The sequence below is a fragment of the Neoarius graeffei genome, chromosome 22 (genome assembly GCF_027579695.1).
Source record: "Neoarius graeffei isolate fNeoGra1 chromosome 22, fNeoGra1.pri, whole genome shotgun sequence".
Taxonomy (NCBI): Eukaryota; Metazoa; Chordata; class Actinopteri; order Siluriformes; family Ariidae; genus Neoarius; species Neoarius graeffei.
Genome location: NC_083590.1, coordinates 2,217,333 through 2,289,421, shown reverse-complemented (window position 1 = coordinate 2,289,421; position 72,089 = coordinate 2,217,333). Strand labels below are relative to the sequence as shown.

Here is a 72,089-nt window from a genome sequence, read left to right as displayed (position 1 = left end):
GATTTCATCTCTGGCAGTTAAGTGCATGGGTTCAACATTTGAATGTTAAGGTTTCATTCATTCATTCATTCATTCATTCATTATCTCTAGCCGCTTTATCCTTCTACAGGGTTGCAGGCAAGCTGGAGCCTATCCCAGCTGACTACGGGCGAAAGGCGGGGTACACCCTGGACAAGTCGCCAGGTCATCACAGGGCTGACACATAGACACAGACAACCATTCACACTCACATTCACACCTACAGTCAATTTAGAGTCACCAGTTAACCTAACCTGCATGTCTTTGGACTGTGGGGGAAACCGGAGCACCCAGAGGAAACCCACGCGGACACGGGGAGAACATGCAAACTCCGCACAGAAGGCCCTCGCTGGCCCCGGGGCTCGAACCCAGGACCTTCTTGCTGTGAGGCGACAGCGCTAACCACTACACCACCGTGCCGCCCATGTTAAGGTTTGGTTTTGCTTATTATCTAATTAGTGTGTTTGCTCAAAGGCAAGCACACTATTGTTCTTCTTAAGTTTATTTATTCTGCCTTATTCCGACACGTTTTTTGGATCCACTACTCCTCCTAGGGCGTTTGAGATAGAGACACCGTTCCAATTCTGAGACATCTGGCCCGAAGTGGTGTAGTGTGCTTGTATACAGCTTTTGGATCAACGTGCCCATTCTCTTGTTCTTGTCGTTTTTCTTTTGGTTTTTTCCCATAGAGAATGAATAGGGCTCATGAATCGAATCGTCCTACTCGGACACGCTCCATCGCAGATGCACCAAACCTCATGTGATACTTCAGGCCAACTCCCCCGACACATACATGCAATCGTACTGACCCGCACTCATATTTTTCCTTTCTTTTTGCTCATCCCTTTTTCCTCCATAGGCTTGCATTGATTTTTGGCCCCATTGAAAATGAATGGAGTTTCAGGAGAAAAACTTTCACTCTCATTCAATTTTTTTAACCAAGTGACCAAACTTCAAGAAACTTCACTTGATGCCTCAGGCCAAGTCCCCGCACAGATCCATCCCCTCATCTCAGACCTGCACTCGTCTTTTCCTTGGTTTTCACGCATCCCTTTTTACCTCCATAGGCTTCCATTGATTTTTGGCCCCATTCAAATGAATGGAGTTTTGCTCAGTAACACTTCACCACACATCCACCAAACTTCATACGGCACCTCAGGCCAAATCACCATCACACACATGATATCGGTTCTGACCCGCACTCGCCTTTCTCTCGCCTTTCATCCATCCAGGTTTTCTCCATTTTGCCGCTAATCAATGGAAGCTTGACTGAGGCTACGTTTACATTACGTCGAATCAGCGGATCATCAGATTAACGTTCTTAAAACGATTCGCGTTTACACTAAAACCGTTAGCCGTGCACACAGCAACACCAATACGCGGATACGCTCGGCTCCGCAGGCATCCTGCGCTCCAAATCACTCCGCCCTGAACAGCGAGTGCCCTCTGGAGGGTGTGCACCCCGGCCCTGCGCAGCTCACAGAGCGCGCGAGTGAAGTGAACAAGCCACGATTCGGGACTGAGCCGCTGTGTGTGAGATCCCAGCGCATATCACTTATTACTTGCAAGTGGAAGGATGGCAAGCCTAAAGACAATCATAACTACACAATGGGCAGTATTTGCATCAGTATTTGCAGTATTTTCATACTTTTATACTCTTTAATGAAAGGTGATACAAGGCGGAAGTCTGCGCCGTTTTTCAGCAGTCGCGTCACATGACCAACGCCAGCGAATCAGGAAGGTGGATGTCACAGTGACGTTGTCCAATGAGACGCCAGCTAGAGCTCAGCACAGCGTATTCGCGTATTCTCAATGTTTACACAGCACCGGAGCTGATACGATCTAGATTGAATACGTGGACGCTGGCGGATTCCCGTTTCCCCGCTTTTTCAGGGGGGTTAATGTAAACGGACAGTGCATCCGCGAAGAAAACGAGACAGATACGGTCTAGTGTAAACGTAGCCTGAGTCATTCCTCCCTTCCCCCATAGGCGATGATGCATTTGGCAAGGATCTGCTCATTTGAGACTTTGACAGCAAATCAACTTCAACTCAATGGCCACTTTATTAGGAATACGTACACGCACACATGATAGCAATTAGCATATAAGCATTCACGTGTTACCATTCTAGCTGTTAGCATGCTACCCATTACGATATCATGCCTGTTGTTAGCTCGCGAGTTGTTAGCATGTTCACTATTAGCATGTTATCATGAGAGCTGTTAACATGTTAGGATTAGCATGGTAGCATGCAGAGTTCGCATGTTTGCTGTTAGCGAGTTCGCCTGAGCATGTTAGCATGCTAACTGTTAGCATGTTAGCTGTTAGCATGTCACCCTCAGTGTGTTCGCATGCTAAAAGTTAGCATACTAGCTATTAGCATGTTAAGCTGTTAGCATGATAGCTATCAGCATATTAGCCTTAAAGTGTTAGAATTTTAACAAAAAGCATGTTAATCATTAGCATGTTAGTATGCTAGCTGTTAACATGTTATCTATTAGCATGTTAGCATTAACATGTTAACATGATAGTTTTTAGCATGTTAGTATGCTAGCTGTTAACATGTTATCTATTAGCATGTTAGCATTAACATGTTAACATGGTAGCTTTTAGCATGTTAGTATGCTGTTAGCATGTTAATATGCTAACTGTCAGCATGCTAGTTGTTAGCATGTTGGCATTAGCATATTGGCATGCTAGCTTTTAGCATGATAGCTGTTCTGCCACAGGTCAGCAAGCACACTTTGCATTTTCTCTGCGGAAATGCAGTCTAGTTAGCATTATCCTCATTAGATAATTAGGTATAGCTCTGTCTGCACAATAAGACATTATAATTAATTATGCTTTACACTTAATCCAGCACAAAGTTCTGATACAGAATGAACTGATAAAACCAGAAACTTCCTACAATTTTTTTTTCATATCTGGTTCTTCGTCTATAACTCGGCTCTTAGATTGGCATCTCCACTCAGCAGGCGCTGATCTGTGTTTGGTGATTAATGACGATTAATATATATTTCTCCTGATGTGGTCATCTGCTGTATAAGTGGTGGGATTTCTGCAGTATGGATCTCACTAAATTATTGGTCCTGATTGCAGCCCTGCTGACGTACAGCCAAACTCTCAGGGATAATCACTCATTAACAATATCCAGGTTAGAGCTGATGATTTAATTAATTACTCTTGGATTAAATCTCTGGTTAATACATGCATGGTCAGACCCTCCAGAATTTCGTGATGTTGCGATTTGCAACTTCAACGCAAATTCAACCAATCCCCGCGAATTCAGGGCGGTGTTGCAATTATATCCAATCACCGCAACTTTCCCGCAAATTTGACCAATCGTTGGCGTTGTCTTGAGGTGACGTCGACAAACTACCTTCCGCCTTACTTCCGTGTTTCCGTTCAACAGAAGCAGCATGTGCGAGTCAGTGTTTATATAGGCTTAAATTCTGTTACTGAAAGTGTGTTATGTTTACAGTGAAGGACTGTGTGCACTTTACATTATTTTTTACTTAATACAAGAAATTAATGGATGCCAACATTTTTGCCAAAATGGTATTTTATTTTCCATTGTTTAGGCAGCTTCAGCATCATACTGTGAGATTCTGTTCAAATTGTTTTTTTCTTCTATGAAGCCTGAGGCATTTATTTTATTAGTTTATAAGTTTATATTAGTACATAAGTTTATATTAGTTCTATGCACTTTAACTTTTGAACCAACAGGTGCATTTGGATAAGTAAAGCCTATTTTTGTAGTCCTGGTAATCTTTTATATTGGTAAAGTTGTTTATAGGACCATTTCTCAGTGTCTTTGTTTTTTTTAATCAATAGTTTTTCAGTAATAACTTAATATTTAACATATCACTCAATTTTAATCACAAAAAGAGAAAATCAACAATTTCTCACAACTTTCACTTCCTCCCGCAATGTAATCGCAACAAAAACCTAAAAAATACCACAACTTTCATCGCAATTTTTTGGAAACCCCCCCGCAATATTCAGACATTTTAGCCCACAACAATCACAAAAAAGGCCTGCAGAATCCTGGGGGGATGGCATGGTATTTGTAGTCATGGAAAACGACTTGTAACTTCCCCTCTAAATGAGAGTTCGGGTCAGATGTGGCTGATGTAATCAATTCTCGGTAATTGATTCCATTTCCTAACGTACACATTCCACAGAGTTCAAAATGTCAAATCAGTCTTAGACAAATCTAACATTAGAAAAAAACATTATGTAAGTCTGTTCAGGTTGAATAATTACATGAAAATGGAGTGCGAGTTTTTCTCATCTCATCTCATTATCTCTAGCCGCTTTATCCTTCTACAGGGTCGCAGGCAAGCTGGAGCCTATCCCAGCTGACTACGGGCGAAAGGCGGGGTTCACCCTGGACAAGTCGCCAGGTCATCACAGGGCTGACACATAGACACAGACAACCATTCACACTCACATTCACACCTAGGCTCAATTTAGAGTCACCAGTTAACCTAACCTGCATGTCTTTGGACTGTGGGGGAAACCGGAGCACCCGGAGGAAACCCACGCAGACACGGGGAGAACATGCAAACTCCGCACAGAAAGGCCCTCGCCGGCCCCGAGGCTCGAACCCAGGACCTTCTTGCTGTGAGGCGACAGCGCTAACCACTACACCACCGTGCCGCTGAGTATGAGTTTTTAATCGCCAAAAATAATTTCTTGTGTGATTTACTATTTAAGAGCGAGATTCCTCCATCTGTCCTAGATGAGCATTTACTTCTGAACGCTAAATTTATGGTTATTACACTCATTGTGGCCATGTTTTTATTGTATTCATGTAAAATGACCTCCTGATGGTATCATCCATCAACTGTAGAAAACATGGATGGTGTGGCTCTATTGCCTCCCATTCGATAGAACTGAACTGAAAATTCCTTCGCCATGTCGTCACGTTTGGAGCCAGAGTCTGCGCAGTAGAAACGACAATCAAAGTCAGTGTAATAGTTCCTGATGTGGGTGGAGCACAAAAGCACGGCAGGCGAGAGTTGGTGTTTACACACACTCTTTATTGAGCTTTTCAGCTTGCTTGCTTGCTTTCTTTCTTTCTCTCTCTCACTCACTCATGCGTTGTGGTTGGGGAGAGACCCCTTTTCTCTGCACTCTCTCCTTTTATGCTCCATACCTGTAACAAACACACACACAATAATTGACAGCAGGTGGAATGACTTAGCCACTTACCTTCCCCGACCCCACCCTCCATTCACAGACTGCTGCTTGGCCACGCCCCCACTACCACATACCCCCATTGCCTGGCTAAGCCCTCCGTTTGTGGGTGATAGACACTGGTGCGGATAGGCTTAATCCCCAGTAACCCATACAGTTCGCGCAGTGTGTGTGACATAAATGTAGTGCTTTGGTCTGCCAGGATTTCTTTCGGAATCCCGACCTGAGAGATAAAGCGGAAGAGCACTTCCACAATACTGTGTGCTGAGATATTGCGAAGAGGCACTGCTTCCGGATATCGCGTTGCATAGTCCACCAGAACTAAAATAAAGCGATATCCCCGTGCTGACCGATCTAATGGCCCGACGAGATCCATCCCAATTCGCTCAAACGGGGTCTTGATTAGAGGAAGAGGATGCAACGGCGCTTTTGGAGTGGCCACAGGATTTACTAACTGGCATTCACGGCATGCTGCACACCACCGACGAACATCCCCATGAATCCCTGGCCAAAATAACCGGGCCATTATTTGGGCTAGTGTTTTATCCTGCCCCAAGTATTCAGCCATGGGATTAAAGTCAGCCGCATGGAATACGAGTTCCCTGCGGCTCTTTGGGATTAACAACTGGGTTATTCATTCATTAGTTTGAGTGTCCTGCATCACTCGGTACAATCTATCTTTAATAATAGCAAAATCAGGAAAGGTCGGTGCCACGCTTGGTTGAAGAGTTTGACCATTGATTACTCTCACTTGGTCAAACGCATGCCGCAGAGTCTCGTCTCGCGATTGGTCTAACGGGAAATCCCCAAGGGAATGCCCGAGAGAGGGAGGAGGAGCGGGCTGCTCCTCACTCTGACGCGGTGTTGACGTAGACGGCTCTGTTAAATGTGTTATTACTGTTTGTTTCGCTGCTGGCTTCCGGGGCGTGGTCGGTTTGGTTTGTGACATGGAGGACGGGTGTTGGGTGGGGTGAATGGTCAGGAGTTGCTTGTGGGAAGTGACAGAGTAGGAAGTGTGGGATGGATGAATCTGAGCACAGGTTTGGTGAGGATGGCGGTCCCAAGCGTAAAAAATCGAAGGGGATTAATAACAGTATTAATGAGAATATGAATACATCGGTGAGGAAGGAATCGTATAAGGTATTTATTACGTTGGTTAAAGAGGGTGATTCGTTTACGGGTTGGAGTCCTATCCAGTTGACGAGGAAGGTGTATGAGGAGTTAGGAGAAGTTGTGCGTGCCATTAAAACAAGGAGTGGGTCACTTCTGGTAGAATGTATGGATGAGGCACAATTAATGAGAACAGTAAAATGACTAAATTTGCTGGGCAGAATGTAAAGTGTGTGGTAGGCCAGGATAAAAAAATGATTAGTGGAGTAATAACTGGGATCTGTAGGTGCAATTGGTCTTAAGTGATCAATCTCATTAAATCAGTCTCATTGAATCGTTCTCATTGAATCAGTCTCATTGAATCGTTCTCATTGAATCGTTCCATTAATTTTGGTGCTTAATAATAAATTACGAAACAGCTAAATTATGGTATATTCCAAATTATTATGATCACTTACCGTATTACATAACTCATATGCACCTTTGAATTCTTTTGAGCTTGGATGACTTCAAAGAATATTAAGCACAACAAATACACAGTTTCAATAATAAATGAAATTTATTATAACAGATAAAAAATGAATAACAGTTGAAATATATACAAATATGATATATACTTAATGAGCGTGTGTGTGTGCGCGTGTGAGAGAGTGTAGGGGGAGGTGACCACGTGTTTCTAAGTAGAGCAAAAGAGTTAGCTTTAGTTGCTAGCTAAGATCTGTGTGTGTGTGTGTGTGTGTGTGTGTGTCCACGTGGTGGAGGCCTAGCTTGGTTGCTAGCTAAGACAAAGGAATGTTATCTAAGTAGAACAAAAGATTAGCTCTGTTGCTAACTAAGGTGTGTTTGTGGGTGTGAGGCCTTGTGACCACGTGGTGTAGGCCTTGTGTAGCTAAGCTAAGACAAAGGAAAGCTAGCTAAGGTGTGTTTGTGAGGCCTGTGGAGGAGGGCTGCCATGTGTTCCCTTGAGACAATACCCTTAGCCCTGGATGCTAATGGGACAAGAGAATTAGCTGTAGGCTAATTTCACTAGCTTATAACAGTACTGAATCCACTGAAATCTTGATGCGATCAAAATGTGTAATAAGGAAATTAAGGATCTTAGTAAGGAATAGAGAAAGCATGCAAAGCATATCTATTAAACAATTGAGAGATTAAAACAAAATAGAACAATCATCAATTTAACACGCTGTGTGTCTACAGTGTAAACAATTAAACCGTTCCTGAGTTTAAATTCACACTACTTCAATAAAGCTAATTCCTAAGACTAGTTTTATTATGCCCAAAATTTGCCAGTCTTGCTTAGTATCTCGCCTCTACGCAAGATTATGAGATGTTCCGAGACTTTTGGAGTTTCACCATTGTGGAGCACGTGAGTCACTTCCGTGGAAAGCAGAGGATTTCTTGGTCCAATGCGTGGTCACTCGTGATGAAAAGAAAATCTCTGATTAAAAACTATGTGCACAGCTTTTAAAATTAGAAGGATCCGGTCGCTTCTAACTCTTAAATTAAACTGCTTGGGCTGCAGTCTGTAAGTACGTATAATGAATAAAACTGGTTGTAACTCAACTGAGTTAAAAATCGCGCCATTCTGGAGTCTACCATGGCCAAAGGTAAACAGAAAGAAAAAATGCGCTGAATCTTTCTTCTTGCAAGAAAGAAGTCGTGGTTTCAGATAGTCCGATAAGAGAGTGCCTCTTTTTATGTCTGTTCCCGCGTGGTTACAGAAGCCAAAGAGGGAGAGAGTAGCGTGCCTTAGGTTCTTATGGAATCATGGAGGATGTGACATAGGAAATCCCGCCCAGGCGTGACGTAGGTCAACGCGGAAGTTGGCTGATGGGAAATGTAGTTCTTAAAGAGACTGTGGCGCTTTACCTACAGATCCCTGTTGAGGATTCAATGGAAGACCTAATGGCTAGTATTAGAAAGGTCAAAGTAAAAGAGGCTTAAGTGCCTAAAAATGAAAAGGGATGGGGTGTTGAGCGACAGTCTGTCGGTTTTGCTTACATTTGATGAAATCATGCTTCCCCAAAAAGTGTTTATAGGGTTTATGAGTTTTGATGTAAGGGCGTATATCCCTCCTCCATTGAGATGTTTCAAGTGCCAAAGGTATGGGCATATAGCGGCAGTATGTAAAGGGAAATTAAGATGCAGTAAGTGCGGAGGAGAACATAATTATGGGGAATGTGCAGAAGGGTCAATTCCAAAATGTTGCAATTGTGGTGGTAATCACAGTGCAGCGTATGGAGGCTGTGAGGTGTATAAACGAATGAGAGAAGTTCAGAGAATTAAAGTTGAGCAAGGAAAGTCCTATGCCGAGGCAGTTAAGCAAGTTCCTAAACCAGTTAATGTGGCAAAGAATGATAATGGCAGATCGAAAGGAGAGTGCATGACATGCAAAAAGATTCAAGAAGATTCACTGATTGTTAAGAAATGGGACTTTGTGTTTTTTATGGCCGATGTCATTAATAAAGCGGCTCAAACAAGTAGCAGAACAGACAGGATTAAAATCATAGTTAAGTCTGCCAGGAAGCTTTTGAACATGCAAGGGTTGGAATGGACAAGTGTTGTGGATGCTCTTAATGAACAAGACGCTACTGTTGAGAAGTCATCTCTTTATCAATCATGTTCAGGACCTTTAGTATCATATTAATGGTGTTGCATATCCTTCAATGGAATGCAAGGAGTTTGATTTCCAATGGCCAGGAATTTAAGAAGTACATTGAGAACCTTGATGTAATGCCTGATATTATTTGCATTCGGGAATCCTGGCTGATACCTAGGCTGGACTTTGTTATTAAAGGGTTTATTTCAGTGAGAAGGGACAGGGACTCTGGTATGGGTGGAGATGTTGTTACCTTCATTCAGAGGGGGGTACAGTTTAGGGAGGTAAGGAAAGGAGATGACATGGAATATATTATTGTTAAAGTTTGGTGTGATGTTGGTAAAGTTTTAATTGTTAACTTTTATAATCCTTGTAGGCAGTTAGAAATGAGATCACTTGAAGAAATTTTTAAGGATATGTCTGGGAAAATAATTTGGTGTGGTGACTTTAATGCACATAGCATTTTATGGGGGGATAGGGATGATGGTAATGGTAATGTCTTGGAGGAGTTCATGGGTGAAGAAGGATTAGTTTGTATAAATGATGGGTCTGCCACTAGGATAGACATTTCCAGAGGGACAGAATCAGCAATAGATTTGACCATAGTTTCCAGGGACATGGCTGATAAGTGTGGGTGGGAGGTGCTTGATAGTAATACAATTGGGAGTGATCACTTCCCTATTAGGGTTCAGGTGGGGGTGGAGGTGCTAAACGATGGGGTGACAAGAGGGGGCAGATGGATACTAGAAAAAGCTAATTGGGAGAAGTATACAGAGTTGAGTTATGAGTGGCTATCATTGGTGGATGATGATGTGGGTGTGGAAGAGATGTGTAAGGGAATTAGTGAAAGTATAGTGGCTGCGGCAGGGGAGGCTATCCCAAAGACATACTACCCCCATTGAGAGAGTGTGGGGTACGATTAAGAAAATGAATGGCATTAACAGAAGCTATGACTACCCCTTGATTATTGATGGAGAGAATGTTGCAGCTACTAGCAAAGATAAGGCAGAGGATATAGCTAAAACATTAGCTAGAGTGCATAGCTCTGATAACCTAAGTCTGGTGGAAAGGAAGGGAAGAAACAATCTTAAAATACACTGAGAATGTGAGTGTTGGTCAGGAAGAAAGCAGTTTGAGTGCCCTGTTTACAAGATTAGAGTTAAACAATGTCCTGAGGAAATAAGGAAGTCTGCTCCAGGGAAGGACTCTATCTGTTATGAAATGTTGAGTAGGCTCAGTGATAGGGGAAAAGACAAGCTATTGCTGCTATTCAATAAAATATGGGTAGAGGGGGTGATTCCTAGGGAATGGAAAGAGTCTTTGATTGTACCAATCAGGAAACCTGGTAAAGATCCTCATAACCCAAGTAGTTACCGACCAATAGCTTTGACTTCCCAGGTGGGAAAAACCATGGAAAAGATGGTAAATGATAGGCTGACCTACTGACTAGAGACTAAGGGACTTCTCCAACACTACCAGAGTGGCTTTAGGAGAGGTAGAGGTACCATGGATCCAGTAGTGTGTCTAGAAGACTTCATAAGGAGAGCCCAAGTAAATAAAGAATCAGTAGTAGCAATATTTTTTGATACTGAAAAGGCTTATGGCGTGCTTTGGACAAAAGGTTTGTTAATCAAGCTGCAGCAATTAGGGGTTGGGGGTAGAATGCTCCAGTGGGTGGAGGCTTTCCTGACTGACAGACGGCTAAGGGTTAAAATAAATGGGGACGTAAGCTCCAGCTATGTAGCAGAAAATGATACTCCTCAGGGAAGTATTGTTAGTCCATTACTGTTTAATATAATGATAGATCAAATATTTAAGAATGTACAGGAGCCTGATGGTGTAGCCTTGTTTGCTGATGATGGAGCCATGTGGAAGAAGGGGAGGAATTTGGGTTTCATTATAAATAAAATGCAGTGTGCAGATAATGAAGTTCAGCAATGGGCGGTTCAGTGGGGATTTAGGATCTCAGTGGAGAAAACAAAAGTTATGATTTTCTCTAGGGGAAGTATTAGTCCTGAACTTAAAATTTACCTGGCAGGCAGAGAGCTGGAAAGAGTCAGGTTTTTTTAAGTACTTGGGGGTATGGTTTGACAGGAAGTTGACGTGGGCGTTCCACATCCAGAAAATGGTGGATAGGTGTAAAAAAATTCTAAATGTAATGAGGTGCCTGTGTGAGGTTGAATGGGATGCATCTGGTGCAGCACTGAGATCAATCTATACTGGCCTCATGAGGTCAGTATTAGACTATGGGTGTATAGCCTATGGGTCGGCTTCCAAGTCATTGTTGCGCAAACTAGATGTGATACACAACCAAGCTTTGAGAATCTGCTGCGGAGCAGCTAAAACATCACCAGTGGCAGCCATTCAAATTGAGGTTGGGGAAATGCCCTTATATTTAAGAAGACAGCAGCTTGCCCTGGTGTACTGGGCTAACCTCAGGGGTCACAATGATGGCCACATTACTCAGCCAGTCCTGAGATATTGCCAAGAGCGACTGTAGGAGGGAGGGAAAAGCTTTGGGTGGACAGTCAGGGATTGGGTTATGAATATGGGATTAAGTGGCTTTAATATCTGCCCTACAGTATCATATTCTACAGTTCCCCCTTGGACCTTTGAGGAAGCTAAAGTAGACCTGGGGCTACTTGAAGAAAGGCAGGAGTGTGAGGTGGACAAGTGGAGAGTTGATGGGTACAGTCATGAACATTACAGCAAGAGTATGTTCATATATACAGATGCCTCAAAGGGTCCTGATAAAAGGGTGGGAGTGGCGTATGTGGTACCTGAGCTGGGGTTGGCCATTAAAAAGAGAATAACTGATGACCTGGCTGTGTATACAGCAGAGCTGGTAGCCATATGGTGTGCCCTGCTCTGGATAGAGGGTAATGGGGATAGGCACAGGCAAGTGGTCATAGCATCTGACTCTAGCTCTGCTCTTGTGAGTATTCAGAACTCACATTCCACATCCAGGAACGACATTCTTCTTGACATTTTACAGTTGACAAGTGTGTTAATGAAGGCAGGTTTTAAACTTTCCTTTTTATGGGTTCCAGCTCATGTAGGGGTGGAGGGGAACGAGTTGGCTGACAAATATGCCAAAAGAGCGGCAAGTAGGGACAATATAGATACTAATATACAGTATAGTAAGGCTGAAGTCAAAAGCATCATTAAGGCCAGAGTACATGGGAGATGGCAGCACCTTTGGGAGAATGGGTCTTCTGGGAGACATCTTTTTAACATTCAGCCTGAAATACATAGAGCTATTGGTTCACTTAATGCAAGACAGGAGGAAGTGGTATTGGCCAGGCTGAGAATTGAGCACTCCCATCTTGACAGTACTCTCTTTATTATGAGTAGGCATGCTGATGGTAACTGCGAGGATTGTGCATCACAAAGCCCAGAGACTGGAGAGCATCTCATCTCATTTCATTATCTCATCTCATCTCATTATCTGTAGCCGCTTTATCCTGTTCTACAGGGTCGCAGGCAAGCTGGAGCCTATCCCAGCTGACTACGGGCGAAAGGCGGGGTTCACCCTGGACAAGTCGCCAGGTCATCACAGGGCTGACACATAGACAACCATTCACACTCACATTCACACCTACGGTCAATTTAGAGTCACCAGTTAACCTAACCTGCATGTCTTTGGACTGTGGGGGAAACCGGAGCACCCGGAGGAAACCCACGCGGACACGGGGAGAACATGCAAACTCCACACAGAAAGGCCCTCGCCGGCCCCGGGGCTCGAACCCAGGACCTTCTTGCTGTGAGGCGACAGCGCTAACCACTACACCACCGTGCCACCCACTGTAGAGCATGTTCTTATTCATTGTCAAAAATACTATCGAGAGAGACAGAATTTTATTGCTTAAGTCGAGGCCAATAATACACCCTTTAATGTCAGAAATATCTTACAAAGAAGTAATGGGAAAATTTTATCTTATTTGTTTACTTTTTTGAAAAACACAGGATTATTAAAACGTATTTAATTTCTAGATAAGAACCAGCTCCTGTTCCACACTCCAGTCCAGCGGTGGCGCTAATACATCGAAACAGCTGTCAACCGCCATATAAATCAGAAGGAGAGAGATTCGCTGCTGACCTTCATGAGGCTGAGGAGAAACTCGCTAAACTCACCGCCACTGCTCGCTTTATGTGAAACTGTTAATTAAATAAACTAATTTACTGTAAAATATTTTAATTTCGGATTCGAAATACCTGCCTGTGTCCGAGTTTATGAGCTGTATCTGTTAGCTAATGCTAATGACCGCCTTGGACTTGTCTAGCCTCTCCAGCACAGCGCGCGCCGGGCAGTGTTTAATCTGTCATAGCAACGGCGCATGCGCGCGCTCTCTGCCTCGCGCCTGGACGCGCTGAGGTAAAATAAATGCTAATCGGCTAACAAGCTAAACCGGCCTCATGCGGTGCTAAATAATGTGTAAAGAGTTTATTACCACAGGATTTTACACAGGTTTGGGATTTAAAAACAGGCTCCATCCCAAAACACGAGATATGTATAATACTGTATTAAAATAATAATAATACTGCGCCACTGCAGTGTTTTCTCACAGAGGGTTTGATGAATCCCTGCTGGAGTAAATCATCTGAAACCATTAAAAAGTCTCTCCTAATGAGTTAATGTGCTCCTGGTGGTTTAATCGAATGTTGTTCCTTATTATTGTATTCTGATGTCAGTAATCCACCCCTGAAGGCTCGAATGGTTTCTGGTGGCGTTGATAGTAATGGGAACCTTCAGGGATCAAAGGAAATCCTAATGGAACCATTAAACCTGTTCCCATTAAACCTGTTCCCATTAAAGTAGAACTGAAGTCAGTTTTAAACTTGCTTTATTTCTTAATTAACGTGTTTTCATTTTTAGTAATCTTATATCGTGACTCGGCAATTAATTGCAATTAAATATTATACTTATCGCCTATTCGTTTTTTAGCCACATTGAATTTAAGAAGAAGAAGCCTTTATTCGTCACATGCACACTTCAAGCACAGTGAGATTCATCCTCTGCATTTAACCCATCTGAAGCAGCGAACACGTGCACGCACCCAGAGCAGTGGGCAGCCACACCACAGCGCCCGAGTACACTATACTATAAGTACTATACTATAAGTATATAGTGTACTTATATAGAGATTAAGCATGTGACTCCCGAATGGCTCCATATTGGACATATAGTGTACTACATAGGTGGTAGAAGTCAATATTTCATAAATTTCTAGGGCAGTTATATCACAAATATGGATGTGACACCAAAAAGGGTCAGTACTAAAGATACAGTGTACTTCAAAGGGTGCATTTAAATAAAAAATAGAGTGATAAACCCCAAATGACCCCCTATTGGATATATATTGCACTATCTAGGGAGTGGAAGTCATTATTTCATAAACTACGTAGTGTACTTATATAGCGAATAAGCATGTGACTCCTAAATGGCTCTGTACTGGATGCTCCGTGCACTATATAGGGTGTAGAAGTTATTGCATACACCTTCACTTATATCGGGAATATAGAGCTGAACCCCAAAGAGCTCCCCAGTGGATATACAGTATCGGGAACAAAATAGGGAACGGACATCATAATCCAATCCATATTCCAATCCATTTCATACCCTGTGAACGTGCACTTGTATAGAAAGTAAGGAGCTGAACACAAATGGCAGCTTGTTGGACATATAGTGCACTACACAGCAATGTTTCCCACAGAAATTTTGGAGACTATGGGGGCAGCCCATGGGGGGGGGAGCGTGACGTGCGTGGCGCACGTGTCCAGCTGAATTGCAGGGGTGCGCAGGTGGTTGTTGGGAGCGTGGCGCGCATGTCCGGTTGAATTGCAGGGGTGCGCGGGGGTTGTTTAGCCTACTAATACTACTAAACTAAGACTAACAAAGAACAAATTCGTTGGTATTGGTTATGCACCTTGTATTTGATTTTAGCATGTTGCTACAGAGGGCAGTCCTACAAGAAGAACATATTACAGATAGCAACCAAACCAAACCAAACATCCTACAATACTTCACACCCTGAACTCCTACAAAAAGTCCTACAAAACAAGGACTTCTAGCTCTGCTGTATGTCAAAAGTGACCCTGACAAATGCCTGCCCTATTTACAAAGACCACACCCTGCACTTGTGCATTTGATTTTTCTTGGCTTTGAGAAAAAGAGTTCGAGTGCCCTTTCATAATTTATGTCTTCTGGTTGTGGCCCGTTAATGGAAATCCTCAAGCAGGCGGCCAGGTGCTGTCCTTGCAGTCTGTTCCGAAGGTCTGTTTTGACCTAAAATGGCAAACAACTTGTTACTACAATGAGTCATGTGATTGTAGAGCTCACTCTGAAATATTTAATTAAGTGAAAGTGAGATTGAACTGAGGTGGGATTTGAGCATAAAAACAATGGGTAAATGTAAATTGAAATTCACATCACTGGTTTGCCTGCAGATGTCCTTACCCTGTTCATTGTGGAAAAAGTCTCTTTCACAATTCACGCTCGACACCGGCACAACAAGGGCAATCGCTGCTGAGTGGCTGAGTAATGGGTTTATCTGCCCCCATTCATCGCACTCACTTGCTAGGAGTGTTCTACCAATTTGACATCCTGACAAAGACAGCAAGCAGTTGATGTTAGGCCTACCTCAGTCACTACCTCTTCATCCTGAGGTGAATTTTGATCCCTCTTTTTGAAATAATTCAAAATGCTCATGATCTGAATTAACAAAACAAATTTAGCATCAGTTTAATAAGGATCGGAGATTTTCTGTTACAGCTGTAGCGTCTACAATAAGGCTGACATCGTCACCTGACATTCACCGCGTTGCATTAAGGCCTACGTTAGTGGAGAAACGCTCTTCATCAGTAAATTTGAAAACGATCAAATTCGAGTCAAGAAGTTAATTTAATTAAGTAGGTAACTAACATTACATTCCCTTAATTATGTGGCCTAATAGCTTCACCTTTAGCCTATTAGAAAAGGCTAAAAATAATTTAATGTCTTCCGTCTGACCAGTAACAAATCGCGTTAAGGCTACTAGCACTAATTCTCAAAAGTGGCATCGAAGTTCGCTCTCTGTTAGAATAACTACTTTTCCCTTTTAACATGTACATGCAGACCGAGATTAGTTTATCACTGCTGTCACTTCACGTCTCCATCACTTGGATAGACTGCACACATACAATGTCAAGCAGGAAGCACTTCGCCGGTGAATTTGGAAACGACCTGATCCTGGTAGGATGATAAAGTTAATTTGACGAATTAGATAATTACGTAGGGCTAACTAATATTGCCTCAAAATAGCCTACTGTTGCCTTACAGAAAAGGTAGGTTTGCCAGTACGAAATGGACAAAGTAATTTTACTGAAACAATACACTTAACATCATCCATCAATCAGTCCCCCCAGGATTTCGCGGGCCTTTTTTGTGATTGTTGCGGGCTAAAATGTCTGACATTGCGGGGGGGGTCCAAAAAATTGCGATGAAAGTTGCGGTGTTTTTTAGGCTTTTGTTGCGATTACATTGCAGGAGGAAGTGAAGGTTGCGAGAAATTGTTGCGATTTTCTCTTTTTGTGATTAAAATTGAGCACCCACGTGCAATGAACCAGTGCTACAGGTTAGCTCCAACATCAATATTCTCTACAATTTGACAATAATATATGAAATTATAGATTTATAAAATAACGTTTTTCTATGTAAATGCGGGCATCAATCCGTGACGCCATGCATTCAGTGAGCCTCCGTGCAGAAAGCGCATGCAGGCGGTTGACAGTGGGAGACAGTGCGAGGAACGGCATGGTGAGGTCACACTGAAAGTCTCCTTTCATTTCTTATCTGAACATGCTGCAATATTGTGCAGCTTAGAACACAAGAGCAAATGCGTAGGGTTGTTTATCATTTAATGAAGCCGCCTAGGCTATATTTAAACCGTTTGCTCCATCCATTTCATTAACGTGGCAGATTCGGAAACTTTAGTTTGAACGACGGCGTTAATAACATATTCTAGCAGCTTCGAAGACTTACTACATGGGAAGTGTTGAGTGCTTTGCAACACCTCACTGAACAAAACAACTGGCAAACACGGAAAAGTCCAGAAGAAGCACTACCATCTGTCAGGAAGCTTTGTGAGTTTTATGAGATTGAGGAAGAGGAGACATTACTGACGGAACTTAAAGTCTTTCACTCCTCCTACTCTTGCCTCCCCAGTGTGGCATCCATGCTTTCTGTGCTCAAGGAGAACAATGCCAACTTGTTTTTTCCAGAGCTGGCTGGGCTGCTGAAAATATATGGAACACTTCCTGTGTCAACTGCAACGGTAGAGCGTTCCTTTTCAAAGTTACAGCTAGTGAAGACAAAACTCCGCAGCCTTTGTCATGAAGAAAGGCTGTCAGACCTGCTGGCAATTGAGAAAGATATCCATATTGAATACAGTGTTGTCATAGACATTTTCAAGAACATGGCAAACCGAAGACTGCTGCTTTGAAGAATACTGCAGCATTTAGATGGATCTCTCACACACACACACACACAGAATGTTCAGTTGCAATTGAAATTTAGTTTTGAATAAAGTTAACTTCATCTCATCTCATCTCATTATCTCTAGCCGCTTTATCCTTCTACAGGGTCGCAGGCAAGCTGGAGCCTATCCCAGCTGACTATGGGCGAAAGGCGGGGTACACCCTGGACAAGTCGCCAGGTCATCACAGGGCTGACACATAGACACAGACAACCATTCACACCTACGGTCAATTTAGAGTCACCAGTTAACCTAACCTGCATGTCTTTGGACTGTGGGGGAAACCGGAGCACCCGGAGGAAACCCACGCGGACACGGGGAGAACATGCAAACTCCACACAGAAAGGCCCCCGCCGGCCCCGGGGCTCGAACCCAGGACCTTCTTGCTGTGAGGCGACAGCGCTAACCACTACACCACCGTGCCGCCCTAAAGTTAACTTGTGTGAAAAATTTGTTCCAAGTGCCCTTTTTTGAATGTTGAGCCCCTGCCCCTCCAAAGGTCTTTGCACGGCCCTGGAATTGAGTGATATGTTAAATATTAAGTTATTACTGAAAAACTATTGATGAAAAAAAAACAAAGACACTGAGAAATGGTCCTATAAACAACTTTACCAATATAAAAGATTACCAGGACTACAAAAATGCAGAAAAATAGGCTTTACTTATCCAAATGCACCTGTTGGTTCAAAAGTTAAAGTGCAGAGAACTTCACAGCACAACATGAAGTTACCTTAAAATATAATATAAATGCCTCAGCTTTCATGTAAGAAAAAAAACTATTAATACTAGTACTGTGTGCAGGCAGTCTTTCCTGAAGACTAAATTAAACAATAATTATAAAAAACTAATAAAATAAATGGCTCAGGCTTCATAGAAGAAAAAAAAAATTTGAACAGAATCTCACAGTATGATGCTGAAGCTGCCTAAACCAGAGACTCAGATTGTTTTGCAGGTCAAGGGGCCCGCAGGGCCCCTCCTGTGAAAAAACGGGCCCATTTCTACAATGGGGGGCCCAGTGATTATCCTTCAGTTGAAGCGAACCTAGTGAGCGAAGCGAGCCCAGTGAACAGCTAGGGCAGCCCAGGGGCTGTTTTTTTCTTCTCAATTCTGTTTTTTTGGTATTAGAAGCCATATGAAGCAATGTAGATGACAAAAATCAATGCTTCAACCAAATATATTGAGATATTGTTTAATCAGTGGCAATATTTTGGAATTCAACCACAGGCCACTATATATCACATCTATATTATCTCCTTGTAAATTATAGCACAAGAATGGGTTTGTTTTTTGCATACTGTGACGGTCTAATTCTGCTTGTCTCTAATCATCTCTACTTCTAATTTCAGAGAATCAGATGGGATGCTGAATCTTCAATCTTGGGTTCAAATTCAGGCTATGAAGTTTGAAAATTAATAATGTCTGATACTAATGATACAACAGTTGTAAATCTAGTATGACTAATTACCTTGGGTATCAGGGGTATCAGTTTTTTTCAGGTGAATGTACTCTCTTCTGAAGAATGACAAAATAGATGTATTTTTCTTTTTTTTCTTATCCATGTTTTTTTGTCTCTTTCGAATATTCGTACATAGACCGTAAGACGCCACCTAGTGAAAGACTTGGATCAGGTTTTACTCGCTTGGGACGCTACAAACGGGGCGGCATAAATACATGAACGGGTCCGACGTATATTCAATATGGCGGCGGTCAAAACAAATTCATCCGATGCTGAAATCTGTTGAATATCCAGATAATTATGTTGGAAGTTGCATATTTGTGCAAGATTTTCAATATTGAGACCATGAAGTCAAGTAATACCAGTGTAGGAAGTTCATGGAAAATATCAGCCAGACCACAGGGCAGGCAACTCTGAAAAGTTGCCTGCCCTGCTCAAAAGTTGCCTGCCCCAATTTCAACTATAATCCACCGTAATATCACATAATTTTCGAAGAATTGTAAAAGAGGCAATGCATGTAATGTTGTATCATGCATGTAATTTCATATATTCAATTTAGTTTTATGATTTATTACTGGTGTTTATGTATATAAATATAGAGTGGTGCTTGAAAGTTTGTGAACCCTTTAGAATTTTCTATATTTCTGCATAAATATGACCTAAAACATCATCAGATTTTCACACAAGTCCTAAAAGTAGATAAAGAGAACCCAGTTAAACAAAAGAGACAAAAATATTATACTTGGTCATTTATTTATTGAGGAAAATGATCCAATATTACATATCTGTGACTGGCAAAAGTATGTGAACCTTTGCTTTCAGTATCTGTTGTGACCCCCTTGTGCAGCAATAACTGCAACTAAACGTTTGCGGTAACTGTTGATCAGTCCTGCACACCGGCTTGGAGGAATTTTAGCCCGTTCCTCCGTACAGAACAGCTTCAACTCTGGGATGTTGGTGGGTTTCCTCACATGAACTGCTCGCTTCAGGTCCTTCCACAACATTTCGATCAGATTAAGGTCAGGACTTTGACTTGGCCATTCCAAATCATTCATGTTATTTTTCTTTAACCATTCTTTGGTAGAATGACTTGTGTGCATAGGGTTGTTGTCTTGCTGCATGACCCACCTTCTCTTGAGATTCAGTTCATGGACAGGTGTCCTGACATTTTCCTTTAGAATTTGCTGGTATAATTTAGAATTAATTGTTCCATCACTGATAGCAAGCTGTCCTGGGCCAGATGCAGCAAAACAAACCCAAACCATGATACTGCCACCACCATGTTTCACAGATGGGATAGGGTTCTTATGCTGGAATGCAGTGTTTTCCTTTCTCCAAACATAACGCTTCTCATTTAAACCAAAAAGTTCTATTTTGGTCTCATATGTCCACAAAACATTCCTCCAATTGCCTTCTGGCTTGTCCACATGATCTTTAGCAAACTGAAGATGAGCAGCAATGTTCTTTTTGGAGAGCAGTGGCTTTTTCCTTGCAACCCTGCCATGCACACCATTGTTGTTCAGTGTTCTCTAATAGTGGGCTCATGAACATTAACATTAGCCAATGTGAGAGAGGCCTTCAGTTGCTTAGAAGTTACCCTGGGGTCCTTTGTGACCTTGCCAACTATTACACACCTTGCTCTTGGAGTGATCTTTGTTGGTCGGCCACTCCTGGGGAGGGTAACGGTGGTCTTGAATTTCCTCCATTTGTACACAATCTGTCTGACTGTGGATTGGTGGAATCCAAACTCTTTAGAGATGGTTTTGTAACCTTTTCTAGCCTGCTGAGCATCAACAACGCTTTTTCTGAGGTCCTCAGAAATCTCCTTTGTTTGTGCCATGACACACTTCCACAAACATGTGTTGTGAAGATCAGACTTTGATAGATCCCTGTTCTTTAAATAAAACAGGGTGCCCACTCACACCTGATTGTCATCCCATTGATTGAAAACACCTGACTCTAATTTCACCTTCAAATTAACTGCTAATCCTAGAGGTTCACATACTTTTGCCACTCACAGATATATAATATTGGATAATTTTCCTCAATAAATAAATGACCAAGTATAATATTTTTGTCTCATTTGTTTATCTGGGTTCTCTTTATCTACTTTTAGGACTTGTGTGAAAATCTGATGATGTTTTAGGTCATATGTATGCAGAAATACAGAAAATTCAAAAGGGTTCACAAACTTTCAAGCACCACTGTATATGTGACCTATGTTGCTTGAGATCAGCCAGAACATCATGCTTCAGATTGATAGAACCAGTGACAAAAGCTCCATTGGCATATTTCGTAAGTCTGTCTGGGGGTTTTCGTTTAGACAAGGGCCCATATGCAGCTCTACACACCTTACAGTACATAGTTTGTTTGTTGTCATCGGATACCAGCCAGTCAAACTCTTGCTTCCAACTGTCCACAACAGTTCTCCTTCTCTTATCTTTATCATATTTTTGTTGTGCTTTCTTTCTCTCTTCTTCAGTTTGTTTTCGTTTTTGAGAGGTCTTTGGTTCAGGTGGTTTTATCTCAAGATAGTCATACAACATTTTCAGATATTTGGAACAATTAACAATCAATTTTATGTGATATTTTGACAAAACTCATGTGATAGGACGCTGGTTTTCAAAGTCACAGACATAGATGTGACTTGGGGAGACTTGGGGTGGATTTCACTGAGCTGTGTGTATCGAGCTCTCTGATTGGCTGAACCTCCGAAGCAACAGCCAATCAGAGCGCTCGTTTCATTTCTAAGTGAAAACAATATGGCCATGCCCGCGTCGGTAAACAAACCAACAGAATCTAGTAAAAATGTCTTGAAAAGTCCTTCAATATGATGAAATATCGAGAGAACGATGAACCCCCTCAAAGAGGGACCGCCCGTGGGGCTGGCAACTTATAAATTCATTCCGCCCTTGCTGCAAACTGACCGCGATGGGCGGTGGGGCGGGCACCCATTTCCTACACTGGTAATACGCCACGAAACGTTCCAAATAGGGTATAAAATGCTCGCATCCATATTGGCCCCTGCCCCTCTCGACAATGCGTTCATTATTCGAAATAGTGCGTCTTAGACACGGGCGCGCCAACAATCTGAGTCTCTGCTAAACAATGGAAAATAAAATACCATTTTGGCAAAAATGTTGGCATCCATTAATTTCTTGTATTAAGTAAAAAAAATGATGTAAAGTGCACACAGTCCTTCACTGTAAACATAACACACTTTCAGTAAAATAATTTAAGCCTATATGAACACTGACTCGCACATGCAGTGTTGCCAGATACTGCTGACGTTTTTCAGCCCAAAATATGTTCAAAACCCGCCAAAATGCACTTAAAACCACCCAATCTGGCAACACTGCACACATGCTGCTTCTCTTGAACGTAAACACGGAAGTAAGGCGAAAGGTAGTTTGTCGACGTCACCTCAAGATGACGCCAACGATTGGTCAAATTTGCGGGAAAGTTGCGGTGATTGGATATAATTTCAACCCCGCCCTGAATTCGCAGGGATTGGTTGAATTTGCGAATCGCAACATCGCGAAATCCTGGAGGGTCTGATCAATGCGCTCTCCATACGCCTATAAAGCACAATAGCGTAGCCTAAATGTCACCTTCTCAATCGTGTCAAAGGCTACATAAAGTTGTATAAACTTACTTTAACACGTAGATGCAGGCAGGATGTAGCTTATCAGAGTTGTCTCCTCACACTGTCTCAGATAGGCAACGCACGCAATGTCAGGCCTGGTGCGTCAGTGTCGCCGTGCATGCGGGTGCAGACTGAGACTATGGCGGCCCAAATTAGACTATGGTGGGCTGCCATAGTCTCGTCAATGTGTGGGAAACACTGCACAGGGTGTAAAACACATTATATGTATAAAGCTACCTAGGAAAGAGGGATCAGATCCCTGAATAGCTGTTCGCATAGGGTGTAGATCCAATTATTTTGGCCCAATCCCAATCCTTTCCCTGTACTGGTAGCCATGTTGGATGTTACATTGTGTTCAGTTTGCAAAACATTCTGGGAATTTTCTTCTCCCATTCCGTTTGGAGTCTGGATCCAGATATGCCCCATTTGGAGAGTGAGATGCCTACTACCCTTCGATCCTCAAAAGAAATGGGGCACCCTAGCCAAGGCGGTAACACACAAAATGGAGGGGTCAGGCCAAGTGGTAGGATTAAGGGGGGAATTGGGATTAGGCCTTGATATATTGTGTTGTGCACTTATATACATAAGTAATGAGCTGAACCTCAAAACATTTCCTATTGGACACATAGTGCACTACACATGGTGTAGAAGTCATTATGTCATACCCTTTGTCGAGTAGTGAACCAAATCACTAATGACCCTGTACTGAATATACAGTTTCGAGCACTACATCTACACACTTCTTCTTTGATATAGTGTATAGTGTAATGATCTGGAGAATAGGAAGCTGAACTGATGGGCACATACATCGTGCACTATAGAAGATCAATATTTCATTCCCTATATAGTGCACTTGTATTCAAATCCCCTCTGCAGCACAACTCCACTTGGTGTTCACAGAACAAGATGAGAATGGGATCTGTTTATGAAAAAAATAATAACCCTGAACATAATGGAGTTAGACGAACAGCAATCACCCCGCATATAACAACAACAATAATACATGATATTAACTTTGTGCAGAAACACTAGTAATGCTTGAGAACACACACAAAGGAACATTTAATCAGTTACATAAGCAAACTGTACAAGGAATAACTAGTGTTGCCAGACAAAACAAACCTCGCCCGCTAGCACTTATGATGAATATGAAGGAAGATATTGCAAAAAAAGAAAAAAATTGACCTTTTTGGTGACCTTGACCTTGATTTTGACCTTGTGTGTGAACATACTTGGCCAATAAACATGGTTCTGATTCTCATTTGCACACTGTACTGCTCTCAGCCAATCAGAACACACCGTACTGCTCTCAGCCAATCAGAACACATCTGAATATGAAGATCTCATCTCATCTCATTATCTCTAGCCGCTTTATCCTGTTCTACAGCGTCGCAGGCAAGCTGGAGCCTATCCCAGCTGACTATGGGCGAAAGGTGGGGTACACCCTGGACAAGTCGCCAGGTCATCACAGGGCTGACACATAGACACAGACAACCATTCACACTCACATTCACACCTACGCTCAATTTAGAGTCACCAGTTAACCTAACCTGCATGTCTTTGGACTGTGGGGGAAACCGGAGCACCCGGAGGAAACCCACGCGGACACGGGGAGAACATGCAAACTCCGCACAGAAAGGCCCACGCCGGCCCCGGGGCTCGAACCCAGGACCTTCTTGCTGTGAGGCGACAGCGCTAACCACTACACCACCGTGCCGCCCTGAATATGAAGATATCGCAAAGAAAAATTATTTTGACCTTTTTGGTGACCTTGAGCAGATGACCCTCAAAATGTTGGAGGTTCTATTTGAGATCAATGCCCATCTATCCTGAAAGTTTCATAAAGATTGGTCCAGCTGTTTTCCTACAATATCATTAACAAAACAAACAACGAAACCTCACCAAAAGCAATACCTCGCCCCCTGGTGGACTCTGTCCCAGGTGAGATGATAATAATAATAATAATAATAATAATAATAATAATAATAAGTGACTGACAAGCAGTATAGCAGAGTGAAAGACAAAAGAAAACAGATGAGTCTTTAAAGGCATGCTGGTTGTACGAAGAAAGTTACTGAACACTAAAGCTATGAGGCAGAGCCAAATGCGGAAAGTGAAGTAGAAGTTGTAGGAGGATGGAGAAGGTCAGAAAAATAGAAGGGAGAAAAATTACTGAGGGATTTAAGTTGAAGTGATTTTTTTTATTTATTTATTTTTTTTTTTTTAATAGGGAACCAAAGTTTTGGAATACAGTTATAACGAGATTGTGGCAGTGAGGGTGTGGCTGAGCGTCAGCTGTTAACAGCAAGGAGTCAGGCTGAACCAACAGGGAACATGTAATAAACATGTAACACCTGCATCTAATTACTGGCTGTTTATTAATGTGTCTCTGTGTGTCTTTCAGATGGCCAGTAATAAAATCATTCATAACAACATTTTAAATGTGATGACATTATCAAATTTGGAGATTTGAATATGAATAATTTTAAAATGTATAAAATTAATATTTATAATAATAGTAAGCATAGCAATGAAAAAAATGTTTATTTCAAAGATTATAGCACTTTGTTTACATACATAATCTGCAATTATTTTATCTGTGACAAACAAGAACAAGAACCGAGCTGAAAGTATTGTGCGAGTCGCCATTTAAGATATTTCAGTATAGAGGGTACCATGAAGATTGATCCAGCTGTTTTCCTGTAGTATCATTAACAAAAAACAAAAACAAAGAAACATACATACAAACAAACAAACAAACCCCACTGAAAACAATGCCTCGCCCCCTGGTGGACTCCGCCCCGGGGAGATAATAAAACTCTTCCACTGCATTTAAAGGCAGTTTGTTGTTCTATGGACATGGAGCACACTGCAGAGCAACTACACTTCTGTAAATGTTGTATAATAACCAAATAATATTTGTTTATGCATTCAGCTGGTTGCTTTTAAATACAAACATTTCTGCAAATTGCAGATAAATATCCGTTTTCTCCACTGATGTACACGATCAGTGGTAACAATCTGTGTTTCTCTCTGTGCTGTGAATTTCTTGTTAGTGATGTTGGTATCTGTGAATTTGTCTGTTACAACAGTGAAGAGTGCGTGAACTCCATATTAATGCACACAACAAACACAATTACAACCCCGATTCCAAAAAAGTTGGGACAAAGTACAAATTGTAAATAAAAACGGAATGCAATGGTGTGGAAGTTTCAAAATTCCATATTTTATTCAGAATAGAACATAGATGACATATCAAATGTTTAAACTGAGAAAATGTATCATTTAAAGAGAAAAATTAGGTGATTTTAAATTTCATGACAACAACACATCTCAAAAAAGTTGGGACAAGGCCATGTTTCCCACTGTGAGACATCCCCTTTTCTCTTTACAACAGTCTGTAAACGTCTGGGGACTGAGGAGACAAGTTGCTCAAGTTTAGGGATAGGAATGTTAACCCATTCTTATCTAATGTAGGATTCTAGTTGCTCAACTGTCTTAGGTCTTTTTTGTCGTATCTTCCGTTTTATGATGCGCCAAATGTTTTCTATGGGTGAAAGAGCTGGACTGCAGGCTGGCCAGTTCAGTACCCGGACCCTTCTTCTACGCAGCCATGATGCTGTAATTGATGCAGTATGTGGTTTGGCATTGTCATGTTGGAAAATGCAAGGTCTTCCCTGAAAGAGACGTCGTCTGGATGGGAGCATATGTTGCTCTAGAACCTGGATATACCTTTCAGCATTGATGGTGTCTTTCCAGATGTGTAAGCTGCCCATGCCACATGCACTAATGCAACCCCATACCATCAGAGATGCAGGCTTCTGAGCTGAGCGCTGATAACAACTCGGGTCGTCCTTCTCCTCTTTAGTCCGAATGACACGGCGTCCCTGATTTCCATAAAGAACTTCAAATTTTGATTCGTCTGACCACAGAACAGTTTTCCACTTTGCCACAGTCCATTTTAAATGAGCCTTGGCCCAGAGAAGACGTCTGCGCTTCTGGATCGTGTTTAGATACGGCTTCTTCTTTGAACTATAGAGTTTTAGCTGGCAACGGCGGATGGCACAGTGAATTGTGTCCACAGATAATGTTCTCTGGAAATATTCCTGAGCCCATTTTGTGATTTCCAATACAGAAGCATGCTTGTATGTGATGCAGTGCCATCTAAGGGCCTGAAGATCACGGGCACCCAGTATGGTTTTTCGGCCTTGACCCTTACGCACAGAGATTCTTCCAGATTCTCTGAATCTTTTGATATTATGCACTGTAGATGATGATCTGTTCAAACTCTTTGCAATTTTACACTGTGGAACTCCTTTCTGATATTGCTCCACTATTTGTCGGCGCAGAATTAGGGGGATTGGTGATCCTCTTCCCACCTTTACTTCTGAGAGCCGCTGCCACTCCAAGATGCTCTTTTTATACCCAGTCATGTTAATGACCTATTGCCAATTGACCTAATGAGTTGCAATTTGGTCCTCCAGCTGTTCCTTTTTTGTACCTTTAACTTTTCCAGCCTCTTATTGCCCCTGTCCCAACTTTTTTGAGATGTGTTGCTGTCATGAAATTTCAAATAAGCCAATATTTGGCATAAAATTTCAAAATGTCTCACTTTCGACATTTGATATGTTGTCTATGTTCTATTGTGAATATCAGTTTTTGAGATTTGTAAATTATTGCATTCCGTTTTTATTTACAATTTGTACTTTGTCCCAACTTTTTTGGAATCAGGGTCGTATATTATTCAGGGACTTTTGTCCATGTCATGCATCTCTGATTGATTAATGGTCCATTTGGAGGTAAAATAAAGGAATATGGAGGGTAACTGTGTCGTTGTGCTTCAGATTTAAACCCCAGTAGATCAGTAACCGCAGAAACAGAAATAAGATATTTATATTAAAAAATACAGAATCTAATTTTATGTGAGAAAAACTCACAATGTAATTAAAATAGAGGCAAACCGACCTGAAACAAAGCATAATGCTGTTGATATAAATCACATGTTAATCTACTGATAAACTGATATTAACTAAAAAATGTGGATTAAAAAACATCAAGTCAATGAATTTCAAACAAGCTTTCATTCATTTTTCTTTTGTTCTTCATTTTAGTACCAAGCATTAATAATTTGATCCACAAGTCTGCCTGGTGTTGTTCTTTCTGACTCGATGTGTGCACGGCCCTCTGCAAACCCTTTACGCATCGCCTCTTTAACTTCTGCATCAAGTTGAGCTTTAAATTCTTCCTCTGCCTGTTTCCTGGCTGCTTCTCTCTGTGCTTTCTGGGTCTCCAGTTCTTTCTTGTGTAGCTTTTTAATGTACTCAACATTTCTCTCCATCACTTTATATCTTCTTTCTTCTTCTTCTTTCTCCTTTCTGAAATCTTCCTGTTGTTTCCGTAGTTTTTCCTCCATTTCCTTTTTGTGTTCTTCCTCCTTTTCCTTTCTTTCTCTCTCATCTTTTTCTCTTTGTGCCTTTAGCTGTTCCTCCATATTTCTGATCTTTTCATTGAAATCATTTTCTGTTCTTTTCCTTTCTTGTTCTTCTTTCTCTTTTCTTTCCTTCTCTCTTAAATCTCTCTCCTCCTTTTCTTTCTGTCTTTCCCACTCATATTGCTTCTGCTTCCTAATCAGCTCTAAATTCCACTTATCCATAGCAGCAATTCTTTCCTCCCAGACCTCCTGCTGTTTGTTTCTCTTCTCCTCCTCCTCCCTTATCCTCTGCTCCCACTCTCGTTGCTGAGATAACTGAAGATCCTGTAGTTCCTTCTTTTTACTTTCCTCTGCCTCCTTTATCTTTTCTTCTAAATCCCTTCTTCTCCTGTCTTCTTCTGCTGCCTTCTGTTCATACTCCTGTTGTAGTTTCTTTAATTCTTCTTCTTTATGGATTTTCATCTCTTCTTTTTCTTTTTCTAAATTCTCATTCTCCGCTGTCTGTTTCTCCTTCCACTCTTGTTCTTTCCTCCTCCTTTCCTCCTCCTCCTGATCTCTCTGTTTCTGATCTTCCTGTCTTTTTCTCTCCCACTGTTTCCTGTTCTCCTCTCTCTCTCTGTTTATTTGTTGCATCCATTCCTTCATCTTCATGTCATCTTCTTCTTTTCTCTTCTGAAAGTCCTCTCTTACCTGTTGTTCCCTTTTTTCCATATCTCTTTTTATTTGCTGTTCTCTCTGTTTAAATTCTTCCTCTTTTCTTCTCTCCTCTGCCTTTTGTCTTTCTTTTTGTTTCTGCATCTCTCTCCTCATGTCCTCCATTTCAGCTTCATGTTTGGTCTTCAGTTCTTCTTTCTCTCTCTCTATCTGCTCCTCTCTCTCTTTCAGTATTCTCTCCTTTTCTTCTTCTGGAGTTTCCTCGACCTCCTGGAACATCTTAATAGTGTAGCAGCCTCCTCCGTTCACCTTCACCATTAAGTCGATTTTATCCAGGAGCTCTGACACCTGAGTGTTGCTGGATTTATCACGGTTGTTGAACACCTGATATCGTTTACCACAGGCTGACAGAAGTTTGTTTAATTCTGGCCCAGCACTTTTCATATACTGTTCAAATGGCTGTCCTTTAAGCACATCACCCCAGGTGAAGAGTACGATGGTGTATGTGTTCGATTTTCTACCAAAAGTCTTTTCAGTGATGTTCACTGCCTCTCTCTCCTCCTGTGTGAAGCGTTGTCCGATTCTCAGCACCAGCAGGAACACGTGAGGACCAGGTGCTGCCATCGATATGCATTTAACAATCTCTTTCCTGGTTTCTTCATTATCAGTATTTGTGTTAAACAGTCCTGGAGTGTCGATCACAGTAATCCGTCTCCCACCGAGCTCTACTATCTCTTTCTGACACGCAGTGGTAACTGGCTGAATTGAAATCATTTCTTCAAATACGTTTTTCCCCAGAATGGTGTTTCCTGATGCGCTCTTCCCAACTCCTGTCTTCCCCAACAGCACAATTCTGAGAGCGTCAGGGCTTTTTGATAAATCTGTACAAAAAAAAAGGCCATTAATCTTTAAAAGAGACAAACATGAATAAAGCTGCTCGAGTTATTATAAAATCATGTCATGGGTTTTGTCCTTATTTTATCTCATCTGAACTGTCAAAAAGTAAAATTACATCTGCAAATTTAATTCCTTTTGACATGCTAATGATGATGCTGTACAACAAAATGTTTATTTATAAACAGTTTCTGATAAATGCAAGTAACAGCTGTCCTTTTCCTTCTGAGAAAAGCAAACAGACTGATAAATACTCAGATTATTTTAAATTGATAATCACTTTACCTTCTGTTTGAGTCCTCCTCTTGAGTTCAGTCACTTGTTGTTGCAGATTTTCAATTTCTCTTTTGTACTGCAGCTGTGTTTCAACCTGGGCATCAGCGTACATGGCCATCGTGTACAGACGATTGTTGTTGTTTTTAAGAAGATCTTTAACACAGATAAACAGATCATCTGCTTTTGTTTTGCTGCTGTAGAATCTAGATCGTCCTCCATATGTCTTTATCACAGACTGAAGAGTCTGATCTATCTGTTTCTTCTGCGACTGCTGGTTGATGAGGAATATGACATGGTCATTAATTCTGGAGCCGAAGACCCTCTGAATCATCTGTATTTCTGCTTTATCTTCATCACTGAGACCTTCAGGAACCATGATAAAGAAAGCATGGACTCCAGGATCACAGACAGAGACACAGTGTCGAGTCAGACGCATCACTTCCTGTTCTGAGAGCCGAGTGTTGTAGAGAGCGGGCATCTCCACCAGCGTTATCAGGTGTCCACACACTTCTCCCTTCCTTACCACACACTCGGAGCTGGACTCTGACTGGACCAGTGAGAACTTTTTACCCAATAATATTTCAGACACTGAGGCCGTTAATGCTTCCATTCCCAGCAGCACTAGGTTCAAATGTGGAGTCTCTTTTAATTCTGCAATTAAACAGACAAACAAACAAATTAATTGTGTTGACAATTACAATATTACAACAGCATCAGGAGCTGTTCGTTTAGCAACAGAATGATGGAACTGTCAGTGCACGCTCAAAGGGAAACCTGTAGATGGCAGTAATGCAACACTGTAGATGCCAGCTGCTGTAAAACCCAATAGAAGAAGAAGAAGAAGGTAAACCTGCGCATGCGCACACGGACTTCCTCTGTCTGCTTGACTGCGCCAAGCGAGCGATTTCATGCACATTATTTGCTTTAATCCCCTCAAATTAAATAACTTCCCAGCCACAGAATGGCCTGATATTTTGTGAGATATTACAGAAATAAACAGATATCACAATCACCACATTTCAGAGGGAACTAAATTTCACCAATTTTATGAAATCGAAAGGCCGTCTAGCTTTAAAAGTGCTACACAAATAAACTTCACTTGACTTGAATGCTAGAAAGAGAGCAAGCAGAATTCTACAGTCTTAACCTGAGTGCAGAATGTGCTTTAGTCAGGGCTTTGAACCAGAATTTTTTTCCTATCGGTTCGTTCCGAACAGAAACGGAATTTTAACGTTTCCAGTTTTGGGTTCCACCATTAAATAGACGTTCCCGAACCGGTTAGAACAAAAAAATTTCGTTCCCGGAACGGTTAATTACGTTCCCTGTCAGCTGTTTAACAAATGGCTATAAAATTATGTCTCTGTCTCATCCAGCTTAAGCCAAATGTAGGCTAATTCTATTACAACCTTCATTAAATAAGACAAGAAATAATTCAAAACAATTATTATTTCAAATGTTGGCGATTTGGATTCTCAGTATGTCTTCCCATCTACACAAACAGAAAAAGTGCCAAAAATGAAAGATAATTCGTTTAGTGTGTTACCAAAGGCTAGTCAGGCCCCATTGAGGGCTATCGCATGACGTCACCGCGCTGCGAGATTTTGTTAAGCGCCATATTGGAAGACCAAGTACACATCTATGCAAGTACATACATACATAAAACAAACTACACCTGAAATTTAGCCAGGGCCAGTTCTGCCCTAATCTGGACCCGGGTGCAACATCGCGCAACCCCCCCCCCCCCCCCCCCCCCCAAAAAAAAACAAAACAAAACAAAACCACCAGTCTAAATCAGGACAACCATCACATAACTATAACTATAAACATTTTATATCAACTATTTTAACTAAATGGGCTATAATAAATAAGCCTGCAGGCAGCCACGGCGGGCTGCCTCAGAAAATAACCTTAAAACTCGTTTTGCATTTTCTGCCTCCTTTTTTGTATTTTCGACCCTCCGTTTATTTTCTTTCCTTTTCTGAAAACCCGATTTGTGTCCAGACATTTTGTTCTGCTACCAACGAACTAACTCGTCAGGTCTCGTCTCTCGAGCCCGCGATGATTCCCGTGGGAAGGGCAACAACTGATATATTTTTACAAACAGCCAATAGGGAGGTTGCATCGTTCAGGCTCTTCTTTGCTCAGACACTCAGTAATGCACTTACTCACTTATTATCACGTGGAGACATGATAGCAGTCCACCCTCCCCCTCTCTCCATTAAGTCAGCGAACGTCACACAGGAAGTGAACCCCAGCAGGTCATAGAAACTTGCGCAGGAGAAGAATGACTATTTGTAGGCTACAGAAACTTTGAGGAACGAAATAAAAAACGGTATTAACCGGTTACCATTATTTTTAACAAGCGTTTCTGTTCCGGAACAAAAAATAATAAAGTTTCTGGTTCCGTTTCTGTTCCATGTGAAATAGAAAAAGTTCCCGGTTTTCGTTTTTGTTCCTTGAACCGGTTCAAAGCCCTGGCTTTAGTTTATAATGAGCTTATAATTTCATTACTCATTTCCTGAGTTTGAATGATCTGTTTTAAAAAACACAGGTAAAAAGAAAAAGAAGAGGTCTAAAAAGAGCCTTTGATCAGTGATTGGTCAATGGGAACCATGTCAATCAGTGATTGACCAATCAGTGTACTGTTGATCAGTAATTGATCAATGCAGACACTGTTGATCAGTGATTGGTCATTGGGAAAACTGGAAATGAGCAATGACTAATCACTAACGTGTGCTCAAAAGTCACTAGATGATCACCAGGGTCCTCAATTCCTCCATATATACTGGAGTGTGATCAGTCAATAATTTGTAAGTTGACTGGATCATAAGCTAAAAGTTTCCTGTTACCATGTTACCTTTTATGAATTTACTGGAAAATACTGGAATACTGAAAAAAGGATAATTTGTAATTGTGTGGTGGGTACTTACTACGGTGTTCCTTCTTTATCAAATTTAATCCAATTTGTTTAATTTTATCAAATGCGGGTTTTATGCCTGCATGATCAAGCAATCCTCGCTTTTTCGGTTTAGTATGCTCTCCCAGTGTTACTGTTTCTTGATTTTCCAGTTGGCCTCTGAATTGCTCAGATGGTTTTTGGCCTACTGCAGAGTCAGCTTCTTCATATACCTCACAGATAAGGTTTCCTTTATTCACCTTGACCGTCTCTTCCATCTTCTTCACAAGTGCATCCTGGCTGCATCCACTGAAATTTAAATGTCTGTAATTACATTTGGCAATGATCTCCTGTAGGACAGTTTCCTGATCTTGAGCTACACTCGTGCTCATTTCTATGTTCTTTCTCGTTAGCACCATGGTGTAATTATGAGCCTCCTCAGACAGATCTGAAAGAATGCGATCCACTCTTCTTTTGCCTGCTTCAGTGAAGTCTTCTGGCTGTACAATTAGCATGATCACATGAGGTCCAGGAGCCGACAGAGACACACACTCTTTAAAACACTGTGTGAGCTGATGATTCGAGAGGGTTTGTTGAAAAAGATGAGATGCATTGACGATGGTGATGGATCTTCCCTTCACATGTCCACTAACTCTCCCACACTGAAATGATACTGAATGTCGAGACCCTTCAGTCTCAAACGCAGTTGTGCCCAGGATGTAGTTTCCCACGCTGCCGGTGTTGGAGAGACTTTTTCCCAACAGAATAATCCTCAGATCAGACACTGCAAAAGAAAAAACACATTCAAAGCTACAGTGCATGTACTGGGTGTAATCCAATACCATTATCTTTATCTGTATCTGTTTAGTGCTAAAAATATTCATATTTGAATTTAAACTGAAAGTGGGCGTGGTCTGTACCAGAAGGTTTTTATGAGAAGCCCATTACTCTGCCCTGGAAACACTGAAAATCAGTGAGGGGGGGAAAAACAAAACAAAACAGGACTTCTGGAAGAGGAATCCATTTTAGTCACAAATTATAACTTTTTACAAATGTATTTGTTCAATTAATTATATAATTTAATTGTTTAATTTTTGAACCAGATGTCCTATGGAACTTTCTGGCAAGTTTTATATCTTCTTTCAAATGTCACTGAATAAACTATTAATAATAATAATAATAATAATAATAATAATAATAATAATAATAATAATAATAAACTATTACCACATACTGTAACTGTTTCAAAATGACAAGGACTTTCCCTAATGAAGAAACTAGCAGTTGACAATAATAGCCATCTAATAATATGTTATCAGATTTACATAAGTTGTTTGTTTGTTAGTTAGATTCCATAAATACCAGAAATTTCTATGGACATTCTTATCAGACACTTCTATAAATCTGGAGGCACTCTGAGTGTTTCTGGAGTCCTTTAGGCAGTATTTTGTTGTCATGACTGCAGCTTCCAGAAAGATTTTAAGAATAACAGAGAACGATCGTTTAAAACAAGGAAAAAGATTTGCAATGAGCAGACAAATTAATATTATTAATATGAATTAAATGAGTATTTGCAGAGAGCCCAGTAGAGCTATGCTGGTGTCCAGAGGTGGAGAGAGAGAGAGAGAGAGAGAGAGAGAGAGAGAGAGCATGTGTAACCCAGAGCATAAATTAAAAAAAATAAAGACACAGAAAAGTGTGAGCAAATCTCTAAATAAAATGCACCTTGTGTTCCTCATTTCCCAAGAGCCACAGGAGTGTTAGAATAATCTCATCTTATCTCATTATCTGTAGACGCTTTATCCTGTTCTACAGGGTCGCAGGCGAGCTGGAGCCTATCCCAGCTGACTACGGGCGAAAGGCGGGGTACACCCTGGACAAGTCGCCAGGTCATCACAGGGCTGACACATAGACACAGACAACCATTCACACTCACATTCACACCTACGCTCAATTTGGAGTCACCAGTTAACCTAACCTGCATGTCTTTGGACTGTGGGGGAAACCGGAGCACCCGGAGGAAACCCACGCAGACACGGGGAGAACATGCAAACTCCACACAGAAAGGCCCTCGCCGGCCACGGGGCTCAAACCCGGACCTTCTTGCTGTGAGGCGACAGCGCTAACCACTACACCACCATGCCGCCTGTTAGAATTATGTTAAAGAATTTTTATTCTGTTAACAGCGTTGCCAGATTCTGCCTATAATTTCTGTGTGTTGCAGATATACAGTATACTCCTATTGACAAACGCACTCCACTTTTAACTTGTTTCTGTTGTTGGTTTATTGTTTTTTAAATGAAAAATAAATATGTCTACTGTCCCTCTGTCCAAACATTCTGTACTAGATTCTATCTTTTTGTGAGGTTTCTGACTTGAAGTTAAGGTGGAGTTTAGGTGGAGTTCTTCCTGAAACCTGGCAACCTCCCCACGGACATCAGTGACAGCTGGCCTTTAAAACTGCACATTTAAATGAAAACTTTTTTTAATTTAAATTATATTTTTTCATCCTGCAGGATCTCGATGCATTTTTTAACCCAAAATATACTCCATCTGAATGTCCACATCTGTATTCATATCCATGCAGGCTGCATTATCTGTTCACTCCAAATAAAGTCTTTGTTTACTTCCCTAGTATTTAGTGTCACCATAATGCAGTGGTGGCCAACCAGTCGGAGCCCAAGAGCCACAATTCTTACTGTGTTACGGCAAAGAGCCACATCGGCACATGAACATGGGCACACAAATATTACCCTCCTTCTGCACGCGCGGACACACACACACACACAGCCACATTGATGTCACACTCCAACTTAACCAATGCCCCACACCAACATGATAATGATGCATTTACTGCAGTACCAAGACCACAGGCCAGTCATTTTCAACAGTGGCGACTGGTGAAGAAAATTGTAGGTGGGGCACAAAGGCAGACATTGTTTACATGTGGGGATTCCCCCCATTGGGGGGGCTCCGGGGGGCCTCCCCCGAAAAATTTTGGATTTCTTAGATGCAATTTCCTGTATTCTAGTGCATTTTGGAGTTACCTGTTTAACATCGAAAATGCAAAAGCCATTTTGATTCAGCTTGAATTCTCAATTGCATGACCTGCACAAGACCTGCATTCAAATAAATAAGTATTCAAATAAATACAGTCAGTCAGAAAATGGAAATTACAAAGTGCTAATTTAATTTCCTCAAACAGTACAAGCTCCATAGGCACTGGGAACAGTGATCAGTGCAAGTGCAAATATAGATAAAATATAATACAATGCTCAAATTTTTGAAAGAAGAACACACACGCACACATACAAATTGATAACTGGAAAACAAATGAACAAATACATAATGTATATACACTACATGACTGAGCCGCATGACACCAGGCAAAGAGCCGCATGTGGCTCGCGAGCCGCGGGTTGGCCACCTATGCGCATAATGTATGAGAGTACAGAGATCTGAACAGAAGATACTCGAACTCCACTGTGATTGTGAGGTGGGCACTTATTTAACACAAATCATCTCTCCTTGCCCTTACAGAAAAACCACATGAACTTCACATGTGACTTTTGCACTCAAATATGTGGAAAATGTGTTTTGCACATGGGAAACGTGGTTTTGCCCCAATTTTATGTGAATCACATGTGATCCCATGGTAACACGTTACAAAATCTGATACCATGTATTCCACATGTTACCACATGTGGTAACATGTGATCACATGTGAAACACCGACATGTAATATAGCTGAAAATTATTATTATTATTATTATTATTATTATTATTATTATTATTATTATTTATTGATTGATTGACTGATTGATTGATTGATTGATTGATTGATTGATTGATTGATAAATATTTTATATAAAGGTGGCTGAGACTCCTTTACACAAGACATTAGTATCAGTATCAGGATTTACTCTTGTATAGACTGAAACAGGTGACGGATCATCAGGTCTTTTTGCAGACCTGATCATTTTTTGTATTAAAATGCTTTTTTACGGTGTTAGTGTTCTATCAGGACTGCAAAGTTCCCTTTGGACTTACATTTACTGACACTGTAATACACTACATGTTCTTTACTACATTCTCACAAAGCCTTGAGCTTAATTCCAATTTTCTTCCCCCCACTGTTGAGGGAAAACTCTGAAGTGGAAAGAAATTGTAGATTTATTCAACTTGAATATTAATTTCTTCCACTGATGTCCTTATTTGTGAAAGTTTTAAATCAGAGTTTTTACTGCCTATTCCAACCTTCTTCCACATTCTGCTGTACGTATTTAATTGTATCGCGATAAAATGCTTTCTTTAATTAATATAGAAGTTGACCCAATCAATAAAGAACATTTTTGAGGAAGCTGCAATAGATAGCATGCACTAAAGTGTGGGAAACTAGCTTTAACTGTAGACTTATCTAGATCTTTAACATCTCATGGTCATGACTGAAAACCATAAATTACACGTACCTTTACTCTCCTCCAGGTTTTCCTTTACTGTTTTTTCACTTAAATGTTCCTGATGTCTTCTCAGTGTTCCTGAGTGTTTCTTCTCTTGTAGCGCACTTCCCCCGGTCTCATTCACCACTGCATTTATTTTCTCCAAAAGCTGAAGGACCTGATGTTTATTGAATTTAGATACATTCTGAATTCTGTGGTGTCTAAATTCGCATTCACTGATGAATCCATGGTCTTCACCTGTAGTTATCACTATTGAGCGTTTCCGAGACAGTGGGCTGTAAGTTTCCAATATGCTTCTGACTCTGTCATGTTGCTCATGTGTGAATTTTTCTGACTGAAGCACTAACAGAAACACATGAGGTCCAGGATGAGCGAGAGAAATGCACTCCTTTACTCTCTGAGTCAGTTCCTCCTGAGAGAGATGTGGATTATAGAGATGAGGCGTGTTGATGATGATGACGGTTCTTCCCTCCACGTGACCACTGGCTCTCTCACTGTGCAGCTTTACTGAAGGAAGATGAAGTTCAGTCTCAAATGCAGATCTGCCCAGGATGAAGTTTCCCACTCTGTTGGTCAGGAGAACATTTTCCCCCAGCAGCACAATTCTCACTTCAGACACTGAAACATTATTAGGAAACAAAATATGAATGATCACGATATCAGGCAGGTGGTTTAATGCCATGTCTGATCTGTGTGTGTGTGTGTGTGTGTGTGTGTGTGTGTGTGTGTGTGTGTGTGTGTGTGTGTGTGTGTGTGTGAGAGACCGTTAAGACAACACAAGGTTAAACTAATTGATTAGGGTTTAAGCTGATTTCAGGGACAACACTGAATTGGTATTTTGACAATCCAACAACTAAGGCACATTTCTGAACAACATTGTTCAAATATAGTTCTGTAAAACATAACATTTATTCATTCATAGAATTATAAATCATCAGACAAATGACAGTATTGTTTCTGGATATTGTGAAGTCAATGATACTCACTTGTGAGTGGAAATATCGGCAGGCTTCTCCATCTCTTAGGGCTTAAAAACCCTGTGAGGGAGAAAAATTCTATCAAGTTGGGTTCAACACACACCATTACATCAATTTCCACCATATGGAATTTTCCTTTATTTTGGATTTTATCAAAAATGATTAAGTTTCCACAGGTTACAAATTTTGTCCGATCTTTATGAAATTTGGCAGAGACTATCTTCAGACCAAGAATCGCAAACATCATTTGTTGGCTTTTTGATTCGCCAAAGTGTTCTCCCATTACAGCCAATCAAAATCAGCGGTCAAGCCATCAAACAGGAAGTGAGCTCATATCCCAGCAATGCTTTGATGTATCAAACCCAAACTGTGTACATGAACTTGGGACCCCATTTTGAAGGAGCAGAAAAATTGTGTCATTTGACTACCAGGAGACGCTGCAATAAATAAAAATGCATTTTGCTTAATTTGCCTTTAAAATAATCTTTGTGTCTGGTAATACTGTAGGGGATCCCAAGGGGAAGATACAGCAATTTGTCTCGTCAGCCTAACTGATGCAGCGCCATATTGGATTGTATCTAAAGGTTTAAAAAACATTCACAGGCCACAAATTTTGTTCAATTTTCACCAAATGTGGCACAGATCATCTTCAGACAAAGGTTCAGTTTTTATTTTCAAAACCATTCGTCCATTACAGCTGAACAAATTCAGCAGCAAAGCCACCAAACAGGACGTGAGCTCATATCTCAGCCAAGGTTTGGTCAATTGACCTTGCATTGCATACAGCCTTGACAACATATGTTTCCATGGCAACTATTGCCTGCTGACATGCTTGGTCCCCTCATCACTGCTTTCAGCTATATTCTATTCTAGATCTAAAAGTTCCGTTATTAGTTTATTAGTTAGTTTATTAGTTTATTAGTTTATTAGGATCCCCATTAGCTGGGCACAGACCCAGCTATTCTTCCTGGGGTCCAACAATAAAATCATATACAGTTAAAAATTCTATACAATTCAATACATTCATTCAATCAACCATCAATTGAAGAGAAAAAGAAAAAGAGAAAAAAAACATATAATTTAATTACTTTAATAATGATTTTAAACCTAAAAAATCTCTACCTCGATTCTACATTAACCTATTTTATATATGATAGGCTCAGATATTTTTTTACGTGTTTTTTGAAAACCACTTTACTATTCAATGTAGTTAACTTAATTGGCAGCTTATTCCATGCTTTAATTGATCTGTATTCAACAGTGCGTAGAAATGCATTAGTATTAATCTTTGGGACGCTCAGTCGCCCTGCTGCTGCAAGCCTTGTGTTATATGTATGAATGTCACAACTTTTATAGAGCAGATTATAGTGATTTAATGGAGTCTTGTTATATAAAACTGCCCAAATTGATGTTAATAAGGAGACATAAAACCTATCCTCCACTCTTAACCATTGTAAAACTGAGTGCATGTAGTTGATGTTTGTTGTGTAGGAACATTGAAGAACAAGACGTGCTGCCTTGTTTTGGAATCACTGAAGTTTAGTAAGGTGATCTTTGGTGGCATTTGACCACACAATATTACAGTAATCCATCTGCACTAAAACCAAAGAGCATACAATCCTCTTTCTAAGTTCCTGGGTAAGGAACTGGCCACTACGTCTGAGTAATGCCAAGCCACTACTCATTTTCTTAACCATGTGGTCAATCTGTTTAGACCAGGACAGTCTGGAATCTATGATGACTCCAAGTAGCTTTACTTCCTTTACCTGTTCAATTTGTTCTTTATTAATACAGAGATTAAGTGCGGAGTCATGACTCAATGAATGACTAGAGCCAAAAACAATACTTTTAGTTTTTGATATATTGAGAACAAGTCTATTTTGTTTTATCCATCTTTCTATTGCTCCTAGCACCTTATTTAAAACATGTGTCAGTTCGGCTGATGTTTTTGCAGATGTATAAATGGAAGTATCATCTGCATACATTACAATTTTTGCGTTTTGTACAGCTAAAGGTAAATCATTTGTAAAAATGGAGTACAACAAAGGTCCTAAACAGCTGCCTTGTGGCACACCACAGTCTACATTCACACTGCTTGAGAAACTGCCATTAAAATAAACTTTCTGGGATCTATTTGTTAGATAGCTGTTAAACCAATTTAAAGCTGACGTTTTGAAACCATACCTCTCCAACTTTGGAAGTAACAATCCATGATCAATGACATCAAATGCTGCAGTGAAATCTAACAAGACAGCACCACATATTTTTTTGTTATCAATTTCTCGCAGCCAGTCATCTGTCATTTGGGTTAAAGCTGTACATGTTGAAAACCCTTTTCTGTAGGCATGTTGAAATTCTGTTAACAGATTATTCTCAGAAAAATAAAATTGTATTTGATTAAAAACAATTTTCTCAAATATTTTACTAAGTGCAGGAGGAAACTTATTGGTCTGCTATTTGATGGTGTAAAAGTTTTCTTTTTATCTTTAGGTAGTGGTATAATTTTTGCTTCCTTCCAAACTTGGGGAAAAATGCCACTCTTTAAGCTGACATTGAATATGTGGCATATGGGGTGGGAGATATAACTCACTGCCATTTTCAGAAACTTTCCATCTATATTGTCAATACCTGCTTGTTGGTCCTTGCAAGATGAATTAATTAACTTGCTTACCATGTCTTCCTCCACTTTGGCAAACTGAAAGCTGCAAGATTGCTCCTTAATTAGTTGCATTATCATAGGGTTGGAGTCATTACTCCCCTTTGATAATTGTTCTTTCCTTAATTTAGCCACTTTGTTATGAAAATAAGTATTTAGATGATTGGCAATTTTTATTGGATCTGTGATGAATGTCCCATCATTCTCCATGAATGTTGGTTGTGAGGGTGTTTTATTCCCCAACATACTATTCAACGTTTTCCATATTTTTTTCCCATCACTGCTAAATTTACTTAATTGTGAAGTCAAGTATGCTCTCTTTTTCTTCAGGTTAAGCTTAGTGACATAATTTCTTAATTTACAATATTGTCTTTTATCAGTTACGCTCCTGGTCTTGTTGGCTATTACCTTTGCCTCATTCCTCAGTGCCATCTGTTGTTTAAGTTCTTCATCCACCCAAGGTGCACCAGAGGTTCTTACGGTCATCTTTTTAACCGGCGCATGCTGGTCTATCACCGGCACAAACTTGGACATAAATACATTTAATGCTGTGTCTGGTTCCTCCTCCTCAAGTACACTTGACCAGTTTATCTTACAAATGTCATTTAAGAAAGCCTCCTCGGAAAACCTTTTAAGAGTCCTTGTCAAAATGACTCTTGGCTTAGCCTTTGGTACACTTCCCTTCCTTGCAATAGCCACTAAATTATGGTCACTGTAACCTACAGGAACTGAAATAGCTTTCGAATATACTTCTTTTCTATTGACATAAATGTGATCAATACAGGACGATGTCATAATACCTCTTTTGTTGATGCTTATTCTAGTTGGCTGCTTCACCATCTGTTTTAAACTACATGAATTGGCTATGTTCATGAGCTTCTGCTTTAAAGGACAATGTGGTAGCAGCCAATCTACATTTAGGTCACCTGTTAGGATGACCTCCATGCTTAGGTCATATACCTGATCAAGCATACTATTCAATTTATCTATATAACCAATATTTGCACTGGGAGGTCTGTAGCAACAACCCACCAATATATCCTTTTGATATGGTAAGTGGATTTGCAACCACCTTATTTCAATATCAGTTGGTTCTAGGTCTTCTCTTACTTTTACAGGAATGTGATCTTGAACATAAAAGGCTACTCCACCACCATGACAATTTCTATCTCTGCGGTACATATTAAAACCTGAAATGGACATTGCAGCATTACTAAAAGTTTCGTCAAGATGAGTCTCTGAGATAGCCAGAATATGAACAGAATTAGAGGTTAGGAGTTCTTCAATGTCAGTGATTTTGTTTCTCAAACTGCAAATGTTCGAATGAGCTACTTTCAGTCCCTTCTTGGGTAGCCCTGCAGTAGAAAACATTTGTGTCAATAAAAAAAACAAAAGTCCTTTTTTGAGTGTCATATCTTATTACTCGTCTGTGGAGTCTTTTTTCTCTCCTTGCTGGATTATTAGTTTGTCATAGCGCAGAAAAGCAATGTCCCCCCTCTCTCTGGCTTCTTTCATTTTAGGCAAGAGCTCCTTCCTTCTTTGTCTCACCGCCTCTGGATAATCCTCATTTATAAAAATCCTAGTCCCTTTCAATTTTCTTGCGTTCCTTAGTACCATGTCTCTATCCTTTGTACGATGGAATCTCACGATGACTGGACGTGGCCTGCCTTGAGTGCCATCGCTAGAGATATTCACATTTCCAGTACGCCATGCTTGTTCCACTGTGATTGTCTTTGGGTCCAGGTTGAGTTTCTCTTTAAATATTTCCAGAACCTTTTCTTCTGTGGCTAAATTGTTCTCTTTTTCTGCCTCTGGAATTCCATCGATGATTATATTTGCTCTCCTTGCTTGCCTGTCGAGGATGTCAGCTTTTTCGTCCAATATCAGCATGGATTCAGCCAGTCGATCAATATCTGTTCTTTGTGATTTACAGCTAGCTTGAATTCCTTTATTTTCACATTTAATATCATCCAACTCCTTTTGTGTAAATTGTAAACTTGTTCTTAAGTCTTGCAAGTCTTTTAGCATGTCATCAATCCTTTTATTACATGTCTCCATAATGGTACTAACACAAGTTTTAAAATTGCTTTCCTGCTGTAATAAAAGTTCTTTGTAAAAGAGTTTTTGTTGTTCCAGCAGTTCTTGTAGATGTACCATTGATACAGTTTGATCATTGTCTTTCTCCCCTCTTTCTTTGTTCCCCTTCCCACCAGCCATTTTGTCTTGGGTCTAGACCTAACACCAGCTCTAGTTAAAAAAAAACAGTCCCAGACTTTCCAAAATCTTCCAAATTTGCCCCAACAAGGTTTCAGTTCTTCTGCTTAAAAGCTCCTTTAAAAAGCATTAAAGCATTTAACTGGCAAAAATCACTTGCAGTGGATATAAAAAGTATACACACCCCATTAAAATGATTGGTTTTTCTGATGGAAAAAAATGAGACCACGATAAATAATTTCAAAACTTTTCCCACCTTAAATGTGACCTATAACCTGGACAGTTGAAAAACAAACAAATCTGTTGGGGGAAAACATAAAAAGTAAAAAACGCACAATAAGTTGGTTGCATAAGTGTGCACACCCTTAAACTAATACTTTGCTGAAGCACCTTTTGATTTAATTACAGCATTCAGTCTTTTTAGGTCAGAGTCTATCAGCCTGCCACATCTAGACTTGGTAATATTTGCCCACTCTTCCTTGCAAAAGCGCTCCAAATCTGTCAGATTGCGAGGGCATCTGTTGTGCACAGCCCTCTTCAGGTCACCCCACAGATTTTCAATTGGGTTTTGGTCTGGGTTCTGGCTAGGCCATTCCAAAACTTAAATTTTATTCTGGTGAAGCCATTCTTTTGTTGATTTTGATGTATGCTTGGGGTCATTGTCGTGCTGAAAGATGAAATTCCTCTTCATCTTCAGTTTTCTAGCAGACACCTGAAGGTTTTGGGTCAAAATTGACTGGTATTTAGAACTGTTCATAATTCCCTCCACCTTGACTAAAGCCCCTGTTCCAGCTGAAGAAAAACAACCCCAAAACATGATGCTGCCACCATCATGCTTCACCGTGGGTATGGTGTTCTTTTGGTGATGCGCAGTGCCAAACATACAGTGGTGCTTGAAAGTTTGTGAACCCTTTAGAATTTTCTACATTTCTGCATAAATATGACCTAAAGCATCATCAGATTTTCACACAAGTCCTAAAAGTAGATAAAGAGAACCCAGTTAAACAAATGAGACAAAAAAATATTATAGTTGGTCATTTATTTATTGAGGAAAATGATCCAATATTACATATCTGTGAGTGGCAAAAGTATGTGAACCTCTAGGATTAGCAGTTAATTTGAAGGTGAAATTAGAGTCAGGTGTTTTCAATCAATGGGATGACAATCAGGTGTGGGTGGGCACCCTGTTTTATTTAAAGAACAGGGATCTATCAAAGTCTGATCTTCACAACACATGTTTGTGGAAGTGTATCATGGCACGAACAAAGGAGATTTCTGAGGACCTCAGAAAAAGCGTTGTTGATGCTCATCAGGCTGGAAAAGGTTACAAAACCATCTCTAAAGAGTTTGGACTCCACCAATCCACAGTCAGACAGATTGTGTACAAATGGAGGAAATTCAAGACCATTGTTACCCTCCCCAGGAGTGGGCGACCAACAAAGATCACTCCAAGAGCAAGGCGTGTAATAGTCGGCGAGATCACAAAGGAACCCAGGGTAACTTCTAAGCAACTGAAGGCCTCTCTCACATTGGCTAATGTTAATGTTCATGAGTCCACCATCAGGAGAACACTGAACAACAATGGAGTGCATGGCAGGGTTGTAAGGAGAAAGCCACTGCTCTCCAAAAAGAACATTGCTGCTCATCCACATTTTGCTAAAGATCACATGGACAAGCCAGAAGGCTATTGGAAAAATGTTTTGTGGATGGATGAGACTAAAATAGAACTTTTTGGTTTAAATGAGAAGCGTTATGTTTGGAGAAAGGAAAACACTGCATTCCAGCATAAGAACCTTATCCCATCTGTGAAACATGGTGGTGGTAGTATCATGGTTTGGGCCTGTTTTGCTGCATCTGGGCCAGGACGGCTTGCCATCATTGATGGAACAATGAATTCTGACTTATACCAGTGAATTCTAAAGGAAAATGTCAGGATATCTGTCCATGAACTGAATCTCAAGAGAAGGTGGGTCATGCAGCAAGACAACAACCCTAAGCACACAAGTCATTCTACCACAGAATGGTTAAAGAAGAATAAAGTTAATGTTTTGGAATGGCCAAGTCAAAGTCCTGACCTTAATCCAATGGAAATGTTGTGGAAGGACCTGAAGCAAGCAGTTCATGTGAGGAAATCCACCAACATCCCAGAGTTGAAGCTGTTCTGTACGGAGGAACGGGCTAAAATTCCTCCAAGCTGGTGTGCAGGACTGATCAACAGTTACCGCAAACGTTTAGTTGCAGTTATTGCTGCACAAGGGGGTCACACCAGATACTGAAAGCAAAGGTTCACATACTTTTGCCACTCACAGATATGTAATATTGGATCACTTTCCACAATAAATAAATGACCAAGTATAATATTTTTGTCTCATTTGTTTAACTGGGTTCTCTAATGCCGCTTTTCCACTACCAACGCGGCTGAGCCGTGCCGTGCCGAGTTGGGCTGAGTCGAGCTGAGCGGGGCTATTGAAGTTGCATTTCGACTACAACCGCGCTGAACCGTGCTGGCTGGAAGTGGGTGGACACATTGGGTGGAGTTAGTGAAAGTGGGTGGACGTCAGGTGATGTCGTTAAGCGGCGCAAACAGTGACATCAGTGAGCTTTTAAGCGGTAGTCTCACAACCCGAATAGTAAACAATAAACATGGAGGACATGGAGTCGTTAGTGTTGCTGGTCTTGGTGCTGTGGCTTGTTGTCACCGACAACGCCAACAGATACTGGCAAGAGCGTATAGATGAGGCGAGGTGCATAAGGCTTCAGAAATTCTCGTAATTCTCCTTCTTCCGGGTTTGCGGTGTTTACAGATCCCAGCGTGCTCGCGGGGCGTGTGTGGGCATGTGAGGACACTCCTCCTCACCAATCAGTGCACAGGGGAGTGTCTGCTCACGCCCCCAGCCTCACTCGGCACGGTTTGGCTCGCATCAGCCCCACTCCAAAACGGTGCGAGTTTTAGGGGTTAAGCAGGGCTGAAACGAGCTGAGTCGTGCTGTTTTTTGGTAGTCGAAACGCGAGCCGTGTCGGGCTGAAGTGAGCTGAAGTGAGCTGAAGTGAGCTGACAAAGGGTAGTGGAAAAGGGCCATTTATCTACTTTTAGGACTTGTGTGAAAATCTGATGATGTTTTAGGTCATATTTATGCTGAAATATAGAAAATTCTAAAGGGTTCACAAACTTTCAAGCACCATTGTACCTTTTGGAATTGTGGACAAAAAGTTCAACAGACCAGAACACATTTTCCCACATGCTTTTGGGAGAGTTGATGTATTTTTTTGCAAAATTTAGCCGGGCCTGGATGTTTTTCTTTGACCCTACCTCATAGTCCAGACATATGGAGAATACGGGAGATTGTTTGTCACATGTAGTTCACAACCAGTACTTGCCAGAAATTCCTGCAGCTCCTTCAGTGTTGCTGTAGGCCTCTCGTCATCCTCACTGACCAGTTTTCGTCTTGTCTTTTCACCAATTTTGGAGGGACGTCCAGTTCTCGGTAATGTCACTGTTGTCCCATCTCTTCTCCACTTCTTGATGACAGTCCTCACTGTGCTCCATGGTACGGTATATCTAATGGCATGGAAATGTTTTTGTACCCGTCTCCTGACTGATACCTTTCAACAATGAGATCCCTCTGATGCTTTGTAAGCTCTCTGTGAACCCTGGCTTTTGCTGGAGGATGCAACTGAGTAAATGTCTGATCTTTATTTGGGGTTAATCAGAGTCATTTTAATCGATGGCAGGTGTGAACCCAAAAAGACTGAATGCTGTAATTCATAGGTGGCCAACCCGCGGCTCGCGAGCCGCATGCGGTTCTTTACCTGGTGTCATGCGGCTCTCACCTTCATGTCCAAGTTGGTGTTCGTTTGTGGTTTTATGTGCGTTTTCGCTTCACTGCAGTTAATTACGGTTATTTTATTAAAGGTGCTTCGCTTGGTTTCATTACGGTATTTTCACATCATGACAAATGCGCAGGTGCGTGAGATGATGTGCTAAATTTCAGATCTCAAAATGGCAGGAAAAAATGCACTTCAAAAAGAAAATATGAAGATGAAAACAGGACGTTTTAACAGAGTGGGAGGATTTATATTTTTTCGTTGAACGTTATGGCAAGCTATTCTGCCTTCTATGTCAGTCGTCATTGTCGCATTTCAAGGCTTCAAATCTTCAGCGTCACTTCAGCTCACTACATGCTAAAATCGACCAGGACTTTCCGAAAGCAGGGATGTGATTTTTCCGCGAATTCGCGGAATTCCGCTTTTTTCACCTCAAAACTTGAAGAAAAAATTTTTTCCGATTTTTCCCTCATCCACATTCGTATCCTATTCGTTCTGACTTTGTTTGAAAGATGGCAGCCTCGGATTTGCATCTTTACGCCTCGATCACGGAGGCTGCCATCTTTCAAATCTTTGTTTGAAGCGAGCTTACATACAGCTATCTAACAAGCGCGTTCATTGGTTGTTACAGAGCGATGAGCCAATCACGTACCTCGTTTCATCTCAATGACGTAATTGCGTAAATGACGTAATTACGTCAATAAGATGAAACGAGGTACGTGATTGGCTCATCGCTCTGTAACAACCAATGAACGCACTTGTTAGATAGCTGTACGTAAGCTCGCTTCAAACAAAGAGTTGAAAGATGGCAGCCTCCGTGATCGAGGCGTAAAGATGCAAATCGAGTTAAAGAAATCGACAGAATAGTGAAAAAAAAGTTCCGCTGGGAATGGTTGGAGAAAAACCGCGGCTCGCCTCGGGGCGAATTACGTCACAAGGCGCGGGGCTAGCGGGCCCTGCTCGCGCTGGTTCTTTGGGGTGTGTGTGTGTGAGAGGGAGTGTGTGTGTGTGTGTGTGAGTGAGAGTGAGAGAGAGTGTGTGAGAGTGAGAGAGAGAGAGAGTGTGTGTGAGTGAGAGAGTGTGTGTGAGTGAGTGTGTGTGTGTGTGTGTGAGCGAGAGTGTGTGTGTGTGTGAGAGAGAGTGAGCGTGTGTGTCAGAGTTGCATGTTGACCATTAAATTGGCTTGAATTTGTTAATCATGACAAGTTTTTTCTTGTGTGTTTGCTTGCCATTTTAGTACAATTTTTAAGTCAGAAAACCCCAGAACCCAGGAGCTTCGGGGGGCTTCCCCCCTTGTCCCCCCACTAGGCCGCTGCCCTGGACCAGCTGGGGGCCTGCGGCCCCCAGACCCCCGGCTAAAATTTTCAGATAATTTCACCAGCCCCAAATCACATCCCTGCGAAAGGGAGTGAACTTCATAAACACAAGTTAATCACGTTAAAAAGTCATGTAGTGTATATACATTATGTATTTGTTCATTTGTTTTCCAGTTATCAATTTGTATGTGTGCGTGTGTGTTCTTCTTTCAAAAATTTGAGCATTGTATTATATTTTATCTATATTTGCACTTGCACTGATCACTGTTCCCAGTGCCTATGGAGCTTGTACTGTTTGAGGAAATTAAATTAGCACTTTGTAATTTCCATTTTCCGACTGACTGTATTTATTTGAATACTTATTTATTTGAATGCAGGTCTTGTGCAGGTCATGCAATTGAGAATTCAAGCTGAATCAAAATGGCTTTTGCATTTTCGATGTTAAACAGGTAACTCCAAAATGCACTAGAATACAGGAAATTGCATCTAAGAAATCCAAAATTTTTCGGGGGAGGCCCCCCGGAGCCCCCCCAATGGGGGGAATCCCCACATGTAAACAATGTCTGCCTTTGTGCCCCACCTACAGTTTTCTTCACCAGTCGCCACTGTTGAAAATGACTGGCCTGTGGTCTTGGTACTGCAGTAAATGCATCATTATCATGTTGGTGTGGGGCATTGGTTAAGTTGGAGTGTGACATCAATGTGGCTGTGTGTGTGTGTGTGTGTCCGCGCGTGCAGAAGGAGGGTAATATTTGTGTGCCCATGTTCATGTGCCGATGTGGCTCTTTGCCGTAACACAGTAAGAATTGTGGCTCTTGGGCTCCGACTGGTTGGCCACCCCTGCTGTAATTAAATCAAAAGGTGCTTCAACAAAGTATTAGTTTAAGGGTGTGTACATTTATGCAACCAGCTCATTGTACATTTTTTTATTTTTTATGTTTTTCCCCCGAATAGATTTGTTTGATTTTCAATTGACTTGTACAGGTTATAGGTCACATTAAAGGTGGGAAAATTTTTTAAATTATTTATTGTGGTCTCATTTTTTTACATCAGAAAAACCGATCATTTTAACAGGGTGTGTATACTTTTTATATCCACTGTTTCATTAAAATGGTGATCAATATAATGAGATGAGAACCAGTCCAGCCAGCCAGTCAGGACTGATGTTAACGTTTCCTCCAACAAAAATAAATTCTGTTAAATATTTTGCTTTAAAAACTTTGACATCATTGATATTTGCTCACAGTAACTTCTTTTGATCCCTGTTGCTACACCCATAAACATTCAGCAAAATTAAAAATATGACTTCTACATCGCTCAATGCTGCAAGCCAATGTCCTTTTACATCACTCTTATAGATGACAGCTTTATCTGGAGCCCTACTGAATTGTTTAAGCCATGACTGAACAGTACCCTCGAAAATGCTGGGTTGTTTTTTCAACCCAAACGCTGGGTTAAGGCTGATGGGTCATATTGTTGGGTTATTATCCTCCGCCATGAAGTGCACAGGGGCATATACAGTGGGGAAATAATTATTTTATCCCCTGCAGATTTTGTAAGTTTGCCTGGTTACAAAGAAATAAGGGTCTATAATTTTTATGGCACTTTTATTTTAACAAATAGAGACAGAATATCAAGAAAAAATTCCAGAAAAAATACACATATTAAAGGTTATAAATTCATTTGCATTTGATTGAGTGAAATAAGTATTTGGTCCCTCAACAAAACATGACTTAGTACTTGGTGGAGAAACCCTTGCTGGCAAGCACAGAAATTTCTTGTAGTTGGTCACCAGGTTTGCACACATCTCAGGAGGGATTTTGGTCCACTTCTCTTTACAGATTCTCTCCAAATTCTGAAGGTTTTGAGGCTGTCGCTTGGCAACTCGAAGTTTCAGCTCCCTCCACAAATTTTCTATAGGATTAAAGGTCTGGAGACTGGCTAGGCCACAACCTTAATGTGCTTCTTCTTGAGCCACTCCGTTGTTGCTTTGGCTGTATGTTTTGGGTCACTGTCATCCTGAAAGACCTATCCACGACCCATCTTCAGTGCTCTGACTGAGGGAAGGAGGTTCTCTTCCAAGATCTTATGGTACATGGCCCCGTCCATCAGCCCCTCCATGCAGTGAAGTCGTCCTGTACCCTTAGCAGAGAAACAGCCCCAAAGTATAATGTTTCCACCTCTGTGCGTGATGGTGGGGATGGTGTTCTTGCGATTGTATTCAGCATTTCTCTCCCTCCAAACATAATGAGTTGAGTTGATGCCAAAGAGTTCAATTTTGGATTCATCTGACCACATCACCTTCTCCCGAGCCTTCTCTGAATCATTTAGGTGCTCACTGGCAAACTTCAGATGGGGCTGTACATGTGCCTTCTTGAGTAGAGGGACCTTGCGGGCACTGCAGGATTTCAATCCATTACGGCATAGTATGTTACCAATAGAGATCTTGCAGTCACGTGACCGGAAAGTACACAACCCCCATCTTGTTGGTCAAAAACACCACTGAATACTGCTGCACTCGTGTACAGAATGGATCAATTTCAACCGACGGACTACACGGCTCATTTTTCTAATGAACATATAACTAGATATATGTCTAAAATAAACAATCTACAGATTTGTGACCCTTATGGCTTACCGGATGGAGTTTTCACGACCGGATTTTGAACTGCCAGCGGAATACCTGGACGTGTATGATTACCTCATTAACTTTCCCTCGCTGTTCAGTGGTGAAGCACTGCATGCCTATAAATCTCTGGACAGTTTTCTTTACAGAAATTCAGGATTTGTCAGCGACTCAGATGTGGCATCTTGTAAACAAGAAAATAATCCTCATTGGATGGGTAAGTCACTTAAGTATTGAGTATAGCACTGACCAGCCAATTATAGAATAGAATAAGGTAATTCCAAATCGTCCGTCTTGTTTACATGGATCTGGCGTTGGAGAGGTAGAGGCTTGGCAGTGGAGGTTTGAGTAGCTGTTTTCTGAGCTTAGTCAACAGGCCGGCTCTGCCTGTAGCCTCGCTTTTGCTTCGGCTCCCGGCACCGCCTCCTTCGCTTTGCTTCCAATAACAATCCACGGAGACCCCGCTGGTCTCGCTCGCTATCTCATCTGGAATATTTTTTTTTTCTCGTCCGGAATGTTGTGCATGCGATGGAAATCGCTACAAACCGTCATTTTCTGCTGGAAACCAATGTCCAGTAAGTCCATACGGTTGTAGTGGATATTGAAGTCCGGTACAGACGAACAACACGCAAAAATACACACAAAAAACATAAAAAACGTGCACAGGTAGGGAGAGCTTGTAGCCGCAGCCGTTGTAGTAGAATTGTATATAGTAGGGTTTTCCAGAAGAAAAGGTAGAAGTAAAAGCAGAAGTAGAAGTAGAAGGCGGAATATGGCGTTTGACCGACACGATGACGTCTGTCACAATCTGGATCAGCTGTGACGTCACATGCAAGTGCTCCATGGTTTTCTTGGTGACTATGGTCCCAGCTGCCTTGAGATCTTTAACAAGCTCCTCCCATGTAGTTCTGGGCTGATCCCTCACTCTTCTCATGATCATCCTTACCCCATGAGGTGAGAGCTTGCATGGAGCGCCAGGCCGAGGGCGATTGTTGGTCATTTTATATTTCTTCCATTTTCTAATAATTGCACCAAGAGTTGTCTCCTTCTCACCAAGGTTCTTGCTGATGGTCTTGTAGCCCATTCCAGCCTTGTGCAGGTCTACAATCTTGTTTCTGATGTCCTTTGAAAGTTCTTTGGTCTTGCCCATGGTGGTGGAGAGGTTGGAAGAGGTTCATTCTGTTGGCAGGTGTCTTATAACCATAACAAGTAGAACTTAGGAGTACTTTCTTAAAGTGACAGACTAATCTGTGTGGCTCATGGGCACAGACAGTAACTGGTCTGTGGTAGCCAGAATTCTTGCTGGTTTGTCGGCGATCAAATATTTATTGCGTTCAATCAAATACAAATGAATTTATAACCTTTATATGTGGACTTTTTTGATGATATTCTGTCTCATCTCATCTAATTATCTCTAGCTGCTTTATCCTGTTCTACAGGGTCGCAGGCGAGCTGGAGCCTATCCCAGCTGACTACGGGCGAAAGGCAGGGTACACCCTGGACAAGTCGCCAGGTCATCACAGGGCTGACACATAGACACAGACAACCATTCACACTCACATTCACACCTACGGTCAATTTAGAGTCACCAGTTAACCTAACCTGCATGTCTTTGGACTGTGGGGGAAACCGGAGCACCCGGAGGAAACCCACGCGGACACGGGGAGAACATGCAAACTCCACACAGAAAGGTCCTCGCCGGCCACGGGGCTCGAACCCGGACCCTCTTGCTGTGAGGCAACAGCGCTAACCACTACACCACCGTGCCACCTATTCTGTCTCTCATCTCATCTCATCTCATTATCTCTAGCCACTTTATCCTTCTACAGGGTCGCAGGCAAGCTGGAGCCTATCCCAGCTGACTACGGGCGAAAGGCGGGGTACACCCTGGACAAGTCGCCAGGTCATCACAGGGCTGACACATAGACACAGACAACCATTCACACTCACAATCACACCTACGGTCAATTTAGAGTCACCAGTTAACCTAACCTGCATGTCTTTGGACTGTGGGGGAAACCGGAGCACCCGGAGGAAACCCACGCGGACACGGGGAGAACATGCAAACTCCACACAGAAAGGTCCTCGCCGGCCACGGGGCTCGAACCCGGACCCTCTTGCTGTGAGGCAACAGCGCTAACCACTACACCACCGTGCCACCTATTCTGTCTCTACTTGTGAAAATAAAAGTACCATAAAAATTATAGGCTGGTCATTTCTTTGTAACCAGGCAAACTTACAAAATTAGCAGGGGATCAAATAATTATTTTCCCCACTGTAGGAATGGAGTCCATCCGTCTGTTTCAATATGGATGAGTTTTCTCAGAAACTACATGAGCTACATCAATGAAACTTTATATGCTTATATTAATGGTCATGATTTAAGTTGTGTTTGAAAATCATTTACAATAAAATATTATTTTCAGAGTTATGGCCCTTGATTTTCATTACTGGACTTTGTACAATTGGACTCAATCTGGATAAGTTTTCTCAGAAACTACATAAAGCTACATCAATGCAACTCTGTGTGCTCATCCTACTGAAAAAGCTGGGTAGCGTTTTATGAACGTGTCATAGCACTTATGAAATAAATCAATATTAAAGAAATGGGCTTATAATGTTTTAAGTATTAAGAGGTTACAAATTAAAAATATGACTTCTACAACCCCAATTCCAAAAAAGTTGGGACAAAGTACAAATTGTAAATAAAAACAGAATGCAATAATTTACAAATCTCAAAAACTGATATTGTATTCACAATAGAACATAGACAACATATCAAATGTCGAAAGTGAGACATTTTGAAATTTCATGCCAAATATAACTTAGATTACACATTTTTCAGTTTTACTCAAATTAGGGTGGTGCAAAAATGAGTACACCCCACAACAAAAACTACTACATCTAGCACTTTGTATGGCCTCCATGATTTTTAATGACAGCACCAAGTCTTCTAGGCATGGAATGAACAAGTTGGCAACATTTTGCAACATCAATCTTTTTCCATTCTTCAATGACCTCTTTTAGTGACTGGATGCTGGATGGAGAGCGATGCTCAACTTGTCTCTTCACAATTCCCCAAAGAAAATAATTTCTTTACACCACAAAGGTGAAGGCTACAAGAACATCAGCAAAGCTTTAATTATCAGTCAGAATACTGTAGCAGGCGGCACGGTGGTGTAGTGGTTAGCGCTGTCGCCTCACAGCAAGAAGGTCCTGGGTTCGAGCCCCGGGGCCGGCGAGGGCCTTTCTGTGCGGAGTTTGCATGTTCTCCCCGTGTACGCGTGGGTTTCCTCCGGGTGCTCCGGTTTCCCCCACAGTCCAAAGACATGCAGGTTAGGTTAACTGGTGACTCTAAATTGACCATAGGTGTGAATGTGAGTGTGAATGGTTGTCTATGTGTCAGCCCTGTGATGACCTGGCGACTTGTCCAGGGTGTACCCCGCCTTTCGCCCGTAGTCAGCTGGGATAGGCTCCAGCTTGCCTGCGACCCTGTAGAACAGGATAAAGCGGCTACAGATAATGAGATGAGATGAGATGAGTTGAGAATACTGTAGCAAAAGTGGTACAAAAATTTAAGAAAGATGGAACTGCAACCATCTCACAGAGATGTCCAGGTCGTACACGGAAGTTAACACCTCGACAGGAGCATCTTCTGATGAGAAGGGCTGAAGAAAATTGGCATGCAAGTTCACTGCAGTTATCTAAAGAAGTAGAAAGCCAAACTGGGGTGACTATTTCCCGTGACACAATATGGCGTACACTGCAGAGGAATGGCATGCATGGATGCCGTCCACGAAAAGCCCAGGCACAAAAAAAAAGCCTGCCTAGAGTTTGCCAGGGCCCATGCTGACAAAGATGAAGACTACTGGGACTCTATACTCTGGAGTGATGAGACCAAGATAAATGTTTTTGGAACTGATGGCTTCAAAACTGTATGGCGTCGCAAAGGTGAGGAATACAAAGAAAAATGCATGGTGCCTACAGTGAAACATGGTGGTGGCAGTGTCCTTATGTGGGGCTGCATGAGTGCTGCTGGTGTTGGGGAGCTGCATTTCATTGATGGCATCATGAATTCACAGATGTATTGCTCTATACTGAAAGAGAAGATGCTACCATCACTCCGTGCCCTTGGTCATTGTGCAGTTTTCCAACATGACTAAACACACATCTAAGGCCACTGTTGGATTTCTGAAGAAGAACAGGGTGAAAGTGATTCAGTGGCCAAGTATGTCTCCTGATCTGAACCCAATCGAACACCTATGGGGAATTCTGAAGAGACAAGTTGAGCATCACTTTCCATCCAGCATCCAGTCACTAAAAGAGGTCGTTGTTGAAGAATGGAAAAAGATTGATGTTGCAAACTGTCACCAACTTGTTCATTCCATGCCTAGAAGACTTGGTGCTGTCATTAAAAATCATGGCGGCCATACAAAGTACTAGATGTAGTAGTTTTTGTTGTGGGGTGTACTCATTTTTGCACCACCCTAATTTGAGTAAAACTGAAAAATGTGTAATCTAAGTTATATTATTAACCTTACTTTCCCGTTATAAGTTAAACAGATGTTATATTAAACTTTGTCTTGTCAACATTTTGGAAATTGTTTGTGTTAAATGAGATATTGTTTAAAATGTTACTTTTCAAAGGGGGTGCACTCATTTACACTCAGCACTGTATGTGTATGAGAGGGAGTTAAAATTAACTGCAAAAAGAGACAGTTCCGTCCCTCAGTATCAGATCAGTTCCAGTCCAGCGCTCCTCTAATTTTACACATTACCTGCTTTAACTCTGGTTTCTAAATGCTCCTTGAACCTCGGCCTGTTTTTTCATTCTGCTCTCGCTTGTTAGACGCATGATCACAAGGCTCCTCTTGTCACTCTGTCCTCCTGATCAAAGGACATTAGATCAGAGGGTTTTTTTCTCAGTACGAGGTGACATCTGCATAATTATTTTTCTTGTTTTAAATCCCGGACACAGGCCTCCGGACTAAGATTCCCGGGCGACTCTTCTGAGTTCAGTGAAAAACAGGAAGCGGTTCAGTAACTTTCTCAGAGGAGTCTGGAGAAAAATACTGACATGGCTGATCTTATAAAATAGTCCTATAAAACCCGTATATGGCTGAAGAGTGAAACGAGTTTTAACAAATGATGAAAACTTTTAACATTTTAAAGCGTGTGATATAGTACTCTGAATAAAAGACGTGTTGCTGCTTACCTTCACTCGAGGCCATTTCGTAACAGCGCTGAAATGGAAAGTGAAAGCAACTTTAACTGTCCGGGGAAACGTCACACTCAGGGGTGTGGCCATCATTTTAGAAGTGAGGGGGACAAATTGTTCAGAGGTCTATTGAGTGATTTATCATCCTCTTGCATTCAGTTGCACCTCAGCAGCTAAAGAACCACATAACCACAAACAGCACAGCACCAGGGAACCGACTTTAGTTCTTTAAAATGATATACTGTCAAAATCTATAAATCCTATAAAGTAAAATTTATAAATAGAATTAAGAATAGTAGTAGTGACATAGCTAGTTATATTCTCTTCTCATCTGTGACCCTGCATAATCCTCCCTGTTGGCCTCTGGTCCACTGTCTCCTCTCTCACCCTGCTCTTTCTGTTGTGGCAATAAAGATTAAAAAACATGTGGAAAGCAACATTTTGAAATAGAATTAGGAATACAGTAATAATAATCAGCAAATTCATGTACTTTAAACTTTAACTACCACAAAAATAAATTAAATCTTTACAAAAATAACAGTCAAAGGAACACAAATACATTTATATTCTTATTTTCTACCCAGAAGTGAGTAATCTTAGAGTAGCCAAAATAGTAATGTTACTCAAGTAAGAGTATTGTTACTTTAGAATAATATTACTCAAGTAAAAGTCAAACGTATTTTGCAACAAAGCAACTCTTAAGAGTACAATTTATCCAAAAAGTTACTCAAGTAAATGTAACAGAGTAAATGTAACTAGTTACTACCGCCTCTAAGTTAGCTAGCTAGCTTAACTCACTAAACTGACATCTATTTGTCATCTTTTAGCTAAACATTATCTAAATTCAACAGCATTACTCAACTTACATGGTTTGTTTGGAAAAAACTGTGTAAAGTCTTTAGCCTCTTGGCTGGTTTGCTGAACATACAGAAGCGCTGCCCAGATCTGAATCACACCAAAGATACTCATACACTCTAAAAAATAAAGGTGCTTCAGTGGTTCTTCAAATCTCTGGATGGTTCCATGGAGAGTCAAAACTCTGTGATGAACCATTACATTATGCGAAAGGTTCTTCACATTGGAAATGGTTCTTCAGAGCCTGGCATTTTCTTACTATTTGCTGGTCAATGCACATAGGCTATTTTTACACAAATCTGTCTTCACTGCTCAAACAACAATAATTTTCTAGTTATTTGGATATATCTATGCCTACTTGAGGTGTCATGATGCACACTGAACACACCTACGCACAAATTAGGCATTGGGATACTGTGATCAGGTCACCAGCAATAGTTGTTTAGTATTTCTAAAACAGTTTGTGCATAATTTTTCCTGCACAAATAATGCCTAAAACGCAAATTATTTCAAAGACATTGAGTGTCAGAGCAGCCTCTCTGAGCCGAACATTCCAGAATCTGCTCTGAACATTCTCGCGCGCGACCGCCGTCTCGCGGAATGTTCTCTCCACTCTGCCTTTTCGCCTGAATTTCTGCTGGAGGAGGAGGTCGCGTTTTGTGGAAGCTGCCAGAAGATTTTATTAACATATTAACCTTTCGGTAAGTGTTTGTAAGAGTGCTTGTTCTACACCAGTTTAGTCTCCTTATCAACCAAAAACATTAGCCATTTGTGGGGGTGACGAAACGAAGTTTATATCCCAATTTTACAAAATGAAAAGTTGAATATTCTTAGCTATCGCTAGCTATAGCAAACAGGTCGGGCACCATTTTGTGAGTAGCTGAATAGCTGCATTTCAAAACCAAGCAACGTTTTTCTAAGTTATGTTGCTGCTTACATGTTTTTGGTATTCATAAGTAAATTGAATGATTTTTCTAATTCATGTTTATATTTTCAACAGGTATGGCACATTTATGGTCAGTGTCACAAGTTTGTGAATGGCTTGAAGAAGCTGGACTAGGGCATGCAAAGGACAGTTTCATTGGTAGGCCCATATGAATGGACAACATTTTTCAGTGCACGTTTTGTCCAATCAAAAAACCCACTCACAACAAACTTTTAAAGCACCTGAAGCTTTTTCACGAAAACCTAGAGGCATTTTCAGTTACTTGTGGATTTGATGGCTGCCCACGTACATTTTCAAGAGTGAAATCATTACAGAACCACATCCGCAAAAAACACAGAAACTGTCAAGGATATTTGGAAGCAACAGAGACTCCTCCCAGTGGAGAAATTGAACAGGCTTCTCAAGTATCTACATCAGAACTTTTAAATGCACTAATTGAAACACTCACAAGATGGTTGGCGATATTTGCTTTGTATCTTCAGGAAAAATATGTTATTCAAAAATGTGTACCAACAGATGTTATTTATGGGTTTGAAACACTGCTAATCTTTTTCCAAGTTTCTTTCACAGAAATATTTGAAAAATTCTTAGAAGAACGTGGAGTTGATGTTAGTACTTTGCCCCTGTCTATGTTTAGTGAGGATACTCTATTTGAACAATGTTTTAACGCAGTGAATACTCCCTACAAACTAGAAAAATACTGCATTGAACATCTAAATTTGATTGAATCTGTTGAATGTACTCTTAATATTGAAGAAAATGGTAAAAAGCATACTTATCAATATGCTCCCTTGTTAGAGACACTGAAAGTAATACTAGGAGAAAAGTCCACTCTAGAGCACATAATCAATCGGACCGTAGTTGATGATGGATGTTTGGAAGATTTCTGTGATGGGACTATATGTAAGGATTCTCATTGGGATAGTGATTTCTTTTTGAGACTTCACTTTTATAACGATGAATTTGAGATTGTTAACCCTCTAGGATCTAGGAAAACAGTACACAAAATTTCTGCATTTTACTTTACTCTGGGAAACGTTCACCCAAAATACAGGAGTAATTTAAAGCATATCCATCTGTAACGTTCCGTAGAAGTGGGTGGAGCACAGAGGACGGCAGGACAGAGACTGAGTTCGCAAAACTCTTTTATTTTCACTTTTCAGTGGGAAAACGTTTCTCTCTCAGCCACGCACGCACACACATTCCGGTCCTCGGCTTGTGGAGAGAGACCCTCTGCTCTCGCTCTCCCTCCTTAAATAGCCCAGTTTACTGGGGAGAACACACAAAACATAGATTAATCACACTCAGGTGAAGCGATTCTGCCACTTACCTTCCCCAACTCCGCCCTCCTGTCACAGACCGGCGCTTGACCATGCCCCCGCTGCCACATACCCCCACCGCCCGACTCAGGCCGGGCGCCCGTCCGGCCCGCAGCCGACTCCCCCCCCCCCCCCCGACGGGAGAGGAAGTCCGCAACGACCATCTGCGCCCCCGGCCTGTGGACCACCTTGAAGTTGAAAGGTTGGAGCGCTAGATACCAACGGGTGATCCGCGCGTTGGCATCCTTCATGCGGTGGAGCCACTGGAGGGGCGCGTGGTCCGAACAGAGGGTGAAAGAGCGCCCCAGCAGGTAGTAACGGAGGGCGAGGACCGCCCACTTGATCGCCAGACACTCTTTCTCGATAGTGCTGTAGCGCCCCTCACGCACCGACAGCTTCCGGCTTATGTATAATACTGGGCGATCCTCTCCCCCCACCTGCTGGGACAAAACGGCCCCCAGCCCTCTGTCCGACGCATCCGTCTGTAACAAAAAAGGGAGAGAGAAGTCAGGGGAGTGTAAAAGTGGCCCCCCACACAGTGCAGCCTTTACCTCAGAGAAAGCCCGCTGGCACTGCTCCGTCCACTGGACTGGATCTGGCGCCCCCTTTTTAGTGAGGTCAGTCAGCGGGCTGGTGACGTCCGAATAATTAGGTATAAACCTACGATAATAGCCAGCCAGCCCCAGGAACTGTCTCACCCCCTTTTTGGTCTTAGGCCTCGGGCAGGCCGCAATCGCTTCTGTCTTATTAATTTGGGGACGCACCTGCCCGTTACCCAAGTGGAAGCCCAGATACCGTAATTCCACCCGCCCAATCGCACACTTCTTCGGGTTGGCAGTGAGCCCCGCCCGCCTCAGCAACCTAAGGACGGCCCTCAGGTGTTGCAGGTGCCGCTGCCAGTCATTACTATAAATGACGATGTCATCCAAATAAGCGGCCGCATAGGTGGCGTGGGGCCGGAGGATCCGGTCCATCAGCCGCTGAAACGTAGCGGGCGCCCCAAACAGCCCAAACGGAAGTGTGACAAACTGGTGTAAGCCGAACGGTGTGGAAAAGGCCGTTTTTTCCCGGGATAATGGAGTCAAGGGGATCTGCCAATATCCCTTCGTCAAATCCAGTGTCGAGTAAAAGCGAGCCATGCCTAGTCGATCGAGCAGCTCATCAATACGAGGCATTGGGTACGCGTCGAATTTAGACACCGCGTTGACTTTTCTATAGTCCACACAGAACCGGACCGAGCCGTCGGCCTTGGGAACCAAGACCACCGGGCTGCTCCAGTCACTGTGGGACTCCTCGACGATGCCCATTTCGAGCATGGCCTGAAGTTCTTCCGGGACCACCTTTTTTTTGTGTTCGGGTAATCTATAAGGACGGCTACGCACTACCACCCCCGGGGGCATCTCTATGTGGTGTTCTATGAGGTTGGTGCGACCAGGCAGGGGCGAGAACACATCCGAAAACTCGGCCTGCAACTGGGCGACCTCCGTGAGTTGGGTCGGGGAGAGGTGGTCTCCACAGGGGACCGGAGAGGTGCGAGATGCCAATGACCCTTTTTGGACCTCCGGCCCCAGCTCCGCCTTCTCCGGAACTACCGACACCAACGCCACGGGGACCTCCTCGTTCCAGAGCTTCAGCAGATTGAGGTGGTAGATCTGTAGCGCCCCCTCCCTGTCCGTTCGCCTAACCTCATAGTCGACGTCCCCGACTCGCCGTGTGACCTCGAAGGGCCCTTGCCACTTGGCGATTAATTTGGAGCTCGACGTGGGCAGCAGGACGAGTACCTTATCTCCCGGAGTGAACTCTCTAAGGCACGTGCCCTTGTTGTACAGGCGGGTTTGCTGTTCCTGGGCCTGCCGCAAATTCTCCTGAGTTAAGTGGGTGAGCGTGTGGAGTTTTGCGTGCAGATCCATAACGTATTGAATTTCATTTTTGCTCTGCGAAGGTCCCTCCTCCCAATTTTCCCGCAGTACATCTAAGATGCCGCGCGGCTTACGCCCATACAATAATTCAAACTGGGAGAACCCTGTGGAGGCTTGGGGGACCTCTTGCACTGCAAACAGCAAGGGTTCGAGCCACTTATCCCAGTTACGTGCGTCCTCACTTACGAATTTTTTGATAATATTCTTGAGGGTGCGGTTGAACCGTTCGACTAAACCGTCCGTCTGTGGGTGATACACGCTGGTGTGGATCGGCTTAATACCCAGTAGCCCATACAGTTCAGCCAGTGTTCGTGACATAAACGAGGTGCCTTGGTCAGTCAGAATCTCTTTCGGGATTCCGACCCGGGAGATGACGTGGAAGAGGGCCTCTGCAATACTACGTGCGGAGATATTGCGAAGAGGCACCGCCTCCGGGTATCGCGTTGCATAGTCCACCAGAACCAATATAAAGCGGTACCCTCATGTTGACCGATCTAATGGCCCGACGAGATCCATCCCAATTCTTTCAAACGGGGTCTCAATTAATGGTAGGGGGCGCAAAGGCGCTTTTGGAATGGCCGCTGGATTTACTAAATGGCATTTGCGGCACGCCGTACACCACTTATGGACGTCGCCGTGAATCCCCGGCCAATAGAATCAGGCCATTATCCGGGCGAGTGTTTTATCCTGCACGAGGTGTCCCGCCATGGGATTAAAGTGAGCCGCCTGGAATACCAATTCCCGGCGGCTCTTTGGAATTAACAACTGGGTGACATGCTCCTTCGTCTGAGTGTCCTGCGTCACTCAGTACAACCTATCCTTTAAAATGGAAAAATAGGGGAAGGTCAGGGTGGCGTTCGGCTGGAGCGTTTGACCATCGATTACTCTCACTTGGTCAAACGCGTGTCGCAGAGTTTCGTCTCGCGATTGTTCCAGTGGGAAATCCGCGAGGGATTCCCCAATAGAAAGAGGAGGGGCCGGGGGCTCCTCACTCTGTCGCGGAGATGACGTAGACGGCTCTGCGACCGCAGCTCCAGCCAAAACGACACCGGGACCCCCCCCACTAACCGGCAGGACCCACTCTTTACTAGGTGTGCCATCAACCCCCGGAATCCCGGCCAATCAGTCCCCAAGATCAAAGAGTGGGTAAGGCGAGGATTAACCGCCGCCTTTACTATGGATTTGTCCCCTCTGAAATGTATGTGGACCGACACCAACGGGTAGCAGTGAACATCCCCGTGCACACACAACACCTTCACCCCTTGTGCTCCCCCCAATGCCTCGTCTTGCACCAGGCTTTGGCGGATCGAGGTCTGGTTGCAACCCGAATCCACCAACACCTGATATGTCGCCCCTTGTACACTTACCGGTATGCGATACGCTCCGGCCTGATCGAGGGCAGCCTCTGGCGCATCGGGGATCCGCACCACCACCCCCACCTCCATCGCGACACACTGTTGCTGCAGGTGGCCCGGTTCCCCGCAGCGCCAGCAAACCGGCCTGGGCCTCCCCTCTGCAGCTGTGGTTTGAGGGTCACTCACCTGAGGGGGGGGAGAGACAGACACAGAAGGGAGAAACGGGAGGGCACCACGGGTGCGGCGGGCCGGCTGGGGTGGAGCCGGCCCCCGCCTCCGTGGTGGGGGAATGGGGCGAGGACGGGACACGGGAGGAGGGGGAAGAGAGAGAGAAAGAGAAGAGGAGAGAGAAGATGATGACAGCTGTTGTCCTGCCGCCGGGACAGCCGCCAGATGATCCTCCGCCAGTCCTACGGCCTGATCCAGCGACGCCGGGTGGTGGCACTGGACCCACTCCGCGGTTCCGGCGGGTAGGCGGGCGATGAACTGTTCCAGTGCCACCTGGTCGATGATCCCCTCGGCGTCGCGATCTTCGGCCCTCAGCCACCGCCAGCAGGCGTCCCGGAGCTGCTGGCCGAACGCGAACGGGCTGCCGACTTCCTCCATTCGCAGCGCGCGGAAGCGCTGGCGCTGCTGCTCCGGTGTGCGCCCCACGCGCTGGAGGACAGCCCGGCGAAGGTCGGCGTAGGCCAGCTGGTGGTCGGCGGGGAGCTGTAGTGCGACTAACTGTGCCTCTCCCGTCAGGAGGGGGAGGAGGCGCGCCGTGCGCTGCTCCATCGGCCACCCCGAGGCTTCGGCGACCTGTTCGAACAACGTGATGAATGCCTCGGGGTCATCCTGCGGGCCCATCTTAGTCAAGGTGATCGGAGATGGGCCCGCGGCCGGGGCGCTGGTGGACCCCGCCGACGCGAGGAGGCGCCGGAACGCCTCTCGGTCTTCCTGTTGAGCCAGCACCAGGGCTTCGAAGCGCTGCTCCTGCTCCTTCCGGAGCGTGACGAGTGCCTGGTGCTGGCTCTGCTGAGCCGTGGCGAGGGCGTGGATCAAGTCCGCGAACTGGGAGGATTCCATGGGGCTGCAGGACAGGTGCTCCACGATTCCCGGGTTTCGGCACCACTGTAACGTTCCGTAGAAGTGGGTGGAGCACAGGGGACAGCAGGACAGAGACTGAGTTCGCAAAACTCTTTTATTTTCACTTTTCAGTGGGAAAACGTTTCTCTCTCAGCCACGCACGCACACACATTCCGGTCCTCGGCTTGTGGAGAGAGACCCTCTGCTCTCGCTCTCCCTCCTTAAATAGCCCGGTTTACTGGGGAGAACACACAAAACATAGATTAATCACACTCAGGTGAAGCGATTCTGCCACTTACCTTCCCCAACTCCGCCCTCCTGTCACAGACCGGCGCTTGACCACGCCCCCGCTGCCACACCATCTTTCAATCCTTGTTTATAATAGCTTGTTGAAACAGTACAGGTCAGCCAGAATTTTGGAGCCCCTTATTTCTGATATACAGAAGTTGCAAACTGATGGCATTGAAGTGCTATATGAAGGAAGACACCTTTGCTTTACGGGCACAATAGTTACAGTATCAGCAGACAACCTCTCTGCACACTCCCTTGCAGGTTTTCGTGGTTCCTTTAGCAGTGGGCGTGTTTGCCGGTATTGTTTATGTCACTATAAGGACCTTTCACAGAAAACAAATGAAGATGAATGTGTTTTACGGACACCAGATGTACACAGTTACCACCGACAGTGTGTAGCTGAAGACCCAAATACAAGCTCATTGTATGGAGTGACCGGTCCGTGTGCCTTTAGTGAGATACCAAGCTTCAGTGTAACTAACGCATTCCCTCCGGATGTTATGCACGACTTTCTTGAAGGAGTTGTTCCTCATGTCATAAAATTACTTGTGAGAAGTCTTCACCGAGAAAAAGTAGTTGGTGTGCAGGATATTTCTGTTGCTCTGGCAGGGTTCACTTTTGGACAGAATGATGCTTCAAGTAAGCCTGCCCCAATTTCTGAAAGACTTGTGTTAGATGGTAGACTTGCAGGGAAAGCAATTGAAAAGTGGACATTATTCCGGACACTTCCCTTTATTATTGGAGACAAAATTCCAAAAGACAACAAGACATGGCAACTTTTTCTGTGCCTTAGGGAAATTGGAGAAATAATCTTGGCACCTACTATAAGTGCTAGTTGGATCAATTATTTGGACTTTTTGATTTCCTCCTTTTTGGTTGATTTCAGGAGATTGTTTCCTAATAAGATCACTCCAAAGGTACATTTCTTGCTTCATTACCCTCGATTGATTGAGGAGTTTGGTCCACCTAGAGCACATTGGTGCATGCGTTATGAGGCAAAGCACCTGTACTTTAAACAAGTTGCTGAAATAAACTGTAACTTCAAGAATATCTGTCTCTCTCTCGCTACAAGAAACCAATTCAGGCAATGTTGGGACTGGCTGTCGGGCAACAAATTTGAGAGACAGAGAAGCTCAGCAGTCTCACCTTTGAAGTATCATGAACTTGACATTGTTGTGAAGGAAAAACTCAGACTTGCTAATGTGACAGAAGAGGAAACATTCTGGACCTGCAAAGAGGTTGATATAGACACTGTGACCTACTCTGTTGGTGACTGTTTCATCCTGGATTTGTTCCAGGATGAAATTCCTCTTTTTATAAAAGTCACACAGATTTTGAATGCCAGAGCAAATTGGTTTATTATCGCTGAACTTCTCAAAACCTTGTCCTTTGATGCCCATTTTCACGCTTATGAAATAAGCCCAACAGCTAATCACATTCTCTTTAAACCTGGTGAAGAGTTGGATTATCACCGGATGGATCTTTATGAACTAGCTGGCAGGCAGTTCATAACACTAGTCCATCGGCCACATAAAACATTTGTTTAGTGGTAAGGTAAATTTTTTTTCTTTTTTGAGAATAAAAATGTCTATATGTCATGTAAACTAAACCCAATTTTTTTCTCACTCTATCCAGAAAATGAAGTCAATGGCGTCACCCTTACTAAAATGACGGAACGAATGAGCGAACGAATGTTTCCTAAAATTAAGGACCAAGTTCAATTTATGGCTATTCTAGATAAACTTAAGTTGTAAGTAATTAAATTAAATAAAATTAAGTAATTCTTGAATTTCCTTCAGGATGAATAAAGTACTATCTTATCTTAAAAAAATTTCAATATGTTAATTGCCAAGTTGTCAATGTGAGCTACAGTACAGTTATTTACATTTAGGATAGGCATTGAATTAGGTAATCTCAGGAAGCCATTGATGTCTCAGAATGCAATGTGTTGTTACAGTATATGAAATTTATTGTAAATGTATATTTTTTCTAATTGACAGGGAAAACAGCCATGAAGTTCAAGTGAGATATGAGACGTCAGCGATGACAGTGACACCAGTTTCCTGTGATATCATCCTCCCACCTTTTCTCAAAAGTGCTTTAATTTCACAAGATCCACAGTTCATATATCCAGGGAAGAACAAACTGAAAAACGCCCTCATTCAGGCTTTGTTCGACCACCTCTGTCAAAAAACTATGTAAGTGTCACTCATCCTTCATTATATTTTGAATTACAAAATTATTTATGTAGGTAGAGTTTCTGTGAAGCCTGTTTTCCCTACACGATCTTCCGAAGAAGCCAGATAAATCGTTTGGGTTACACTTTACTTGAGGTTTGAACATAAGAGCGACATGAACCTGCCATAAACATGACATGACACATATCATGAACATGTAATGACACTTCAGGATGTTCATGACTGTTGTCATTAAGTGTCATTCGTTTTTTGTAATGTAAAGTCTACCCTGTTTGGGGGTCAGACATTACAAAAACGAATGAAACTTAATGACAACAGTCATAAACATTCTGAAGTGTCATTACATGTTACATGATACGCGTCATGTCATGTTTATGGCAAGTTCATGCCGCTCTTATGTTGAAACTTCAATTAAAGTGTTACCATAGTTTGTTTAGTCAGTGTGTGCGAAACACTGAACACTGTTTTGTCTATGTCCTTAGGTATCCCTCTCACACACAATATGTTCTAACACTGAGATCAACATTGATTCACTTCCCTTTTCTCAGGGAGAAATATGGCTCTGGATATGTAAGTAATAAAATTAGTTTAGGGTTATGAGGTCTGAATACAGTGGAAACCAGAGTTCTATTTCGTTTCTACTGACCGCCAGAGGCGGTGCTTTCAGCACATGGATATCCATCACACGAACGTGCAGGTCGAGTAATAGTAACAACAAAGTCACGTGTGACCTGGGTGACGTCACCCCGTGACCCCGGCATAAAAGACCGGTAAACCCAGGAAGTGACCTCTTACATCTTCTCGCGTTTGCAGGTTGCAAGTTGGGTTGAAATTTGGACAAAGCGCTGTGGTAGTTTCGTTACCCGTAGGGTTGGGGCTGTGCTTATGCACCCTCCAAGAAACTGCGCTAAGTCCACCAACTCTTGTCGTATATTCGTATTGATTTATTACTCCGTAAGCTGAGCGCTCTCGCTCGGTGGAGTTAGCTGATTAGCCCTCCGGGGCGGTGTCCTCACCGCTGGAGGCCGGCTTGTCTTCATTCAGGTAAGCGGTTTTCATTCATTTAATTTAAAGGGGTGGTTCTCGCCGCTGTTTATCAGTTCTGTGGCGCACTGCGCCTATCTTTGTTAATATTATTAACCGCCTTATTTTGTGTAGCCTTGTCTCCGGCCTGCTCACAGGCCGGCAGTCTTGTGTTTTATTGTTTGTTACTCCGTTAAGCTGAGCGCTCTCGCTCGGTGGAGTTAGCTGATTAGTCCTCCGGGGCGGTGTCCTCACCGCTGGAGGCCGGCTTGTCCTCATTCAGGTAAGCGGTTTTCATTCATTTAATTTAAAGCGGTGTTCCTCGCCGCTGTTTATCAGTTCTGTGGCGCACTGCGCCTATCTTTGTTAATATTATTAACCGCCTTATTTTGTGTAGCCTTGTCTCCGGCCTGCTCACAGGCCGGCGGTCTTGTGGGTTGTATTCGTATTGTTACTCCGTTAAGCTGAGCGCTCTCGCTCGGTGGAGTTAGCTGACTAGCCCTCCGGGGCGGTGTCCTCACCGCTGGAGGCTGGCTTGTTGTCGCCCAGGTAAGCGGTTTTCATTCATCTAAATTAAAACGGTGTTTCTCGCCGCTGCTTATCAGTGCTGTGGCGCACGGCGCCTATCCTTGTTAATATTCCCGACCACGGGTGTGTTCGCCCGGTCGTTTTTAATTACCGCCTGATTGTTTATTTTGGGCTGCTTACTTGGGGTGTTCTCGCCCTATTTTTTAAGTTCCCTTCTGCCAGCCAGGCGTCATGGACCTCTTCTCTCGCTGCGCCAACTGCCGGTCCCCCTCGAACCGGAGGACGGCCACCGCGAGTGCCCCTCATGCCTGGGTATTGATCACCTGCGGCAGGGGCTGACGGACATGGCCTGCGCAGACTGCATGTGCCTGAGCGTGGCTGCGCGGACCGCCAGGCTGGCTCGGCTGGATTCTCCGTCTGACATCCCCCGGGCCTCGGGGGGACAGGACACGGTGTCGGCTGCAGCAGCGGGGCCCAGCAAGCGCCGTGGGTTCCCCCACACGTCTTCGCTTTTAAGGCGAAAAAGAAGCGCTCGGGCGATTTGGCTCAGAAGGTGGAGGTGATGTCCACCGAGCTGGAGGAGATGAAGGCCCTGCTGGCGAATCTTCAGCCTCCGCCACAGGGGGCAGTGTTCCCGCTGCAGGGCCCTGGTGGCAATGCAGGACACCCCTACCCATGGCCTCCTGCAGATGCCCAACATTGAGAAGCAGCTTTCATTCATTTAAATTAAAGCGGTGTTTCTCACCGCTGTTTATCAGTTCTGTGGCGCACAGTGCCTATCCTTGTTAATATTATCAACCGCTTGTTTTGTGTAGCCTTGTCTCCGGCCTGCTCACGGGCCGGCTGTCTTGTGTGTTATATTCGTATTGTTTGTTACTCCGTTAAGCTGAGCGCTCTCGCTCGGTGGAGTTAGCTGACTAGCCCTCCGAGGCGTGTCCTCGCTGCTGGAGGCCGGTTTGTTGTCGCTCAGGTAAGCGGTCTTCATTCATTTAAATTAAAGCGGTGTTTCTCGCCGCTGTTTATCAGTTCTGTAGCGCACGGCGCCATCCTTGTTAATATCCCCGACCACGGGTGTGTTCGCCGGTCGTTTATTTTTTATTTCCGCCTGATAGTTTATTTTGGGCTACTTACTTGGAGCGTTCTCGCCCTATTTAAGTTCCCTTCTGCCAGCCAGGTGTCATGGACCCCCAGACGCTGGAGGGGACGAGCGCGGCATCATGGGAGCTGTGAGACGCGGCTCCAGGCCTTTGCCTACTCGTCGCGGGAACTGGGCCGGCTGATGTCGTATCTCACCCTCGGCCGCCAGCAGATATGGCGGGCACAGTCCCCTCTGGCCGAGCCCGACCGGCGTGTGCTGCACTCTCTCCCTGTTGTCCCCGGGGAGCTGTTTGGCGAAGCCACTCAGCAAGCCCTGGATCGGAGTGCCCAGGTCATCTAGGCGTAACAGCAGTTCGCTGGCCCCCGCCAGGCCCACCACCATGGCAATGCTGCCCAGTCCTTCAGGGGGCCCACACCGACTCTGTCTCGGCCACGCACCCGCCAGGAGACCAGACGGGTTGATGACTTTCGCCACCCCACCACCTCCCGGACCCGCGGTGCCGCCCCCTACACCCAGTCCACTCCTCGTCGCCCCCATGGTGACCGACGGGGGCGCTCTGGACGGCGCTGACATCAGCGCGCCGGTGGTCGGCCGCTTTTCCAGCGAACAGCTCCAAAGCTGGAGAGCGTTGACCCCTGGGTGCTGGTGACCCTCACCGAGGGTTACCGCATCCAGTTCTGCCGCCGTCCACCACGTTTCATGGGGTCAAACACCACCGTGAGCCATCCGGGGAAGTCCCTCGTCCCCCGGCAGGAAATCGCCACCCTCCTGGAGGAAGGAGCAGTCTCTCCCGTCGACAGGCAGAGACAGCAAGGTGGGTTCTACTCCAGGTATTTTCTGGTTCCGAAGGACGGCGGTATCCGCCCGATCCTCGACCTGAGGTCCCTCAATTCCCACTTGAGGACCATGAGATTCCGCATGCTGCGTACAGTGGATGTCTTACACCACATCCAGGCGGGCGACTGGTTTGTCACCTTCGACCTGAAAGACGCCTACTTCCATGCTCCCATTGTGCCACACCACAGGCAGTTCCTGCGGTTTGCCTTCGAGGGCCAGGCTTTCGAGTTCAATGTTCTGCCCTTTGGGATATCGCTGGCACCCCGTGTGTTCACCGGGTGTGCGGCATCGGCACTACTTCAGGCAAGGGGTTTGCGTGTCCTGCCCTACCTGGACGACTGGCTTGTCTGTTCACGGTCAGCAGCTCAGGCCCGCACCAACATCGCGACTGTGCTCTCGCATGTCGTAGAGCTGGGGCTCAGGGTGAATTACAAGAAGAGCTCGCTGGTGCCCAGCCGGGAGACGACTTTCTTGGGCATGCACCTGGATTCGAGGTCGTTGATGGTAACTCCCTCCCAGACCAGGATCCACAACATCCGCCTACTGCTTGGCCGCTTCGGACGGGGTAGGTCACTCGCCCTGAAGACCTTTCAGCGCCTGCTGGGCATGCTTACGGCAGCCTCCTCTCTGGTCCCGCTGGGACTTCTGGACTTATGCCGCTTCAGAGGTGGTTCAACGGTCTCCACCTCCACTCGGTGCTGCACGGGCGCAGCACATCAACGTGCTGGAGCTACGGGCTGTGTTCCTCGGCCTACAGCACTTCCTCCTAGGCCTGACCGGCAGACACGTTCTGGTGCGGACGGACAACGCTACGGTAGTGTACTACATCAACCACCAGGGAGGCACAAAGTCCCTCCAGTGCTTGGAAGTGGCTGGCCAACTTCTGCGGTGGGCCCATCGACATCTCTTGAGCCTGTGTGCCATGTACTTGCCAGGCACTGCCAACAGGGCAGCAGATCTGCTGTCCCGCCAGGACCCCGATCCCGGGGAATGGAGACTCAACCCAGCGGTGGTTCTCGCCATCTGGGAACGTTTTGGCAGGGCAGAGGTGGACCTCTTTGCCTGCCAGGAGTCGACACACTGCCCTCTGTGGTTCAGCCTCCACGGCCCCAGTCCCCTGGGCCAGGATGCGCTGGCGCATGCTTGGCCGAGGCAACTGCTGTATGCCTCCCCCCCTCTGCTGCTGATCGTGCCAACCCTACACAGGGTTGCGATGGACCACCACGGGCTGCTGCTTGTCGCCCCCCCGGTGGCCGGGCAGAGTGTGGTTCCCAAGTTGCTGCAACTTCTGAACGGCGACCCCTGGTGCCTGCCAGTGAGGACTGACCTGCTATCACAGCTGGGAGGGCAGATCTGGCACCCGGATCCAGCCCGTCTGCAGCTCTGGGTATGGCCGCTGAAGGGCCGGACCCCCTGCGAGGTCCTTGTGAGCCGGCAGTGGTCAATACCATTGCAAGCTCTCGGGCACCCCCCACCAATGCCCTCTATGCCAACAGATGGAGGCTTTTCTCCAACTGGTGCTTAACTCGGGGGGAGGAGCCTACATGCTGCCCCCTGCCGACCATTTGACTGTTCCGCCAGTCTCTGCTTTGATAAGGGTCTTACCCCTGCCACCATCAAGGTCTATGCAGCTGCCATCTCTGCTCAGCATGCCAGAGTTGGGGGAAGGACCGTGGGGTCCCACGCCTTGGTGGCACGTTTCTTGAAGGGTGCTCTCCGGTTGAGACCCCCCCCCCGACGGAGCCGGGTACCCACATGGGACCTTCATTGGTGCTGCAGGCTCTCTGCGACGCACCGTTCTGAGCCCCTGCTCACGGCAGACATTTCATGGCTCTTCCTGAAGACTGCTTTTCTTCTGGCCATTACATCGAGGCGCGTCGGGGAACTACATGCGCTGTCAGTCAGTGGGGAGTGCCTGCAGTGGCACTCCGGCGACAGTGGGGTCACCCTGTGGCCTAACCCCTCTTTCCTCCCAAAGACCCTCTCTGCTACCTTCATCAACCAGCCCCTTAGCCTTGCGGCGTTCGAGGCGGGCCATGGTGAGAGGTCGGAACTTTTGTGCCCAGTTCGCGCCCTCAGGGTGTACGTGTCGCGTACAGAGGGCTTCCGTAGGAGTGACGCCCTGTTTCTGTGCCACACAGGACCGTCGAGGGGTCTGGCGCTCTCTAAGCAGAGGCTATCCAAGTGGATAGTCGAGGCCATATTACATGCCTCCAGGCACAGTGGCTTCCCGATTCCTCCGGCTGCCAGGGCGCACTCTGCACGGGGCGTGGTAGCCTCATGGGCATCACTGAAGGGTGTGCCCCTTTCAGACATATGCAGCGCAGCCTCCTGGGCTTCCAGCTGCACCTTCACCAGGTTTTTCCGTCTTAATGTCGTCCCACATAATCCTGTGGCGACGGCTGTCATTCCAGGCCCGTCGCAGCAGCACTGGGTACGGGTAGGCACTCCTCATGACCTGGTTGGTATTAGTCATCCATGTGCTGAAAGCACCGCCTCTGGCGGTCAGTAGAAACGAAATAGAACGAGGGTTATGTATATAACCGCGGTTCTATGAGTTTCGGATGACCGCCAGAGCTTGGCAGTCACTCGGAGTGTACACGAGAAGATTTGCCAAGAGGTCACTTCCTGGGTTTACCGGTCTTTTATGCCGGGGTCAC

At 43.6% G+C, this 72,089-nt stretch overlaps 1 protein-coding gene across 3 annotated transcripts; it reads right to left on the bottom strand.

Moving 5' to 3' along the window:
• Positions 1–27,614: 27,614 nt before the first annotated feature.
• On the bottom strand, positions 27,615–56,013 carry LOC132870523 (GTPase IMAP family member 8-like). Of its 3 annotated transcripts, XM_060904189.1 has the most exons (7): positions 55,989–56,007; positions 55,552–55,660; positions 38,146–38,196; positions 37,169–37,777; positions 32,734–33,483; positions 29,813–30,454; positions 27,615–29,514 (listed from the first exon to the last, which is right to left on the bottom strand). In XM_060904189.1, coding segments are annotated over exons 3-7 (3,861 nt in total). In that variant the 5' UTR covers positions 38,147–38,196; positions 55,552–55,660; positions 55,989–56,007; the 3' UTR covers positions 27,615–27,655. The 3 variants fall into 3 exon arrangements, with proteins under 3 accessions (XP_060760172.1, XP_060760171.1, XP_060760173.1); XM_060904188.1 differs by lacking the exon at positions 55,552–55,660 and having other exon boundaries at positions 55,989–56,013; XM_060904190.1 differs by lacking the exons at positions 32,734–33,483; positions 55,552–55,660 and having other exon boundaries at positions 55,989–56,013.
• Between the last annotated feature and the right edge of the window lie 16,076 nt (positions 56,014–72,089).

Excerpts from the sequence above, each read along its gene's own strand:
- LOC132870523 (XM_060904188.1), bottom strand. Across the intron at positions 33,484-37,168 it reads AAACCTGGAGGAGAGTAAAG|TGTCTGATCTGAGGATTATT; the intron begins GTACGTGTAATT and ends TTTCTTTTGCAG. Across the intron at positions 29,515-29,812 it reads GAGGAGGACTCAAACAGAAG|ATTTATCAAAAAGCCCTGAC; the intron begins GTAAAGTGATTA and ends TTTTTTGTACAG.